The sequence below is a fragment of the Nicotiana tomentosiformis genome, chromosome 7, assembly GCF_000390325.3.
Source record: "Nicotiana tomentosiformis chromosome 7, ASM39032v3, whole genome shotgun sequence".
NCBI lineage: Eukaryota > Viridiplantae > Streptophyta > Magnoliopsida > Solanales > Solanaceae > Nicotiana > Nicotiana tomentosiformis.
The window spans coordinates 5,393,078-5,465,166 of record NC_090818.1 but is presented as its reverse complement, the minus strand read 5'-3'; the positions used below and the strand labels follow the sequence as shown (position 1 = coordinate 5,465,166).

At 39.0% G+C, this 72,089-nt stretch overlaps 1 pseudogene; it reads left to right on the top strand.

The window, feature by feature from the left end:
- Positions 1-30,512: 30,512 nt before the first annotated feature.
- LOC138895093 (zeatin O-glucosyltransferase-like) lies at positions 30,513-59,349 on the top strand (annotated as a pseudogene).
- The last annotated feature ends 12,740 nt before the right edge of the window (positions 59,350-72,089 follow it).

Here is a 72,089-nt window from a genome sequence, read left to right as displayed (position 1 = left end):
GATCATACCACGCTTGGGTAAATAATATCTCAAGGATCCACAATGACCCTTTTTCTATGACACGCAAGAACAACCATCGAATTCGAAACAAATTTCACCATTCTCAACCAACTGAATAAAGCGCCCTTCAGGCATAATTTCTCAAATTATTGATAGTACTACAATCTCCATACTTGGTCTCGATCTCTGATCAATTATGTGACTACATGTCATACTTATAGAATCTTCCCGTGGAATATGCTCTCACGACCTTCCGCACTAGACCACAAATTTGCACATCCATACCACCGGCCATACAAATGCTGAAAAGTGAATCAAGGATCTGCATATCAATACACAAAGCCTCTTACACATGACACCGATCTCAGGTGATGCTGAAGACAATCCGAGCTTGTGACATTCTTGTCAAAACCGAACCGCAACCTCGATCCTCAACTTCCAATTACATACCTCTCACTGCACTTAGCATGCCAATACGCGAGGGTACAAGAATTCCATCATCACTCTTGAACCACTAATAGACCAAACATTTCATCATACAACAACCTTTTGCTTAACTCAATTCAGGAGAACCATTGCAACACGCTACTGAATTCCCATAATTGCAGAAAATAAACTATTCTAGTAGTGGTCTAAACCACCATAACTCTTTTAGTATCCATCTACCCAAGAAGGTCATTTGAATCAACTACCTCCCAAATCAATCAGTTATTGGTGGCTGTCAAGCCTGCACGCATAACCACAAATCACATGCTATAACTTCACACACCGGATGAACCGATCATTGCCATAATCACGCTAATTCAGCCATTACAACCGACCCAACTTCTTTAAATTTACCCTTGACATGCCTTAGAAGTAACGTTAGCTCAATTCACAACATATCGAACTCAATCCGCACTCATCCTGAGTGACCCAAATCACGAGACTATATCATCTCAATACCCATGAATCACCTCATACCTTTCTCTAGCGCACGATAGCCTCTCCGACTGGTATACACATTATGCAAAACCTCCCGCAAATCCTAAGTCATTTCTTTCTTTCCTCCAACACCGCACCGCTTACCCGATAATAACATAGAATACTCCAAGTCCCGTTTGCAATCCACTACAAAACTCGATCCTTAACCATGCCGCGGAATCAAAATCTTCAAGTGTCGGAATTAAATTCTTGAACTCACTGAACCGTTGCTAAGTGTCACCCACTCTGACCTAGTCTCGAATATAACCAAACTCCATTGCCCTGTTAGTACATGAATACCCTCACAAAGAAGCACCCAGCTAGATCACTTTCCTTGTACATAACCTCCACATGAAGCATAAACCCTGAACATGAATCGATTAAACCAATTACATCACACATTCCTCAAATCCCTTGCTCAAATTGCCATTGATGTCTTTTTCCTTAGTTGAAATAACCCACCAATACATCGATAACCAGAAACCTCATAAATAGACAACCATACAATCCAATTGTAGACGGTGTGGCTCTCCCACTTAGCTTGAAGCTACAGTTATATAATTCTGGAACCCACCAAGACTCCTTACCCCCCATAGACACAATCTCGCATAATCGACCCACCAAATTCATCGAAATCCTTATGTTACACATTTCATGAATATTCTGAATCACTAGCCACATTCACATACTTGACCTCTTACTGGATAGTCAGTAAAATTCTTCATAGAAGCTCCATTAACACTATGGAACCGCTAATATGCTCACGGGAGATATCCCACCTGTGGAAATTCTATGCTGACATCCTCCAACAACGCTGTACCGAGTACTATTACCACGAAACCAACAACCTATCCTAAGCCCATGTTTGTTCACCAGCTGTACAAGTCCGTTCACTCCCCGTTGACATCAACTAAAGGTGCAACGATACATCCCAATCCAAAGTCATGTTGAATCCCACTACATATTAAGCAACGCCCTCATGTCACGCCCAATCTTCCTCGATATAGCAGCCAATATTACAACTTAAGTCCGTAGACCTAGTCACTGTCCATCATGAATCCTAATTCACTCCAAACTTTCCTCAAGACTTGTAATTATCCTACCACGTAACCCATATGCTACCTTGCCACTCTCACACTTTGGTCAAACCCTCTCTTTTAAGCAACTACTCGACTTTTGTTTCTCACACTTGGCCTTCTAGAATTTTAACCACCGCAAGACACCTTCCACATGTTCTTCCTCACCCTTCGTTACCCAAATATTGTATCAAATTGAAATCCATCTCTGTGATACCTGAACTAACAAATTTCTACCAGCATTTAATCCTCCTGGAAGATTATCTTCTTTGAGCCGTGAGATTAGAAATACCAATTAAATCCTGAAGTGTTGCACACCGCTATTTCCGACAACTGCTTCCCCGATACCAATTCCTAACACCCCGTCGTGAAGTCAAGTTAAAGAGAACCGTAACACCGGCGAACCTTAACGCATTTAACAAGGCGATGGCACCACATCACAATTGAAAACTCTACCACGCTCGAAAATATCAAACCTCATTACTCCATCAACCCGAAACCTGAACATTTATAGTACGATTACCTTTCCTTTGCAGGGATTAAATGTCGAACCTTTACGTCATGTACTGAGAATAACCTTCTCTCAGGTCGTTCACTGCATCGGTACATAAACGAGCACCCCACCATTTCATCAATTCCGCGAAATAATAACTCATGAACATCGTAGCAACCTGTGCGTGGCCTCAAAACCATCTGAAATATATCTACTGGGATGAAATTACAAAATATCCTTCTGCAATGTGATGATAATAGCCCAATCAATTACGCAGGGTAAAACATCCAGCACCACATCTGTAGTACCATTAAAATTCCTCAATTCTCGATTTATAACAAGCGATTCACGTCGCATAAGATCGAGTAGGAAAGAAACAAAGGCATAAGCCTCAAAGGAATCGAATCGCACGATGAGGAATCAAGAAGGAAAATGCTCCTAACAGCCCTGTAGCCTCTCGAAGATAAGTACAGACGTCTTCGTACCGATCCGCAAGACTCTACTAGACTTGCTCATGACTCGTGAGACCTAAGTGAACCTAGTGCTTTAATACCATGTTGCCACGACCCAAAATCCATTAAGGCTGGGATGGCGCTGGACACCGCTGTCACGCAAGCCAACCATAATCAATTAACTTAATTGCCCATTTTTTTTAGTATTTTTGAAATCAAAATTTCCTCAATTAAATAATAAAGATAGAACTCATAGAGTAAGTGATAAATAATTTAGCAACTAAATTACTAAACAACCCATAATTTCTCCCAAAACCCGGTGTCACAAGTGTATGAGCATTTACTAGGGAGTTAAAATAAAATACAGCATCTGTCCGGAATACAAATTAGACATGAAAAGTAAAATAACTCTGAAGGAGACTCTGTTGGTTGCGGATCGTAATACAGAATGCAGCTTACCTAAGTCCCCATATTTTAATCACACCTCTGCGCCCACAAGGCCACTAAACATATATGTACCTGCACAATAAAATATGCATCAAGTGCAGCATGAGTACGTAAACAACGTGTACCCAGTAAGTATCAAGCCTAATCTTGAGGAGGTAGAGACGAGATGGTCGACTTTGACACTCACTAAGGGTCAATAATAATAATCAATAAAATAATAATAAAAATATTTAATTCAACATGATTCACAGGATTAACGATAATTTTATTTAACCAACACAAATAATCAAATTCCTTCAAATGCAACAATTCCCAATCTATTAATTAAATTCATAAGCTGCAATTAAAATAGCAAAATATCGTGTAATTATTATTATTAGGCACGATTTCTACCGAGGTCGTATGACCCGATCCATAGTGTCGTGTACACTACCGAGGGACGTGCGGCATGATCCATAGATGCATCTATACTGCCGAGGCGTTCAGCCCGCTCCACAAGAAAGGAGGACATTTCCTTATGGACCTCCGGAAATGAGAATAAATTTATGAGGATTAATTCGAGAGGATGAACAATTTATTTTAACAATTAATAATTTAAACAGAAAATTTAGTATATGTGATTTCCATCTTTTACTATCTTTCCCTAACAATTCACAATATATATCAAATAATTTAATTAAGTAAAGAATATAATTTACACACATAATTCATGCTTTGAGTCCTAAACTACCCGGACTTTAGCATAGATAGTAGCTACGTACGGACTCTCGTCACCTCATGCGTACGTAGCCCCCACAATTAGCAACAATTATTATTTTAATCAACTATGGGGTAAATTCCCCCTCACAAGATTAGACAAGAGACTTACCTTGTCTCAAAGCCCACTTCCGATCACGATGTCATGTAAAAACTTCAATTCGATGCTGAAAGATCTAAAACTATCCAAAAGTTATATAAAATAATTAATACATGTTCAATAATTCGAATTTCGGCTATTAAATAAATTACCCTAACCAAAAACGGTAAAAATTCCTAACATTCACCTCGGGCCAGCGTACCCAGATTCCAAAAAATTTTGGGTGAAAACGTTACCCATAATCTCAAGAACTAAATTATAAAATTTCTATCCAATTCCATAACCATTTTCGGGGTTAAAATCCAAAAATACCAATTTCTATGTTTTTCTTCAAAATCCCAAATTTCAGCAACTTTTCATGTCTAAATCCATGTATAAACCTTGTATTTGACTCACAACTAATAGAAATCACTTACCTTATGATTGACGATGGAAATGGTGCTCAAACATCGTCCCCAAAATCGGCTCCCATGAATAAATGAGGTGGAAATGAGTCCAACCCCCGTCTTTAACAGAGCACTACTCAGACCCGTTCTTCTTCGCGTTCGCGACAAATGCCTCGCGTTCGCAACAAATGCCTCGAGTTCGCGAAGGCCAAATGTTCCTACCCCAGCATTTCCCCTTCGCATTTGCGTGACCAGTGTCGCGTTCGTGAAGGCCTATCCATGCAAGGCATCACGTTTGCGTTCAAGCCATCGCGTTCGCGTAGGCCAAATGGCCTTAGGCTCGTCTCCTCCTTTCTTCCACGCATTCGCGATTCACCATACACATTCGCATAGTTTCCTAAGTAAATCCCTCATCATTTGCGAACTACACCTCGTGTTCGTGAAGTCCAAAACCTAGCGGCCTAAAAAATCCTTTTCGCATTCGCGACCCACAGATCGCGTTCGCAAAGCACAAGATAGCAGCCACCATTTTCCTTCTTTACGAACACGTGACTACCTTTGTGTTCGCGAAGAACAAAACCATCACCAGCAAACCAGCAACAGATTTTCATCTAAATGCGATCCGAAACCACCCCGAAACACACCCGAGACCCCCGGGACCTCGTCCATTGAACTCCTAACTCCCACATCCGATACCGAAACCTATCAAATCAAGTTTGATTGACCTCAAATTTTGCACACAAGTCATAATTAACATTACGGACCTACTCCAACTTCTGGAATCGGAATCCGACCCCGATTTCAAATAGTCCACTCCCGGTCAAACTTCTCAAAAATCATCCAAATTCCAACTTTCGCCAATTGATGCCGAAATAACCTACGGATCACAAAATCCACTTCCGGGCACGCTCCCAATACTAGTATCACCATACGGAGCTATTCCCAGACTCGGAATCCCAAACGGATATCGATAACATTGAAATACACCTCAACCCAAATTTATGAAATTCTTTCAAATTGGTAACTTCCATAACAGGTGCCGAAACACTCTCGGGTTATCCAAAATCCGATACGGACATACGCCCAAGTACGAAATCATCATACGAACCTGTTGGAACCTTCAAATCCCGATTTCGAGATCGTTTTCTCAAAAATCCAACCTTAGTCAATTCTTCTAACTTAAAGCTTCTTAAATGAGAATTTTCTTTCCAAATAAATTTTGATCCTCCGAAATTTCAATTCCGACAACGCATACAAGTCGTAATACCTGAAGTGAAACTACTCATGGCCTCTAACTGCTGAACGATGCGCTAGGGATCAAAACGACCAGTCGGGTCGTTACAGTCATGAAAATAATATCAAGTGTATTCGGGCTCCAGGCATTAACATACACGATTTATGTTGAGGTCGTACGGCCCGATCCAGAATAATGTGTACACTATCGAGAGTCGAGCGGCATGAACCATAGATACATCTATTATACTGCCGAGGCGTTCGCCCCCCTCCACAAGAAAAAAAGAATACTCTATGAACATCTGATTTCAAAGTTATCATATGACTAATACACAAGGAAGCACAATTTCTATTAACGGTCAAATAACCCGCTGTAACGACCCGGCTAATCATTTTAAGTATTATAATCTCATTCCCCTATTTACTGCTCAATTTAAGCTTTACAGTTATTTTATCACTTACCGGGTTAGTTAGTTCGGGTCCGAAAGGATTTCAGAGTGAAATGAGGCACTTAGTCTCTTAATTGGAAACTTGAGTTGGAAAGGTAGACTGGATATTGACTTATATGTAAACGACCTAGGAATTTAATTATGATGATTCCAATAGCTCTGTATGGTGATTTTGGACTTAGGAGCGTGTTCGAAAAATTATTTGGAGGTCCGTAGTGGAATTAGGCATGAAATGGCGAAAATTAAATTTTTGGAAAGTTTAACCGGGGGGATGACATTTTGATATTGGGGTCAAAATCCGATTCTAAAAATTTTAATAGGTCCGTTATGTCATTTATGACTTGTGTGCAAAATTTGCGATTAATCGGACTTGATTTGATAGGTTCCGGCGTCGTTTCTGAAACTTGAAATTTTAAAGTTCATTAGGATTGAATTGGGGTATGATTCATGGCTTTAGCGTTGTTTGAGGTGATTTGAGGTTTTGATTAAGTTCGTATGATGTTTTGGGACTTGATGGTATGTTTGGTTGAGGTCCCTGGGGGCTCGGGTGAGTTTCGAGAGGTTAACAGATCATTTTTGGACTTGGCATGTTGGTTGAAAACTGCTGGTGTGTTTTTCTGATTTCCTTCTTCGCGTTCGCGAGTGGGCCATCACGTTCGCGAAGGGGAATTTGAGGCAGGCAAGATTTGCCCTTCGCGTTCACGAAGAAGAGCTCGGTGAAGCATCGCGTTCGCGAAGAGCAATTTTGGGCAGCACATTTTTTGTGCTTCGCGAAAGCGAGGGACCTGTCGTGTTCGCGAAGAAGAGAGGTCTAGACATAAAGTTTAAGTTCTGAAAATGGAGTAACTGTTCTTAACTCAATAGTGGTTAAATTACCCGAATCCATGGTTGTTTTTAACATTTAATGGGTAAATTAAGTTGGAAAATTTAGAAAACCCTCTTGGTTTAAATTGAAGATTTGAGGGTCGAGTTGAGGTCGGATTTTGGTAAAATTGATATGGGTAGACTCGTGGTTGAATGGGCTTTCAGATTTTATAACTTTTGCCGGGTTCCGAGATGTGGGCCCCACGGGCAAATTTTGAGCTAAATTTCAAATTTTGTTGAAACATTAGTATTTTCTTATGGAATTAATTCCAATAAATTTTATTGACTGAATCAAATTATTTGTGGCTAGATTCGAGGCGTTTGGAGGCCAATTCACGAGGAAAAGGCATAGCGGAATAGACAATTACACAGTTTCAGGTAAGCAACAGTTCTAAATTTGGTCTTGATGGTATGAAACCCCGGATTATGTGTTATGTGATTGGTTTTGAGGTGACGCACATGCTAGGTGACGGGCGTGTGGGCATGCACCATAGGAATTGTGACTTGGTCAAATTCCATGGAACTGTGTAGTTGAATTATCTGTTGATATCCGTACATTCTCTATGTGTTAGAGAAAATTGAACTGTGTACCATTATTATTATTGGTACCCACTAGGGTCATTTCTGTGGTTGAATTATATGTTCAAATTGTAATTTCACACTCAGTCATATTTATTCATATCATATCATATCTCAGTCTCTATGTTTATTTATTGATACATCATATCATCATTTTTGAGCCAATTTTCATGATTACTGAGAGCCCAAGAGACTGGAGAGATTTATGACTGTGTGAGGCCGAGGGCCTGGTTGTGAGATACTGATACTATAGCACGTGAGTTGTCTGTGCAGCATGTGAGTTGTCCGTGCAGATCCAGATATTGATACTATAGCACGTGAGTTGTCCGTACAGCACGTGAGTTGTCCGTGCGGATTAATATATTCACATTATAGCACGTGAGTTGTCCGTGAAGCACGTAAGTTGTCCATGAAGATTATAGTGCTTGGGCTGAAGGAGCCCCTCCGGAGTCTGTACATACCCCCAGTGAGCGCAGGTACCTACTGAGTGCGAGTGATGAGTGCTGAGGGAATGAAATGGCTGAGTGACTATGGTCCTGAGAGGATGCATATGATTTCATTATTGTTCCACCTCAGTTGTCATATATCACTGTTTGGAAATTTTTGAGAGAAATTATCTTATGTTTCAGTTGAACTTGACATGAAATTATTGTTTTGGGCTTAAATGTTGAACTTGAAAGCATGCCTACATTATTATGTTGGAAATTACTGTAATTAGACTCAACTATGAAGCTCGTCACTACTTTTAGTTCATATATTTATTATTGTTACTTGCTGAGTTGGTTGTACTCATACTGTACCGAGGTTGCTAGTTTTTTGGAGTTTTATCTACTGGAAATTATCGAGGTAGCTGCTTGGCGTCCGTAGACCTTGACTTTGTTTCCTTTCAGTTTTTGTATTGTTCTATATTTTCAGACAGTGTTTTTAGAAATCAGATATTATTATCATTTAGATGCTCATGTACTCAGTGACACCGAGTTTTGGGAGTGTTTATATTTGTACTTGTGAGATTTCTTCCGTTGAAGTTAAATATTATGTTTTCAAATTTAAAAGTTATGGTATTTTATTGAGATTGTTGGCTTGCCTAGTATTGAGATAGGCGCCATCACGACATGTGAGATTTTGGATCGTGACAAGTTGGTATCAGAGCCTAGGTTACATAGGTCTCACGAGTCATGAGCAGGTTTAGTAGAGTCTTGCGGATCGGTACAGAGACGTCTGTACTTATCTTCGAGAGACTGCCAAACCCTTAGGAAAATTTCACTTTCTTGTATTCTATCGTGCGAAATTGTTGATTTCGAAAAACTAAAAATTCTGTTATTCTATTCTCTTGGAGATGGTGAGAACACGTACTACCGGATCGGACGGTCAGCCACCAGTGCCACCAGTTAGGGCCGTGAAAGGTCGGGGCCATGGTAGAGGCTGGGGCCGAGGTAGAGGTCGAGGTGTCGCTCGTACAACAGTTGGAGCAGCACCTATAGCACCACCAGTTGCTCCAACTCAGGAGCAGATTCCGAATGTAGTTGAGCCGGCGGGACCCGCTCAGGCACCAGTTGTGCCCATTGAGATTCTAGGCCTTCAGGAGACTTTGGCACAAATATTGACAGTTTGCACTAGTCTTGCTCAGGTGATTTCGGCTCAGGCCGCACTGCCACTTCTCAAGCCGGGGGAGGTACTCATACCCATGTTGCCCGTACTCCAGATCAGGTAGTACAGGGACTTCAGATACTGGGGGCACTACCATCCCAGCCAGTTGCAGCAGCTCAGGCCCTGGTAGTCCTTGTTATGGCAGATGATGAGCAGAGAATACTTGAGAGATTTGGGAGGCTTCGACATACATCATTTAGCAGTATTGAATCAGAGTATGCTCAGGGTTTTCTGGATAAGTACCAGCGGATGCTTCGGACAACGGGTATTCTGGAGACCAGTGGGATCTCGTTCACTACTTTTTAGTTTTCTGGGACTGCTTTCAGATGGTGGGAGGCTTATGAGAGGTGCAGGCCGGTCGGTGCAGTGCCACTTACATGGTACGAGTTCTCTATTCTCTTTTTGGAGAGGTTCATGTCGCAGTCTCGTAGGGAGGAGCTACGCAGATAGTTTCAGCAGCTTTAGCAGGATGGCATGACTGTGACCCAGTAGGAGATGAGATTTTCTGAGTTGGCTTGTCATGCAGTTTGGTTGGTTCCCACTGATAGGGAGAGGATTAAGAGGTTCATTGATGGCCTCATGTATCAGCTATGATTGCTTATGAATATAGAGAGGGTATCTGGTGTTATTTTTGACGAGGTGGTTGACATTGCTCGACATATAGAGGTGGTCCGTAGCCAGGAGCATAGTGACAGGGAGGCTAAGAGGCCTCGAGGTTCATGCGGTTTTGGTGCGGTACCTTCTGGGGGATAGTCCTACCACAGCAGGGGTCGCCCATATAGGCCCACTCAGACAACTCGTCCAACTCATCGTGGTGCATCAGCTAGCCACGGTTCTTACAATTCTCACTCAGGCCAGTCTTCATTCAGTGCACTACCAGTGCAGAGCTCTCATTATGCCTCTTCCGCTCAGAATTCTACATGTAATTCCTCAAGTTATCATGAACAGCAGTTCCGTCAAAGGAGGGGTTATTTCGAGTGCGGAGAATTTGGTCATTACAAGAGAGATTGTCCTAGGTTATTGAGTGGGGCTCCACAGCAGAGTTCTCGGCTGGCGGCACCAGCACCAGTAGTTACGCCATCCGCCCAGCTAGCTCGGGGTGGGGCTCAGTCAGCTAGGGGTAGCCCAAGAGGGGGAGACCGATCAGGTGGCGATCAGGCCCATTCTATGCTTTTCCTACCAGGCCATATGTCGTTGCCTCAGATGCAGTGATTACATGTATTGTCTCAGTGTGCCACAGGGAAGCTTCTATATTATATGACCCTGGTTCTACTTATTCGTATGTATCATCGTACTTTACTCATTATCTGGATATGCCACATAAGTCCTTAGTTTCACTTGTTCGTGTATCTATGCTGGTGGGCGATACTATTATTGTTGACCGTGTACATCGGTCATGTTTGGTAACTATTGAGGGACTGGAGACTAAAGTTGATCTCTTATTGCTTAGTATGGTTGATTTCAATGTAATCCTGGGTATGGATTGGTTGTCTCCATGTCATGCTATTCTGGACTATCACGCAAAACTGTGACGTTGGAAATGCCAGGGTTTCCGAGGGTCGAATGGAGAGGTTCTCTAGATTATGTTCCTCGCAGGGTAATTTCTTATTTGAAAGCCCAATGTATGGTTGGGAAGGGGTGTTTGTCATATTTGGCTTTTATGAGAGATATTGATGTAGATACTCCTACTATTGATTCAGTACCGATCATGTAAGACTTTCCGGATGTATTTCCTGCAGACCTACCGGGTATGCCACCCGACAGGGATATTTATATCGGTATTGACTTGGTGCATGGCACTCAACCCATTTCTATTCATCTATATCGTATGACACTAGCTGAGTTAAAAGAACTGAAGGAGCAACTTCAGGAACTTCTTGACAAGGAGTTTATTAGGCCTAGTGTGTTACCTTGGGTGCACCGGATTTGTTTGTGAAAAAGAAAGATGGTACTATGCGAATGTGTATAGAATACAGGCGGTTGAACAAAGTTACAATCAAGAATAATTATCCTTTGCCACGTATTGATGATTTATTTGACCAACTTCAGGGAGTGAGGGTATTCTCCAAAATTGATTTGAGATCGGGATATCACCATTAAAAATTCAGGATTTGGATATTCTAATAACAACATTCAGAACTCGTTATGGTCACTATGAATTTCTTGTGATGTCATTTGGGTTAACCAATGCCCCAGCAACATTTATTCACTTGATGAATAGTGTATTCCAGCCATAGCTTGATCTATTTGTCGTAGTATTTATTGATGATATCCTGGTGTATTCACGTAGCCAGGAGGAGTATGCACAACACTTGGGTATTATACTATAGAGATTAAGAGAGGAGAGGCTTTATGCCAAATTATCTAAGCGTGAGTTCTGGCTAAGTTCGGTGGCATTCTTGGGACATATAGTGTCAAGTGAAGGAATTAAAGTGGATCCGAAGAAAATAGAGGCAGTTCAAAGTTGGCCTAGGCCATCTTCAGCTACTGAGATTCGGAGTTTTCTCTGCTTGGCCGGTTATTATCGTTGCTTTATGGAAGTTTTCTCATCTATTGCATCACCTTTGACTAAATTGACCCAGAAAGGTGCTCCGTTCAGGTGGTCGGATGAGTGTGAAGAGAGCTTTCAGAAGCTCAAGACAACTTTGACTGCATCCCCAGTATTGGTGTTGCCTACAGGTTCAAAGTCTTATACTATGTATTGTGATGCATCGTGTATTGGTCTCGGCACAGTGTTGATGCAAGACGGTAGGGTGATTGCCTATGTGTCCATACATTTAAAGATACATGAGAAGAACTATCCATTCCATGACCTCGAGTTAGCAGATATTGTTCATGCCTTGAAGATTTGGCGGAATTATTTGTACGGTGTCTATTGTGAGGTTTATACTGATCACCAGAGTCTACAACATATGTTCAAATAGAAAGATATTAATTTGCGGCAGCGGAGGTGGTTAGATTTGCTTAAGGATTATGATATCACCATTCTCTATCACCCCAGAAAGGCCAATGTGGTGGCTGATGCCTTGAGTTGTAAGGCAAAGAGTTTGGGTAGCTTAGCATACTTACCGATAACAGAGAGGCCTTTAGCCTTGGATGTTCAGGCCTTGGCTAACCAGTTTTTTAGATTGGATGTTTCAAAGCCGCATCAATTTTTGGCTTGTGTGGTTTCTCAGTATTCTCTCCATGATCGTATCAGAGAATGTCAGTACGATGACCCCATCTGCTTGTCCTTAAGGACATGGTTTAGCACGGTGATGCCAAGGAAGTCACTATTGGAGATGATGGAATATTACGGATGCAGGGCATGCTATGTGTGCATAACATAGATGGGTTGCTGAGTTGATTCTCCAGGAGGCTCATAGTTTGCGGTACTCCATTCATCCAGGTGTCGCGAAAATGTATGAGGATTTGAGGCAACACTATTGGTGGAGGCGAATGAAGAAAGATATAGTTGGATTTGTAGCTCGTTGTTTAAATTATCAACAGGTAAAGTACGAGCATCAGAGACCGGGCAGATTACTTCAGAGACTTGAAATTCCAGAGTGGAAGTGGGAGCGTATTACCATGGACTTCGTAGTTGGGCTCCCATGGACTTTGAAAAATTGATATTGTTTAGGTGATTGTAGATCGGTTGACCAAGTCCGTGCATTTTATTCCAGTTGGTACTAATTATTCTTCGTAGTGGTTGACTGGGATTTATATACGCGAGATTGTTCGCCTACATAGTGTGCCGGTGTCCATCATTTTAGATAGGGATACGCAGTTTACATCATAGTTTTGGAGAGCAGTGCAGCGAGAATTGGGCACACAGTGTTCCATGTATCCATGCTCCAAAAGTATGTCGGGAATCCGTCTCATATTTTGGATTTTAGTACAGTACAGCTGGACGGTAATTTGACTTCTGATGTGGAGCCAGTGGCTATTTTAGACCGCCAGGTTCAAAAACTGAGGTCAAAGAACATAGCATTAGTAAAGGTACAGTGGAGAGGCCAGCCAGTCAGAGAAGCTACTTGGGAGATTGTGCAGGATATGCGGAGCAAATATCCACACCGTTTATTTAAGATGGGGAGAATGTAACGACCCGACCGATCATTTTAAATATTATAACCTCGTTCCCCCATTTACTACTCAAGTTAATCTCTAGTTGTTTTATGACTTACCGGGTTAGTTGGTTCATGTCCGGAAGGATTTCAGAGTGAAATGAGACACTTAGTCTCTTAATTGAAAATTTGAGTTGGAAAAGTTGACCGAATATTGACTTATGTATAAACGACCTCGGAATTTAATTCTGATGATTCCAATAGCTACGTATGGTAATTTTGGACATAGGAGCGTGTCCAGAAAATTATTTGGAGGTCCGTAATGGAATTAGGCTTGAAATGGCAAAAGTTAAATTTTTGGAAAGTTTGACCGAGGGGTTGACTTTTTGATATCGGGGTTGAAATCAGATTCTAAAAATTTTAATAGGTCCGTTATGTCTTTTATGACTTGTTTGCAAAATTTGAGATTAATCGGACTTAATTTGATAGGTTCCGGCGTCGTTTGTGGAAACTTGAAATTTCAAAGTTTATTAGGCTCGAATTGGCGTATGATTCGTGGATTTAGCGTTGTTTGAGGTGATTTGAGGTTTCGACTAAGTTCGTATGATGTTTTGTGACTTGATGGTATGTTTGGTTGAGGTCCCGGGGGGCTCGAGTGTGTTTCGGGAGGTTAACGGATCATTTTTGGACTTGGCATGTTGTTTGAAGACTGCTGGTGTGTTTTTCTGATTTCCTTCTACGCGTTCGCGAGTGGGCCATCGCGTTCGCGAAGGGAAATTTGAGATAAGCAAGATTTTCCCTTCGCGTTCGCGAGGGGGTCTCGCGTTCGAGAAGAAGAGCTCGGTGAAGCATCGCCTTCGCGAGTAGTTTCTCGCGTTCGTGAAGAGCAATGTTGGGCAGCACGATTTTTGTGATTCGTGAACGCGAGGGACTTATCGCGTTCGCGAAGAAGAGAGGTCTTGACAGAAAGTTTAAGTTCTGAAAATGGGGTAAGTGTTCTTCACTCAATATTGGTTAAATTACCCGAATTCATGATTGTTTTTAACATTTAATGGGTGAATTAAGTTGGAAAATTTAGAAAACCCTCTTGGTTTAAATTGAAGATTTGAGGGTCGAGTTGAGGTCGGATTTTGGTAAAATTAGTATGGGTAGACAGATTCGTGGTTGAATGGGCTTTCGGATTGTGTAACTTTTGCCGGGTTCCAAGACGTGGGCCCCACATGCGATATTTGAGCTAAATTTCAGATTTTGTTGGAAAATTAGCATTTTCTTATGGAATTAATTTCAATAAATTTTATTGACTAAATCGAATTATTTGTGGCTAGATTCGAGGCGTTTGGAGGCCAATTCACGAGGCAAAGGCATAGCGGAATAGAGAATTACATGGTTTGAGGTAAGTAACAGTTCTAAATTTGGTCTTGAAGGTATGAAACCCCGGATTATGTGTTATGTGATTGGTTTTGAGGTGACGCACATGCTAGGTGACGGGCGTGTAGGCATGAACCGTAGGAATTGTGACTTGGTCAAATTCCATGGAACTGTGTAGTTGAATTATCTATTGATATCCGTACATTCTCTACGTGTTAGAGAAAATTGAGCTGAGACTCGTATTAAAAATCATGCTTAGACATTTGTTATTATTATTGGTACCCACTGGGGTCATTTCTGTGGTTGAATTATATGTTCAAATTGTAATTTCACACTCAGTCATGTTCATTCATTTCATATCATATCTCAGTCTCTACTGCTATTTATTGATACATCATATCATCATTTTTAGGATAATTTTCATGATTACTGAGAGCCTGAGAGACTGGAGAGATTTATGACTGAGTGAGGTCGAGGACTTGGTTGTAAGATATTGATACTATAGTACGTGAGTTGTCCGTACAACACGTGAGTTGTCCGTGCGAATCTAGATATTAATACTATAGCACGTGAGTTATCCGTGCAGCACATGAGTTGTCCGTGAGCACCTGAGTTGTCCATGCGGATCTAGATATTTCATTATAGCACGTGAGTTATTCGTGCAGCATGTGAGTTGTCCGTGCATACTATAGCGCTTGGGCTGAAGGAGCCCCTCCGGAGTCTGTACATACCCCCAGTGAGCGCAGGTACCTACTGATTACGAGTGATGAGTGCTGAGGGAATGAAATGGCTGAGTGACTGTGGTCCTGAGAGGATGCATATGATTTCATTATTGTAGCACTTCAGCTGTCATATATTACTGTTTGGAAATTTCTGAGAGATATTATCTTATGTTTTGGTTGAACTTGACATGAAATTATTGTTTTGGGCTTAAATGTTGAACTTCAAAGCATGCCTATATTATTATGTTGAAAATTACTGTAATTGGACTCAACTATGAAGCTCGTCACTACTTTTAGTTCATTTATTTATTATTATTACTTGCTTAGTTGGTTGTACTCATATTGTACCATGCACCTCGTGTGCAGATTCAGGTACCTCCGGACACGGCGGTTGCTAGTTTTTTGGAGTTTTATCTATTGGAGATTATCGAGGTAGCTTCTTGGCGTTCGCAGACCTTGACTTAATTTCCTTTCAGTTTTTGTACTGTTCTATATTTTCAGACAGTGTTTTTAGCAGTTAGACATCATTATCATTTGATGCTCATGTACTCGGTGACACCGGCTTTTGTGAGTGTTTATATTTGTACTTATGAGATTTCTTCCGCTGAAATTAAATATTATGTTTTCAAATTTAAAGTTATGGTATTTTATTGAGATTGTCGGCTTGCCTAGTATTGAGATAGGCACCATCATGACAGGTGAGATTTTGGGTCGTGACACCCGCCAAAACTCAAACTAAGTGAAATTCGGCCTTTACGAATCCTTTATCAAGTATTAATATAATTTAGACACTTACATTAACAAGTATAGTGCAAGCAATACAAGTATTTCATGATTTGGATCCTAAAACTACCCAAACTTAAGCATGATTAGTAGCTACGCACGGACTCTCGTCACCTCGTGCGTATGTAGCTCTCACAATTAGAAGCAAATAGTAATTTAAAACATCTATGGGGTAAATTCCTTCTTACAAGGATAGGAAAGAGACTTACCTCGTCTCAAAGCTCACTTCCTGACCCCACGGATTCGCTTTAAAGCCTCAACTTGGTGCCGAACAATCCGAAGCTAGCCAAATGTTATATAAATTAATCAATATATGCTCACAAGTTCATAATTTTGCTATTAGAGTAATTACCCAACCCAAAATGGAAGATTCCTAAAATTCACCCCTAGCCAACGTGCCCGGATTCTGGAATTGTTTGAAGATAAATATTACCCATAGCCTCACAAACTCAAATATATAATTTTTACTTAATTCCATAACACATTTCGTGGTCAAATCTCATTTTTACCAAAACCCTGGGTTTTTCATAAATTATAACAACCTGGCCAGTCGTTTCGAGAGTTATAGCCTCGATCCCCTATTAACTGTTTCTCCCACACCTATTTCTGCTATTGTGACTTGCCGGGAGGGTTCGTTTTGGTTTTGGAGTGTTTTGAGACACTTAGTCCCTAAATGGAAGTTTAAGCATTAGGATTTAGACCGTAGTCGGAACTATATGAAGACGACTCCGAAATGGAGTTTCGTTAGTTCCGTTATCTCCGTTAGGTGATTTTGGACTTAGGGGCATATCTGGATAGTGCTTTGGAGGTTTGTAGCTCATTTAGGCTTGAAATGGCGAAAGTCAAAGTTTTGGAGATTTTGACCGGTAGTGGACTTTTTGTTATTGGGGTCGGATCCCAATTCCGGAAGTTAGAGTAGGTCTGTAGGGTTGAATATGACCTGTATGAAAATTTTGGGGTCAATCGGACATGGTTTGGTTGGTTTCGGTATCGGTTGTCGGAATTGGAAGTTTCAAGTTCTTTAAATTTGAATCGGAGGATAATTCATGAATTTAGCATTGTTTAATGTGGTTTGAGGGCTTGACTATGTTTGTATGGTATTTTAGGATTTATTGGTATGTTTAGTTGAGGTTTCGGGGACCTCGAATGAGTTTCGGGTGCTTAACAGATCAAAAGTTGGGTTTGTGTTGTTTCTGAAGTCTCGGGCATCTGGTGTTTTTGCACCTGCGGTGGGAAGACCGCAGGTATAGGATTGCACATGCGGAGAGTCAAGTGCAGAAGCGGAAAAATGGAGAAGTACCAGGGGTTGCAGGTGTGAGGTGAATTCCGCATCTGCGATGCCCGCAGATGCGATAGAGTGATCGTAGGCGCGGTGAATGACTGCAAAAGCGGACAGTGCTCAGCAGGCGCGCACACGCAGGTGCGGCCCCTTGCCGCAGATGCGGTCCCAGCCCCTTTAGTGATTTTTCGTACCTGCGATGTTATTTCTGCAGGTGCGGTACCGCAAGTGCAGTTGAAGGCCCGCAGAAGCGGGTTTACTAGCAGAAAAAGGACCAAATCGAGGGTTTTATCTCATTTCAATTTTTGGGATGCTGAGAGCTCGAATTAAGGCGAATGTTCGAGGGATTTTCAGAGGAAGCTTGTGTGTAACAATTCTTACCTCCTTTATGGTTATATTCCACTAATCTATGGTTGATTTCATCATCTAATTAAGAAATTTGGTTGAGCAATTTGGGGAAAATAGGTAGAAATTCTTCAACTAGAATTTTGGGTTTTTATTGAGATTTTGACATCGGATTTGGAAAATTTTGGTATGAGTGAACTCGTGAGTGAATGGGTGTTCATATTTTGTGACTTTTACCCGATTCCGAGACGTGGGCCCGGGTAGACTTTTTGGGGCGATTTTCTAATTTTTTTCTTTAGCTTTGATTTGATTAATTAGATTAATTTCTTATAGTTGTATTTATGGTATGTAATTGATTTTGGCTAGATTTGGGCCATTCATAGCCGGATATTTGTGAAAAAGGCATTGTTACCGATTGATTGAGCTTGGTTCGAGGTAAGTGGCTTGCCTAACCTTGTGTGGGGGAAATCCCCTTAGGATTTGGTGTTGTTATGATATGTGAGCGCCGTGTACGCGAGGTGACGAGTGCGTACACGGGTTATTGTGGAAAAACCTGATTTTTACGGAGTATTAGCCTGTTTTTCATCTTATCTGAATATACTAGCGTGTGTAATTATCCTGTTAGCCTAGAATAGCATGTCTACGTGTCCTAATTGCCTATTTAAACTCTTTGCAACATGTTTAGTAAATCCCGCTTCTTTCTTGACTTGTACTTAGTCTAAATTATATGTTTCTTATTGTAACTGTTATACTCATTTGTTTGAGTTGCGTATTTACTTTGGGACTATGGGACGGTATCCCGGGAGATCCCCCCTGCATATTTACTTTTGAGACTACGAGGCGGTTCCTCGGGAGATCTCCCTGCACATTTACTTTTGATACTACGAGGCGGTTCCTTGGGAGTTCTCCCTGCATATTTACTTTTGAGACTACGAGGTGGTACATTGGGAGATCTCCTTGAACTTTTATTTTGGGACTTCGAGACGGTATCTCGGGAGATCCCCTGCTGTTATCCATGTGTTATCCGTTGCTACTTTGCTATGTTCTCCTTGTTTAAATTCCAGTCTCTTATTATATTGTTATACTCTCCTGCTTATTTATTATATACCAGCAGGGTCTTGACCTGACCTCGTCACTATTCGACCGAGGTTAGGCTTGGCACTTACTAGGTACCGCTGTGGTGTACTCACGCCCTATCCTGCACATGTTTTTCGTGTACAGATCCATGTTCCTTTTACCAGCCTCGTCCTTGGTTGCAGTCGCTGCTGTTTTGGAGAACTTCAAGGTATATCTGCCCGCGCCCGCAGATCCTCGGAGTCCCCCTCTATCCCCATATGTTGATTTTTCTCTTATTTCTATAGACATTGATGTATAGAACAGTTAGAACTTCGTAAAAGCTTGTGCGTTACGGTGTTCCGGGTCTTGGGAGTGTCATGTATATTTCGAGAGTTTATTATTATATATATGCTAAGCGGCATCTCAATTACTTAATAAAATATCTGTTACTGTTAGTTGTTAAATTTTTATGTTTTTTATTTCATTTCCGCAAGTGTTAGGCTTACCTAGTCGTAGAGACTAGGTGCCATCACGACGACTCACGGAGGGAGAATTTGGGTCGTGACAAGTTGGTATCAGAGCTCTAGGTTCATAGATTTTGTGATTCACAAGCCGATTTATTAGAGTCTCGTGGATCGGTATGGAGACATCTGTACTTATCTTCGGGAGGTTGTGGAACTGTTAGGAAAAATTATGCTTCTTCGATTCCTTGCCGTGCGAAATTTGTTGGCATCAAAAATTCTAAACTTCTGTAATATATTCTTTCTCACAAATGGTGAGGACCCGTACTGGAGGATCTGATGACCAGGCACCCGCGCCCCCTACTAGAGCCGCTAAAGGCTGTTGCCGGGGTAGAGGACGACCACGCGGTGCAGCCAAAGCACCTGCGCGAGCTGCGACAGAGGAGCCCCCAGCATCTCCAGCTGGAGGGCAGGCACCGGATTCCTATTGCTGCACTAGCCCTCCAGGAGACTCTAGCCCAGTTCATGAACATGTTCAGCACCTTAGCTCAGGCTGGATTGATTCCATTAGCTCCAGCCACATCTCAGGCCGGGGGAGGGGCACAGACTCCCGCAGCCCGTACTCCTGAGCAGAGGGTCCAGGTTGATTAGGCCCCAGAGTTCATTCCTATGTCGCCAGTAGCTCCTGTTCAGCACGAGACTAGGACAACCGCTTTTGAGGTAGAGCAGCTCAGATTTGAGAGGTATTAGAAATACCACCCACCTACCTTCAGCGGATTGAATACAGATGATGCTCAGGGTTTTCTGGAGGAGTGTCATCGTATTCTCCGTATTATGGACGTAGCAGAGACGAGTGGGGTTTCTTTTACCACTTTCTAGCTTAGAGGAGCAACTATCAGTGGTGGCGTGCTTATGAGTTAAGTAGTCCGAATGAGGCAGCTTCACTTACATGGACTCAGTTCTCGGACATGTTTTTGAGAGAGTATGTCCCGCAGAGCCTCAGGGACTCATGGTGCATGGAGTTTGAGCAGCTGTGCCAGGGTGTTATGACTGTGTCAGAGTATGCAGTCCGCTTCAGTGATTTGCTTCGACATGCACCAGCATTGGTTGCCACAGTTCGAGAGAGGGTTCGACAGTTTATTAAGGGACTCCACCCCAGTATCCGGATTAGTATGGCCAGGGAGTTGGAGATGGATATCTGTTATCAGTAGGTTGTGAGTATTGCCAGGCGATTGGAGGGCATACTTGCCCAGGACTGAGAGGAGAGAGAGGCCAAGAGGTCTCGAGAGTCTGGTTCTTATTCTAGAGCGCGTGCCCCAGCATCTCGCCATGGTAGGGGTTATGTGAGTCGCCCCATTCACTCAGCTCTTCCAGCCGCCAGTGGTGTTCCAGCCCCTTCTAGTCCCTAGGAGCCTTATTATGCACCGCTAGTATCTAGTGTGCCTCCTGCTTGGGGTGTTTTTAGTGGCCAGTCCAGCAGACCTGGCCCGAGTAAGTCGCAGGAGCCACGCCCTCCGGGCGGTTGTTTTGAGTATGGCGACACCCTCCATATGGTGAGGGATTTCCCCAGACTTAGGAGGGTTACACCTCCACAGATTTCTCAGTCATCATATGCTCCACCGGGTCCTCAGGCCATGATTCCAGCACCAGCTACCGCCCTACCTGCTCAGCTAGCTAGAGGTGGAGGTCGGGGAAGTCGAGGTCGCCCTAGAAGGGGAGGCCAGGCCAGGTATTATGTTCTTCTGGCTCGTACAGAGGTAGTTGCTTCCGACTCTGTCATTACAAGTATTGTTCTGGTCTGTCATAGAGATGCATCGATATTATTTGAACCAGGCTCTACATATTCATATGTGTCCTCTTATTTTGCCCCATATTTGGGCGTATCTCGGGATTCTTTGAGTTCTTCTATTTATGTGTCTACTCCTATGGGAGATTCTCTTGTGGTGTAATGCGTGTATCGGTCGTGTTTGATTGCTTTTAGTGGTTTTGAGACCAGAGTCAATTTGTTATTGCTCAGTATGGTAGACTTTGATGTTATTTTGGGCATGGGCTGGTTGTCGCCCCATTATGATATTCTTGATTATCACGCTAAGACCGTGATGCTGGCTATGCCAGGTTTACTGCGATTAGAGTGGAGAGGTACCTTAGAGTATACTCCCAGTAGAGTTATTTCATTTCTTAAAGCTCAACGAATGGTTGAAAAGGGGTGTCACGCGTATCTAGCTTATGTGAGAGATGTCAGTATTGATACCCCTACAGTTGAGTCAGTTCTAGTCATACCCCTACGAATGGTTGCCGGGCACTCAGCCCATTTCTATTCCTCCATATTATATGGTTTCTCTTGAATTGAGGGAGTTGAAGGAGCAGTTACATGAGTTGCTTGATAAGGGCTTCATTCGGCCCAGTGTGTCACTTTGGGGTGCTCCTGTCTTGTTTGTGAAGAAAAGGGATGGTTCTATGCGTATGTGTATTGATTATCGCCAGTTGAACAAAGTTACAGTGAAGAACAGGTATCCATTATCTCGTATTGATGACTTATTTGATCAGTTATCGGGTTCCAGGGTGTTCTCCAAGATTGACTTACATTCAGGCTATCATCAGTTAAAGATTCGGGAGCCAGATATCCTGAAGACTGCTTTCAGGACCTGATATGGTCACTATGCGTTTCTTGTTATGTCTTTTGGGCTGACCAATGCCCTAACGACCTTTATGCATTTGATACATAGTGTGTTTCGGCCTTATCTTGACTCCTTCGTCATTGTGTTTATTGACGACATTCTGGTGTACTCTCGGACTCTGGAGGATCAGGAGCAGCACCTAAGGACTGTGCTTCAGACTTTGAGAGAAAAGAAGTTGTATGCCAACTTTCCTAAGTGTGAGTTTTGGCTAGACTCAGTGTCATTCTTGGGCCATGTAGTATCGAGTTATGGGATCAAGGTGGATCTGAAGAAGGTGGAAGCAGTGCAGAGTTGTCCTAGACCGTCATCGGCTATGGAGATCCATAGTTTTCTTGGTTTGGCAGGGTATTACCGTCGCTTTGTAGAGGGATTCTCATCTATTGCAGCCGCCTATGACTAGGCTGACCTAGAAGGGTGCTCCGTTCAGGTGGACAGAGGAGTGTGAGGAGAGCTTTTAGATGCTCAAGACAGCTTTGACTACAGCCCCAGTATTAGTATTACTTATAGGTTCGCGGTCTTACACTGTATATTGTGATGCATCCGGATTGGTCTTGGTGCGGTGTTGATGCAGGGCGGTAGGGTGATTGCCTACGCGTCCAGATAGCTAAAGGTGCATGAGAAGAACTATCATGTCCACAACCTTGAGTTAGCAGCTATTGTTCATGCCCTGAATATTTGGTGGCACTATTTGTACGGTGTTCCTTGTAAGATTTACACCAATCATCGGAGTTTGCAGCATCTGTTCAGGCAAAATGATCTTAACTTGCGTCAGTGGAGGTGGTTGGAGCTACTTAAGGACTATGATATCACTATTTTGTACCACCCGGGGAAGGCCAATGTGGTGGCCGATGCTTTGAGTCGCCGGACAGAGAGTTTGGGGAGTTTAGCATATCTTCCAGCAGCAGAGAGACCCTTAGCATTGGATGTTCAGGCCTTAGCCAGCCAGTTTGTGAGATTGGATATTTTTGAGCTGAGTCGAGTGTTGGCTTGTGTGGTCTCTCAATCCTCTCTTTATGATCGCATCAGGGAGCTTCAGTATGATGACCCCCACCTGCTTTTCCTTAAGGACACGGTTCAACACGGTGATGCTAAGGAGGTCACCATTGGGGATGATGGAGTATTGAGGATGCAGGGCAGGCTGTGTGTGCCTAACGTAGATGGTTTGCATGAGTTGATTCTTCAGGAGGCTCATAGATCACGGTACTCTATTCATCCGGGTACCGTGAAGATGTATCAGGACTTGAGGAAGCATTACTGGTGGAGAAGTATGAAGAAGGACATAGTGGAGTATGTGGCTCGGTGCCTAAATTGCCAGCAGGTGAAGTATGAGCATCAGCGGCCGGGTGGGTTGCTTCAGAAGTTAGAGATTTCGGAGTGGAAATGGTAGTAGATCACTATGGATTTTGTGGTTGGACTTCCACGGACCCAACGTAAGTTTGATGTAGTTTGGGTGATTGTGGATAGGCTGACCAAGTCAGCTCATTTCCTTCCTGTGATGACTACCTATTCTTCCGAGCAGCTGGCTCGAATTTATATCCGCGAGATCGTCAGGCTTCATGGTGTACCGATATCCATCATCTCTGATCGAGGTACGCAATTTACATCACGGTTTTGGAGGGCCGTACAACATGAGTTGGGTATCGAGTGGAGCTGAGCACAACATTTCTACCTCAGACAGACGGGCAGTCCGAGCGCACTATTCAGATATTAGAGGATATGCTTTGTGCATGTGTGATTGAGTTTGGAGGTTCGTGGGATCAGTTCTTGCCACTTGCGGAGTTTGCCTACAACAACAAATATCAGTCGAGCATTCAGATGGCATTGCATGAGGCCTTGTATGGTAGGCGGTGTCAGTCCCCAGTGGATTGGTTCGAGCCGGGTGAGGCTAGGTTATTGGGTACATACTTGGTCCAGGATGCTCTGGAGAAGGTTAAGGTGATTCAGGATCGACTTCGCACATCCCAGTACAGACAGAAGAGTTATGCAAATCGAAAGGTTCGCGATGTTGCATTCATGGTTGGAGAGCGAGTCGTGCTCCGGGTGTCACCCATGAAGGGTGTTATGAGGTTCGGAAAGAAGGGCAATCCGAGCCCAAGGTTTATCGCCCCATTTGAGGTGTTGCGATGTGGTGGGGAGGTTGCCTATGAGCTTGCCTTGCCTCCTATTCTAGCAGGAGTTCATCCAGTATTCCATGTCTCGATACTCCGGAAGTATCACAGTGATCCGTTTCATGTGTTGGATTTTAGCTCAGTCCAGTTGGACAAGGATTTATGTTATGTTGAGGAGCCAGTAGCTATTTTGGACAGGCGGGTTCTAAAGCTGAGGTCAAAGAACATTGCTTTAGTGAAAGTTCAGTGGAGGGGTCAGCCGGTAGAGGAGGCTATTTGGGAGACCGAGCATTATATGCGCAACCGTTATCCTCATCTTTTCACCACTTCAGGTATGTCTCTATACTCGTTCGAGGACGAATGATTGTTTTAAGAGAGGGAGGATGTAACAACTCGGCCGATCATTTTGAGAGTTATATCCCCAATCCCCTGTTTACTGTTTTCCCCGTATCTCTTTCTGCTTATGTGACTTGCCGGGTGGCTTTGGTTGTGTTTTCGGAGTGTTTTGGGACACTTAGTCCCTAAACGGAATCTTAAGTCTTATGATTTTTTACTGTAGTTAAAACTGTGTGAAAACGACTCCGGAATAGAGTTTCGTCAGTTGCGTTAGCTCTGTTAGGTGATTTTGGACTTAGGAGCATGTCCAGACTGTGAATTGGATGTCTGTAGCTAATTTAGGCTTGAATTGGCGAAAGTCAATTTTTTGGAGATTTTGAATGGTAGTGGACATTTTGATATCGGGGTTGGATTCCGATTTCAGAAGTTGGAGTAGTTCCATAAGTCTGAATATGACTCGGACATGGTTTGATAGGTTTCGACATCGATTTTAGAAGTTTGAAGTTTCAAAGTTCATTAAGTTTGAATCGGAGGGTGATTCATATTTTTAGCGTTGTTTGATGTGATTTGAGGGCTCGACTAAGTTCGTATGATATTTTAGGACTTGTTGGTATGTTTGGTTGAGGTCCCGGGGGCCTCGGGTTGATTTCGGGTGGTTAACAGATCATTTGGAAATGTGTTGGATTGGCTGAAGTTGCTGCACCTGGTGTAATCGCACCTGCGCATTTTGGGCCGCAGGTGCGGCACCGCAGAAGTGTCCATCGAGCCGTAGAAGCGATTATGGGCCTGCCCAGCCGGGACTGCAGAAGCAGTTAGATTCTCGCAGAAGCGGACTCACAGGAGCAGTGAAAGGAGCACATAAGAGGGCACGCAAGTGCGGCCACCTCATCGCAGAAGCGGGCCCAGGTCTCTTAAGTCATTTCCGAACCTGCGATGGAATTTCTGCAGGTGCGACTAGAGGTCAGCAGGTGCGAGATCACTGGGCAGAAAAGGGGAAATTTTGAGGGTTTGATCTCATTTACATTTTGGGTCTTTGAGAGCTCGTATTGAGGCGATAATTCAAGAATTTTTCAGAGAGAACTTTGGGGTAATAACTCTTAACTCGTTTATGGTTATATTCCACTAATCTATAGTTGATTTCATCATTTAATTAAGGAATTTTGTTGAGAAATTTGGAGAAAATGGGAGAAGTTCTTCCACTAAGTTTTTGAGTTTTGATTGGGATTTTGATATCGGATTTAGATAGTTTTGGTACGAGTGAACTCGTGAGTGAATGGGTGTTCATATTTTATGACTTTTACCCGTTCTGAGACATGGGCCCGGGTCGACTTTTTTGGGCGATTTTCTAATTTCTTGCTTTAGCTTTGATTTCATTAATTAGATTAGTTTTTTATAGTTAACATTATGGTGTGTAATTAATTTTGGCTAGATTTGGGCCATTCGGAGTCGGATATTCGTGAAAAAGGCATTGTTACCGATTGATTGAGCTTGGTTCGAGATAATTGGCTTGCCTAACCTTGTGTGGGGAAATCCACTTAGGATTTGGTACTGTTGTGAAATATGAGCGCCGTGTACGTGAGGTGACGAGTACGTACATGGGCTATTTGTTGTAAAACTCGAATTATTTTACCGAGTAGCAACCTGTTTTTCCTTTAATTTTAGTTATACCCTTTAAATGAGTATTAGTCTGTTTTCATTTTTAATTGAGTTATTCCAATATGTGTAGTTATCCTGTTGTCTAATATCGGATGTCTACATGCTTTAACTGCTTATTTGAACTCTGTGAAGCATGCCTAGTTGATTTCCTGCTTTTTCTTGTTCTTTATCAGTATAACTGTAGAAATCTTGCTGTTAACTGTTGTATTTATCGGTTTGACTGTGTGTCTACTTTTGAGACTACGAGGCGGTTCCTCGGGAGTTCTCCCTGCACATTTACTTTTGAGACTACGAGGCGGTACCTCGGGAGTTCTCCCTGCATATTTACTTTTGAGACTACGAGGCGGTACCTCGGGAGTTCTTCCTGCATATTTACTTTTGAGACTACGAGGCGGTACCTCGGGAATTCTCCCTGTATATTTACTTTTGAGACTATGAGGCGGTACCTCTGGGGTTCTCCCTGTATATTTATTTTGGGACTACGAGATGATATCTCGGAAGATCCCCTATTGTTTACCCCTGTGTATTGTATTGTTGCCTTGCTGTGTTTCCTTTTGTTAAATTTTAGTCTCTTATTATACTGTATATTCTCCTGCCTTATTTATTATTTACCAGTGGGCCTGACCAGACCTCGTCACTACTCGACCGAGGTTAGGTTTGGCACTTACTGGGTACCATTGTGGTGTACTCATGCTACTCTTATGCACATATTTTCGTGTGTATATCCAGGTTCATCATACCAGCCTCGCTATTAGTTGTGCATTTGCTGCTGTTTCGGAGACTTCAAGGTACATCTGCTCGCGTTCGCAGACCCAGGAGTCCCCCTCTATTTTTCCCTATGTCAAACACTTCTTGTATTCCTTTTATTAGACTCTGGTGCATAGAGTTGCTATTTTCCTTCTGTAGCTTGTGACTTACGATGTTCCGGATTTTGGGAAGACTTTGTATTTATAGAGTATTGGTTATTGTACATGCCGAGCGGCACTAGTCGTAGGGACTAGGTGCCGTCACGACGTTATACAGAGGGAGTTTGGATTGTGACAGTTTTTTACTTTGTGAATGGCACGTTTAATTTAGGGTGGGGTTAATCTACAATGATCAAAAATTTGGGGTGGATCTGGTGTGGAAAACAAAAACACATGGATTTTCTTAATTGGGATAGCCTTACACGTTGGAAGCATATTTTTTACACGCGCTGATATTTTTGTACCAGGTAAGTGAGCAGTATTTAATAGATATATAAGTCAATAAAGTCAGGTAGCCAATAGGTATATGGCCAAATTGAGGTAGCAAATTGAAAGAATGAGCCAAGTTTAGGTGGCCGCCTACGTATTCTGCCATTTTGTTTTACGTTAGTGACCTGTGTTAATTGTAGACTAAAAATTTAACTAAGAAGTCCCCACAGACGGCGCCAAATTGTTTGACCAAAAAATATAGATCTTGGTTCAAATAATTAAATTCATGTAAATAAGGGTTAGTCTTAGTTAACAATAATATCCTCAGATGAGATTTTTAAAGACACAATAAATGTCGAGTGGATTCGGTCGGACAGTGACAATATCATATAATAAATGTACTGGAGATCAGGAGCAATAATTTAACATTCAATAATGATGAACAATAATAAATGACATTTAAGTAAATTGGAGGAATGATTCACCCAATAAAGGATGGAATAAGTGGATCTTCCTCATGACAATGAATAATAGACAAATCCTTGAATATTCAAGTTATCCTCGGATCTGATGAAAAAGTATGGACAAAAATCTCAGTGAAAATGTGATGTTTGTATTTTAGCAAGTGAGAGCCGAATCTTTAAGTCAAAATGTGTTCTTTACAAAATGAATCTCCCCCTCCTATCATTGTCTCTTTTTCCATTTATATGGGACATGTTCCTAAAAAACTCTAATAGTACAAGTGAAGAGAATATCCACTAGAATATTCTCTTTAATATCATATCTTGAAAACTAGTCGTTACAGCTATGTCAACGGTACTCGACCTCGACCCTTGTTGACAGCTAGACTACGGCTCTTGTTGACTATGGCTCTTGTCGACTCTTCGACCACGAATTTTGCTGCTTTTTGGCCATCTCAACAAACAACGACTTGAGAACTCTTCCCTTAGTATTAATTTGACTTAAATATTCTAAACACAGATTTTGACTCAGACAACATTCGCATTAAAATTTGCATATTTGATCCTTTATTGCTATTATTACTATTATTCCCACATAAAAAGAGTCTATTCCATTTCGACGTGCGGATAAAGACTGATGAGTTAGAAATGTCTGTTTTGAAAGACTTTGCGTGTGTGCTTGCTATAGTCAACTTCTAAATGATCCCACAAAAATTACAAAGTATTAAACTCTAACATTACTGTTGCAACATCATTTGCTTTGTTTTAATTGTTGCTCCTTTTATACAAGCAAGCTTTTATCCAATTCTCTTTGAATATTCTGATTTGGATGTTGTGATAGCATTTCATCTACGAAATCACATTGACTTTTTTTGTAATCGTTGCTCTATTAAATACAAGCAAGTTTTTTATTTAATTTTCACTTTACATGCTATGATCTTGATATCAGCTTCCCTGTGCGGCATTGGATGTTCGTGGCTCTACCTTGCCATGACATTTCAAGAAGGCGTCACATGTGGCAGTTCTTAGAAACAACTTAATTGAGTTCTTGGTTCTGCAAATGGGCACTCATCTTTTATTTCGTTGCACTAAAGCCATTAAAATATTTTTTCTAACAAAAAGTTACTCGATTATGTCTAGGTAATACAGAAAGTCATTATACTATTTTTGCAACAAAAAGTCATCGAACTTTGCCTAATATTCACATTTAGTCACTAAACATTTTTTTGTAACCGAAAATTTTTCAACTTTCCTAAATATCATACAAAATGTCTCTTTTGTTTGCTCCTAATGACTTTATGTGACACTAAGGTAAAATCAAATGAGTTTTGTGTTAAGAAAATTAGTTTATTAACTTTTTTGATAATTAAGTAAAGTTGAATGACTTTCTCTTTACAAAAAATAATTTAGTAATTTTAGTTCAATAAAGTAAAAGTTGAATAATAATTTATGAAATTAACACGGTAATTGTCGGATTTGGATGTTGTGATAGCATTTCATCTACGAAATCTCATTGACTTTTTTGTAATCGTTGCTCTATTAAATACAAGCAAGTTTTTATTTAATTTTTACGTTACATGCTATGATCTTGATATCGGCTTTCCCAAAAATCGGTGGTTCTACCTTTCCAGGACATTTCAAGAAGGTGTTGTGGCAATCCTTCGAAACAACTTAATTGAGTTCTTGGTTACTGGTCACTCATCTTTTATTTCATACCACTAAAGTCACTAAAATATTTTTTATAACAAAAACAAAATACTCAACTTTGTCTAGGTAACAAAGAAAGTCATTATACTATTTTTTAACAAAAAGTCATCAAACTTTGCCTAGTATTCACATTTAGTAGTAACGTTTTTGATAATTAAGTAAATTTGAATAACTTTCTCGTTACAAAAAAAATAGTTTAGTAATTTTAGTTTAATAAAATGAAAGCTAAGTGATAACTTATGAAATTAACGCGGTATAGTCGGAACATGAAAGGTTAAATAAACACTAAATAACTTTAGTCGTGCGACTAAAACACGATGTCCTTCGTTGGGACCACGCTTTAATATATCAAGAATGTCCTACGTCTGTATGCTTTCAGTAGGGACTCGTTCAATTTTCATGTGTGTCACGGGCGGAGCTAAACACTAAGGTATGAGTTTGTTGAATCTAGTAACCTGGTTCAAATATTATATATATATTTTTTTTAAAATTATTTAATACGTATAAATTATTAATTTAGATTCAATAACTTAAAATGATCTAAATTTTTGAATTTATAAGTTTTAAATTCTGGCTCATGAATTGTTTGTATTTAGGGTAGCCATCAATTCAGTACAACAAATCGTGTAAAACATGTAATTTATATTATACAGCAAATTATCACACCTACTGCAGTACTAGTGAAGTAATCCCAAACAGATAGCTATGCAACAGGATTTAAAAGTTTTTCATATTGCAAACGTTTCTTTTACATTTACTACCGCAAAAATTGCTCCTTCAAACAACTAAGTTAGGTAGAAGTATTTAATTCATCAAAAAATATCATAGTTTTGAATTTGTAAGATTTGTAACATTTCTTTCTCACTTACTCCCAAATATAGTGCTCCTACATATACCTAGCTCCAGTTTTTGTGTCTCTTCAATGGCTGCAAACTCTAATAATGTAGCTGTGGTTATGGTACCCTTTCCTGAATATGGGCACCAAACTCCATTTCTTCACCTTTCTCGTCTTATCTCTTCCTATGATATTCCGGTCCACTATGTTAGCATTGGTGGACGAAATCAAGAACTCAAACGTCGGTTACAAGGATCAAATCTTGATCAATTCCCTAACATACAATTCCATGACCTTTCAATTCCTTCAACTAAAGCTTTAAAGGAAGCGGAGGAGGAGGAGGAAGAGGAAGAGGAAGAGGAAGAGGAAGACGAAAACTAATGTGTGATTTCAATAACCAATGTCGAGACATACATTTTTCATGTCATCTCTACTTTCACTGTTTGTTCGTTGTTCCAGCAAGTTAGCGGTTCAGCTGAAAACTATGACTTGTTCTTACCTTTGCAATCCCACATTCCGTCCTTCTAAAGTTGTTATCCACCGGAGTTGGTGGAATTCGTAAAGATGTTACAGTATAGGTCAAAATCTGTCCTAAAATATTTAAGACAAGGTAACACTAAAGGAATAGTCTTCTAGCCGTCACTAGTCGAGGTCGACCAGGAAGCAGCGAGATTTGTGACCGAAATGTCAACAAGGGTCGAGGTCGAGCATCGTTGGTAAACCTGTAACGGCTAGTTTTCGAAATAGGATATTGAAGAGAATATTCTAGTGAATATTCTCTGCACTTGTACCATTAACATTATTTAAGAAAATGTCTCATATAAATAAAAAAGAAGACAATGGTGGAAGGCATGTGATATTCAATATTTGACAAGAACCGATTTTTTATTGAAGATTCTCTCTCTTACAAAGACAGAAACATTACCTTTTTATTTAGATTCTTGTTCATATTATTCTACACCCCTTCCATCAGATTCCATCAGATCTGAGAATAATTTGAACATTCTGTCACTCATCATTATCTGGAGAGATAATCAACTATTTCATATTTTATTGGGTGAATCACTTCTTCTATTTACTTAAATGTCATTTATTGTTATTGCTAGTTATTAATACATTATTGCTCGTACTTTTTGGAATAGTTAATTCATAAAGTTGTCAATCTTCTACCCACCAATATTAGTCAGCTTTTCGAAAATAATATCTAAAGATATTATTATTAATTAAGTTTAACCCATTATTATATATATTAACTGCTTAAACGAAAGTTACGCAATTGGACGTTCAAATTTGGAGTAATCTTCAATACCTGTAGAGATATAGAAGGTCCGTATCTAGATGCACTCGCTAAACAAAGCGAGAAGCCATTGTAGAGTCTTGGTCCTTTGATCAATCATTGTTATACTATTAATCATGCATTTAGATATAGTATATTCTAATAATTGTCATGGTTAAAAGTCTAAGTGGGAGATTGTTGGGATACATACTATTAACCATAGATTTTGGTTTGGATATAATATTTATTATGGAACAATTGTTTATTCAATTTTAATAAAGTTTTAAATAGATTATATATTCGTTTGTGTCATTTACTTATATAGTAGATGATTTAGTGTATAGAGTTTAGCTTATTCACGGAAGATTAAATAATCGGTTCTTATAAGTAAAAAGATCATGTTCACAATCTAATGATAGAATTGGACAAACCATCAGGAATGATTGTAGCACAAGAATAAATATAATTTATCTTGATTATGGGAATGGTTTAATTCCGACTTCTTGTGCTAGTACAATTTTTATGTATTGAACGGACCAAGTAGAGATAAGTATTTTATACTGACTTAATAAAATAAACTCTCTAGCCATTAAATGTATTTATACTCTTAATCTTGATTTAATTATTATTAGTTGTGTATATTATTATTGTTTTGATTTATTAAAAGGAGAGATCCTTTCATGGGTCAATATGCCTGGTAAATTGGATAATAATAATGTACATTTGCGAAGTAATAGTTAGTTGATGGAATACATGTATCGGTCTAGAGATTGATGATACACCTTTATGAAAGCTTATAAGTTTTCATGTGTAAATCCTGCAAGTGGATTTTATATCCGTCACATGAAATAAGTTAAGCGAAAGTCTAAAGAAAATAATCACTGAATTAAATTGTCAATAATTTAATTTATTTTATTAGTATCTGAATCTTAACATGGGGAGTTAAATAAGGTTTAATGGAAAAATTTTGAAATTGAACTGAGGAGTGCAGTTAAGAATTTTTAGTGGAATAATTTGTAATTTATTATGGTAGTATTAATTCGGATATTTCGAATTAAGTCTATAATAGGAAGCCTCGTTAATTAAATATTGTATTTCCTGCTGTGCCAGAATAATTAAGAATTAAATGGAATTCTATATCTTGGTGGAAAAGGAAGACCCTACAGGTTTAGGAAAAGGTTTTAAACCCTAAAACTTGTGGCTATAAAAAGGGGTCTTATTTCATAAGGAGGCTATGAGTTTTACTACATGATTTTCTTTGGAGAAATTCGCCCACATGAATTTCGCTAATTCCGGGCATTATTCGGGTCACACAACAGAAGACTGTAGAACTGGAGGGCGGGCTCGTGGACGATTTCGCTCTTACTTGAAAGCTCTTTTTGCGATCACGGTCACACTTCAAGAGATAAGTATCGATTTTATGTTTGATTAAAATCTACGATTATGTGTTGTCTATATTACATACGGCTATTTGTTTCCGTTGTTTATACCTGTTTTCTATCAATTGATATCAGAACTTGCTTGCATCTAAGTAGATAACGTACATAATATGTATGTGTGATTATTTATCTCGGTTTTGAGTTACGTTGAGAATGTACTGGTTTTGCAAATATCAGCTTTTGTGATTTTAAAAGACAGGAACGAAATTGCTGTTTGTTCTCGTTCTCAAAAGTAACGGCGTTTATGTTGGTCTTCAATGTGAATTTTAGTTGCCTCTCCTTTTGTTGATTGAGGAGGAAAAGAATACAGCGTTGCCGCTAGGGTTCTCATCTTAAAAGGAACGTGTCTGTGGCAATTTTGTTTTTCTTTTTCCATGTGGTTAATTAGAAAGAACTAAAGAAAACAAAAGGAGGGTCTCTGGTTGTTGTTTTTGTCGGCGATGGCATGGAAGTGGATTTAATTCACTGTTTTGCTATTTTACAAAGATTACAACAGTGGCAGCTAGATCCTTATTGATAGTAGTGAAATACTTATTATTAAAGGAAAGGTAGAAGGCAGCTGCGGCGTTTTTGTGGTAAGAAAAGATAATATTTTGTCTTCCAAATTAATTGCACATGGACAGGTGGTGGTTTGAACAAGTGGGTTTAATCACTATAATTTGTAAGATGACTGACTTGTTTTGTTTATATTGTTGCTCTATTTTAGGCACACGTGCCTTGTTTGATTGTTTAGCCAAGAATCAATGTTGATTAATGATGAATTATTGTGGCAGTAAAGTCATTATTTGGTTTTGTGGAATTATAGATTGATGGCTAACATGGGCTTTATAAACAAAGAGTCATAAACCAATAATGATGGCGTGCTATTAGTATCTACTGTTCCATCATGAATTAGAACTCTTTAGAGTTTGCAGAATAGTTGTCTGAGTCTTGTGTTATTTCATATTAACACGTATAAATTAAAAAAATTTAATTAATAAATAGTTACCACTAAAGTGATTTATTTATTTTGAATCATTGAAAATTCTCAATATATGTGCGATTATGTCAATGCATGGATAGAGAGTTATGATAAATAAATAGGATCCACTAAAATGGTCTATTTATTTGAATCATTGAATAATTTTAATGTACCATGTGTAAATTGCCCTTGATAAGTATAAGCTAGTGGTTATGGTTTATCTATCCAAAAGAGATTACCTTAATAACATTAAATTAATCATGAGAAGGGATATTGAGGTTTTCACCCAAAAGGAGGAATATTTAATATCTTGGATTCTCATGTGTATAAAACGAGAGGACAATTTGATGTAAGAGGAGATTTTGTGTATCTTATCCAAAGAGAGGACATAATCAATGCCATGTGCTCATTGAATAATTATAAGGATAATAGAAAACATGATCATATTTATTTTAATCCACGAGAATGCCTAAAACGGTTAATCTCTCAATTTGATCATGGATTTGGAGGTCATAAATTTGACGAACTCCAATTGACCTGAAATTGAGTAGATCCATTAAAAACGACCTGGTGAGAAACACTCACTGCTATGCAGTGAATCACGTTGCTTTCTGGTGTTTCGAAATTTTTTTTTGGCGGGGTTTTAAGCAGTTTATTGGATTAAATAAGCTTTAATATGAAAAACTATTCTTTATATGTCGGCCTTATTGTGTTAAATCTAGTACATGATTACACATGTTGATTTAACTTAATGTGATATATGGAAAGAATGTAAATTATATTGGTTGAATCTAAAATTCGCCTAAAAAAACTTATTCGAATTTGGTCTAGTTTTGGTGATCATCACCTCCAATTGACTTGAAATTTGGTGGGTTCATCGGAAACGACCTGATAAGAAATACTCATTGCTATGCAGTGAATTATGTCGTATTTCGGCAATTTAGGGTCATTTAGATATTTTTGGGCAGTTTGCGGGATTAAAATATGATTTAGCTATGAAAAGTCATTCCTTTTATGTCAGTCTTATTTTAATAAATCTGAAACATGATGACACATGTTTATTTTACATGAACTGATATATGCCATGTTTTAAATTCCTAAAAATGCTTAAATTGTAGCTTTTCAAATTTGATTGTTGTTTTGAAGATCATGACTTTTATGATCTCCAATTGACCTGAAATTTGGTAAGTTTATCGAAAACCCCAAGAAATAATACTTGTTGTATGCGGTGAATAACATTGGTTTCGTGTTTCATGACTGTTTAGATGGGTTTTTTGAGCATTTTGTGAATTTTGGAACTTAATCCTTAGAGAAAATTTCGTGGTTGTGGTCAAGTGGTGATGAGAATTAACCCCTATGGTCTCCACTATTTATTTATAGTGAAATAATAAATTTACGCGTCGACTTTAGGTTTTCCTCCACATCGGATGAATTTATTATAAACTCACTAAATATAATTACTAGTAATTGATAACATGTATTGACTCTCCATCTGAGTTTACACGTTGAATCAACTTTGTAATTATAATGCAACCATGATTAAGTGGTGATAGAAATATATTTCTATGGTCTTCCACTATAAATTTCAAGTGAGTGTAAATTTATGCGTCGACTTTAGGCCTTCCTCCATATCGGATAAATTTATCGTAAGCTCACTAGGTAAAATATTAGTTATTGTTATCATGTACTTACTCTCCATCTGAGTATACATGTTGGATCAATGGAACTAGAGATATTAATTATGATGTTCACTTGACTAAAATTAACGGTATACTCTCCATCTGAGTTGGGTCTGTTTTAATTTATTGGAGTGAACAATCTAGCATTACATGTATATGTTGTATGAGTAGTTCTTTTCCCATTGAAATTTGCTATTCAAGGTGCATGAATATATGTGTGTAGTGCGTTTGAAATTTTCATATTAAATGGTTATATACAATTGACTAAAAATAATAGTTTGCTCTCCATCTGAGTTGGTTCTGTTTCTTTTTGGATTGTAAAATTATTGTATCATATTATATACTTGGCATGAATAACTCTTTTCCCGTTGAAATTTGCTATTCGAGATGCATGTATGTATATATATTGAATGCAGTCTGAATTTTACTATTTAGTGTTAATTGACTTATTATGATCTATTTAATATTGTATATCTCAACTCCACAATGATTTCATGTAGTTTGTTGTATGACTAGTAAAAAATTTTCTTTGGTTGTGATAAGACATTAATTTGATGGATGCCATGTATGTACAATTTGCCATAAGGAATTTAATTCCGATTTTTAGGAAAATTTAGTTTATTTTCGAACTCTTGCATTACTGAGCTTGATAAATATTTATCTCTTGTGGTACATGGATGCATGGATTTGTTATTGTTAATGTCTCTCCTGAACTGAATATTAGTCTACCTTATAAGAGAAAATGTTCTTCAAAATTGAGTGAAATTTATCTGTGCACTTGCGTCTTAAGTCATAATTATCTGGATAGGATTTTAGTTGGTCAATGATGAACCTTAAGGTTCATTGAAAGTATAGGCACTACCAACTTATGGACCCTATTTAGAAGAAAATATGATTAAGAGACATTTTTGCTCCAAAGAAAAAAGAGCTGGTGATAAGTTAGAACTAATCTATTTTTGATTGTATTGTCTAATGAACACATAGGCAAGAGGTGATTTTGAGTATTTTTATGATATTCATAAATGATTACTCAGACTATGAATATATTTATTTAATGCACCATAACTCTTAATGCTTTGAATAATTTCAGAATTTTAAAGCTTGATACGGAGAAACACTATGAAAATATATTAAATTATTACGATCTGATCGTAGGTGACTAGCACTTCTCTACAAAGTTCATTAGTTACTTATCAAAATAGAAGATTATATCTCAATTGTCTACACCGGATACTCCATAATAGAGTGGTGTAGTAGAGAGAAGAAATAGGGCTCTTATGGAGATATTTAGATTAATGGTGAATTATTCCGATTTATTTCTTTTTCGTTATGGATATGCCTTAGAAACTGCAATTACATTCTAATTTTAGTTCTTTCTAAGTCAGTATCTTGGACCCCATAGAACTGTGGACTTAACGTAAGTCCGGTATGCGGCAAGTTCGGATATGGAACTATCCAATATATATACTGAAAGGGAAAACAGATAAGATGAAATCAAGGACGAATGTATGCGCGTTTATTGGATATCCAAAGGAACAAAAGGAGGTTTATTTTATTTTCCTAAAGAAATAATTTGTGAATCATCTAAAATTCAGGTGCTCAAGAACATATAACTTTATATGTCGAAATAGACGTTCCATTGCATTTAAGTATTGGGAGAAACGTTAATAGATAAAATTTACTACCTTCAAGTAGTGGGAGTAATGTTGAGCAGAGAACACTACAGGAAAAAGTCATTAATATTTCAATACCGCAAGGTAATGAAGATAATATCAGTAGTACTTCGTCATAGTGGGAGACTAGTAAGGAAAATCATAGTTTGGTATGTACTCTTGGGAGAGTTTCATAACAAAGATCCCTGAAGAGTTTAATACCAAACTAGTTAGTTACGACAAAGCACTACTAGACAAAGATTGCATTGAAAATAACTTGATAAGTTCATTTTAGCAAAAGCTTATTGGTAGAGACTTTTAATAGTCTTGCAAAAGGATAGCTCTGAAAGTTATAGATGCATGGTTATGAGTCTAAGTAGGAGATTGTTAGGGCATAGACTATTAACCATGCATTTATATATAGTATATTCTAATAATTATCATGGTTAAAAGTCTAAGTGGGAGATTATTAAGATATATACTATTAATCATGAATTTTGGTTTGGATATATTATTTATTATGAAACAATTGCTTATTCAATTTTAATAAAGTTTTAAATAGATCACATATTCATTTGTGTTCTTTAATTATATAGTAGATGATTTAGTGTATAGAGTTTAGCTTATACACGAAAGATTAAATCATCGGTTCTTATAAGTATAAAGATCATGTTCACAATCTAATGATAGAATTTGACAAACCATCAAGAATGATTGTATCACAAGATTAAATATAATTTATCTTGATTATGAGAATGGTTTCATTCCGACTTCTTGTGCTAGTACATTTTGTATGTATTGAACAGACTAAATAGAGATAAGTATTTTATACTGACTTAACAAAATAAACTCTCTAGCCATTAAATGTACTTATACTCTTAATCTTGATATAATTATTATTAGTTGTGTATATTATTATTGTTTTGATTTATTAAAAGGCGAGATTCTTTCGTGGGTCAATATTCCTGGTAAATTGGATAATAATAATGTACATTGGCGAAGTAATAGTTAGTTGATGGAATCCATGTCTCGGTCTAGAGATTGATGATACACCTTTATGAAAGCTTATAAGTTTTCATGCGTAAACCCTGCAGGTGAATTTTATATCTGTCACATGAAATAAGTTAAGCGAAAGTCTAAAGGAAATAATTAATGAATTAAATTGTCAGTAATTTAATTTATTTGATTAGTATCTAAATCTTAACATGGGGAGTTAAATAAGGTTTAATGGAAAAATTTCGAAATTGAACTGAGGAGTGCAGTTACGAATTTTTAGTGGAATAATTCGTAATTTATTATGGTAGTATTAATTCGGATATTTCGAATTAAGTCCATAATAGGAAGCCTTGTTAATTAAATACTGCGTTCCCTGCTGTGCCCGAATAATTAAGAATTAAATGGAATTCTATTTCTTGGTGGAAAAGGAAGATCCTACAGGTTTAGAAAAATATTTTAAACCCTAAAACATGTGGCTATATAAAGGGGTCTTATTCCATAAGGAGGCTATGGGTTTTACTACACGGTTTTCCTAGGAGAAATTCGCCCACACGAATTTCGCTAATTTCGGGCATTATTCGGGTCACATAGCAGAAGATTGTGGAACTGGAGGACGGGCTCGTGGACGATTTCACTCTTACTTGAAGGCTCTTTTCGCGATCACGATCACGATTCAAGAGATAAGTATCGATTTTATGTTTGATTAAAATCTACGATTATGTGTTGTCTATATTACATGCAAGTGATCCTGACTATTTGCTTCCGCTGTTTATACCTATTTTCCATCGGTCCATCTACACAACGACGAGTACTCTGCTTCACCTAAAATATTAAGCCACGGATGTATTGAATGGCTTGATAAACAACCCAAGAATTCGGTCATCTATGTTTCATTTGGAACAGCAAGAACCTTCTCGCTTGAACAAATTATTGAGCTTTCCCTTGGTTTAGAGAGGTCAGAACAAAAGTTCATATGGATTCTAAGGGAAGCAGATAAAAAGGGGAACGATTTTACAACAGACGTTCCGAAGATTGAGTTTCCAATAGGGTTTGAAGACGGAGTAGCAGAGAGAGGAATAATAGCAAGAGACTTTGTACCTCAAATGGAAATTCTAGCACACCCTTCTACAGGTGGTTACGTATTCCATTAGGGTTGGAACTCTTTCTTGGAAAGCCTAATAATGGGAGTGACAATGGCAACTTGGCCAATCCATTCCGATAACTCATTCAACGACGTGCTTGTGCTTATAACAAAGGTGTTGAGAGTTGGGCTAGTAGTGAAGGATTGGGAACACAGAGATTGTTGGCCCAAGTAAAGGATAGTTTTGAAGATTGACCAAGGAACTCAGGGATGAACCAGGTCCATCACTGGTAGGCATAGACACGGGCAGATTCAAAGCACGTGATATGAACATGCAAGAGATAAACGAAATCTGACATAATAATAGATATCTCTTGATCGAAAAGATTGCATAATTAATAAGGAGAAGAACTCCTTACTCAACGAGAATATTATCCAAGATAAGGAAGGAGTTAGGAGTTGAGATTAACTAGAACTCTTCCACCAAGGAAGAGTAGCATTAGAACTCTAGTTATTTTCTACTCTACTAACTCTATAAATCGCAGGATGTTCTCATTCTATAGGAGACGCACAAAAGCAGAAGTTAAACGTGAATTGAGAGCAAAATAGCAAGGCATTTTGTAAGCAGTTCGTGTGTGATTCAAGTGTGCGAACCTGAAGCTACATGAACCAGATAGAAGAACCAACTCCAACTGTCTGTCTTTTATTCTAGTTCAATTGTAGTAGGTGTTTTCATATTGTACCTTTCAGCTTTATCTAGAGGCAATTGTAATAGGTACTCAGAGTATTCAAGTTAGAGTTAACTTGAAGTTATCGCAACAGTTAGAGGTTGGTTGCCACAACGGGATTAGAGTTAATCCTAGGTTTACAAAAGTATTTTGTAAATGCAGTTTTTGGCTTAATGATTTAGTGGAGAGTTTGGAAAAATCCTACTGGGAAGTAGGTCATGGTTTTTTCACCTTTTGAGGCAGGTATTTTCCACGTAAAATACTTTTGTTCTTTAATTTCTACATTTATTATTCTACAACAGTAGTATAAGGAACACATAGAAGAACGAGGTCCTTCTATAATTTGTGCACACGAAAAATTAGATACCACACAAACCACCCCCCCCTCTTGTGTAGTATTGAAGTTAAAATATCAATTGGTATCAGAGCAGGTTATCCTTGAAGAGGCTAACACCTTAGGAGAAGATCAAGATGAGTGCACCACCTGAAAACTGGGAAGGGCAATCCACTACTAGGCCACCACTTTTTAATGGCCAGTACTACTCCTGGTGGAAAAACAAGATGAGAGATCACATAATAGGGGAAAACTATGAGCTATGGAATATTGTCACAGATGGTCCATTAGCTACCAAGAAGATAAATGCCGTAGGAGAAGAGGTGCCAAAAACAAGAGCTGACTGCACTGCTGACGACTTGAGGAAATGGGAGAAGAATGCTAAAGCCAAGAAATGGCTTGTTTGTGGACTCGTTCCAGACGAGTACAGTAGAATTCAAAGTTGTACTACTGCTAAGTAAATTTGGGACACTTTGCAAGTGGCTTATGAAGGAATACCTCAGGTGAAGAGGTCCAGAGGAACGTTACTATATTCTCAATATGAGAATTTTATTATGAAGGAAGGGAAAACTATCCAAGAGATGTATACAAGGTTCACCACACTAACAAATGAACTTAAGTCTCTTGGAAGGGTTATTCTTGAAGAAGAAAAGTTGAGAAGATTTTGACAAGGGTTCTGCCAGTCTCATGGGAGAGCAAAATCACTGTTATTCAGGAATCAAAGAACATTGCAACTCTTAGGTTGGATGAGCTAATTGGAAATCTCACTGCTTATGGACTTAGAAGGCAAACCATGAAGATGGATGTACCCAAGAAGGAAAAGAGCCTGGCACTCAGAATCTCTGAAGGTTCTGCTCTAGAAGATGATGAAATGGCTATGATCATGTAACGACCCAGCCGGTCGTTTCGAGAGTTATAGCCCCGGTTTTCCCATTTTTACTTCTTTTTGTGTTATTCAGCTATATTATGTTAAATCGAGTTAGTTGGTTTGGGACTGGAGTGGTTTCAGAGTGAATTGAGACACTTAGTCTCTTAAGTAAAAACTTAAGTTGGAAAAGTCAACCGGATGTTGATCTCTGTGTAAACGATCTCGAATTTGAATTATGATGGTTATGTTAGCTCTGTTAGGTGATTTTAGAGGTCCGTGGTAGAATTAGGCTTGAATTGGCAAAGTTGAAAATTTAGCAATTTCGGTCGGCAGTGGAAAAATTTGATATCGGGGTCGTAATGTAATTCCGGAAGTTGGAGTATATTCGTAGTGTCATTTTTGATGTGTGCAAAATTTGAGGTCATTCGGACGTGGTTTGGTTGGTTTCGACATCGGTTGCCGAATTTGGAAATTTAAAAGTTCTTAGGCTTGAATCCGAGGGTAATTTGATGATTTGATGTTGTTTTGAGTGATTCGAAGGTTCGACTAAGTTGGTATGTTCATATATGACTTGTTGGTAATTATTTTGAAGTCTCGAGGGCCTCGGAGTGATTCCGGGTGGTTAACGGATTTGTCGAAGTTGGAAAAATGCAACTGAAGTTGCTGCTACTGCTATTTTTGCATCAGCGGAAGAAAGAGTCGCAGGTGCGAGGCCACTGGTGCGCGTGGGTAGTTCACAGATGCGGGCAATGCTGGGCTAGGCAGGATGCGCAGGTGCGAGTTGGAGGTCGCATCTGCGAGCCCGCTGGTGCAAAACCTGGGGCGCAGATACGGAAAGGGGGATGCTGGGCAGGCTTCGCAGATGCGGCGCGCCACGCTCAGGTGCGACGAGTTTGACGCAGATGCGGAGACTGGGTGGATAAGTGAGTTTCACGGGTACGTCTCCTTGGACCGCAAGTGCGGTCGCGCGGGTGCGAGTAAATGGCCGCAGGTGCGAGAAGCCTGGGCAAAGGGTACATATTGCACACTTCGCGAACTTTGGTGCATTCTTCACCATTTCTATTCGGTTTTGGAGCTTTTGGGAGAGATTTGAAGAGGGAATCAAGGGGGGTTTCATTGAGGTAAGTACTTGAGCCCTAATACTCATATATATAGTGATTTCCCGTTGTTTAATCATGTAATTAGTGAAAAATGAGGGGTTAGGGCTTGGGTTTTTTGGAGAAGTAATTTAAGGATTTGAAGAACCAAACGATGCCGGATTTTGATAAATTTAGTATGGTTAACCTCGTGAGTGAATGGGATTTCTAGTTTTATAAATTTTGTCGGATTTCGAGACGTGGGCCCGGGGGCCGGGTTAGCCAATTTCGAGTTTTGGTCTAATTTTGTAGCTTTTCTTGTGAAATTTATTCCATTAGCGCGTATTGATGGTAGTGTACTAATTGTGAATAGATTTGGAGCATTTGGAGGCCGAGTCCAGAGGCAAGAGCATTGCGGGGTAGAGATTTGACCGGTTTGAGGATTGTAAAGTTGCATATTTTGTTGAAACTATATGATACTTATATGTTTTAGATAGAGTTTCTGTAAATTGGGCTGAATGCCATGTCTGGGCCTTGTGCTAGTGTTGTTTGGACCCTTAGGGGCCTTTTCTTACTATCCTCTCACTGGTTTAGATTGAAAATCTATACTCAGTCATGTTTATACTTGTTTATCGCATAACTCAGTTTTATGACTCTATTTTGATGCATATAAATATTTTGGGCCGAATGCCCTGTTTTACTGAAATGCTCGAGTGGCTTGAGAGGTTTATGACTGAGTGTGAGGATATTTATGGGATCGGGCTGCACGCCGCAGCATGTTTCATATTTATGGGATCGGGCTGCACGCCGCAGCATGTTTGATATCGGCCGAGGGCCTGAGTGATTTATGCCATGATTTGGCTTAATATAGTGCTTGGGGTAAAAGAGCCCCTCCGGAGTCTGTACACACCCTCAGTGAGCGCAGGTACCTACTGAGTGCGAGTGCCGAGTGCTGAGTGACTGGGAGGCATGAGTGATTGTGAGGTATGTCCGAGTGGCAAAGATTAATTGTGAGGTATGCTCGAGTGGCACGAGTGACTGTGAGGTTTTCTCGAGGGGCTGTATATGAGTGATGCTTTGCTCGAGGGGCTTCTTATGATTTTATCATTTTTTCTCACCTTTGCATTATTCCTCTGTTTGAAAACTGTTGAAAAATATCTTTAAATGATTTTACTGGAACTGGGTTTAAACGAGATATTTTGATTCAAATCCTGATTTTAAAAGCATGTGGTATTATACTGAGATTTTTTGATATGAACGTTATATGCTTTATTGCTCGTCACTACTACTCAGTCTTTATTTATTGTTGTTACTTACTGAGTTGGTATACTCACGTTACTCCCTGCACCTTGTGTGCAAATCCATGTGTAGCTGGACATGATAGAGGTTGTTGATTGTTCTGATTGCAGATTTTTCCCGGGGATAGCAAGGTAGCTACCTGGCGATCGCAGCCCTGCTCTTCTCCCTCTTATCTTCCTTTAGTTGTATTTTGCTATTTTTCAGACTGAGTTAGTCTTGATATTGTTAGACAGATTGTAGTAGATGCTCATGACTAGTGACACCCCGATGTCGGAATTTTCCTTCTGCACTTTTATTTTGATTTGAATTCCTTTACGAAAGTTTTTATGTTAAATAACATTGAAATTTTCTTTGAAATAAAAATATTGGTTGTTTTGGAAATGAGTCGGCTTGCCTAGTTCCACGATAGGCGCCATCACGATAGGGGTTAGTTTGGGTCGTGATAGATTGGTATCAGAGCCTAGGTTACATAGGTCTCACGAGTCATGAGCGGGTTTAGTAGAGTCTAGCGGATCGGTACGGAGACGTATGTACTTATCTTCGAGAGGCTGCAGAACCTTTAGGAAACTCCACATCCTTGAATACTTGTCTTGCGAATCTGTTGATTCTAGTAACTAAACATTTGTTGTTTCATTCTCTCAAAGCTGGTGAGGACTCCATCTACCGGTCAGGAGGGCCAGCCACCAGTACCACTAGCCTGTTCCGCGAGAGGCCGAGGTCGTGGTAGGGGCAGAGGTGCAGCCTGTACAACAGCTGGGGCAGTACCTGCAGATCCACTGGCTATCCCAGATAAGGATCAGGTTCCAGTTGTTGATGCACCAGCTCAGGCACCACCTGTGCCTATTGTGATTCTAGGCCTTCAGGAGGCCCTGGCTCAGATTCTGATAGCGTGTACCGGCCTTGCTCAGGCGGTCTCTATCTCGACGGCCGCAGCCACTTCTCAGGCCAGGGGAGGCACTCAGACTCCCATCGCTCGCACACCCGAGCAGGTTATTCAGGGACTTCAGACATCGTAGGCACCACCAGCCCAGCCGGTTCTTAGGATTATGTGGTTCCTGCTATGCCTAAGGATGATCTGTGTAGGTTAGAGAGGTTTGGGAGACTCCAGCCACCACATTTCAGTGGCGCAGAGAGAGAGGATGCTCAGGACTTTTTGGATAGGTGGTAGAGGATACTCCGTACTGCTGGTATTTTGGAGACTTATGGGGTCTCATTCACTACCTTTCAGTTTTCTGGGGCTGCACTCAGATGGTGGGAGACTTACGAGAGGCGTAGGCCTGTTGGCGCAGCACCCCTTACTTGGTAGCAGTTCTCTGTGGTCTTTTTGGAGAAGTTCGTGCCTCGATCCCACGGAGAGGAGCTGCGCATACAGTTTGAGTAGCTTCGCCAGGGTGATATGTCTGTGACACAATATGAGATGTGGTTCTACGAGTTGGCCCGTCATGCGATCTGGTTGGTTCCCACAGACAGGGAGAGGATCATGAGGTTTATTTATGGTCTCACTTATCAGCTACAGTTGCTCATGACCAGAGAGAGGGTTTTGGGTGCTACTTTTGATGAGGTTGTCGACATTGTTTGGTAGATTGAGATGGTTCGCGTTCAGGAGAGGGTTGAGAGAGAAGCCAAGAGGCCTCATGGCCATGGTGGATTCAGTGGTGCTCTTTTTGGGGTCAGTTCCAGCACGGTAGAGGTCATTATTTCAGACAGGCTCAATCAGCTCGACCATTTCATCGGGGTGCATCATCTGGCCATGGTTCTTACAGTTCTCATCAGGGCCACTCATCACTTAGTGCCTTTCCAGCTCAGAGTTCGCCCCGTGCTCCACCTGTTCGGGGCTCTTCCATGCCAGGTTCTTCTACCAGTCATCCCTATGCTAGGGGTTCCCTTCAGTTTCCGCCACCAGCACTAGAGAGTTGTTTTGAGTATGGGGAGCTTGGTCATATGTGGAGGTATTGTCCTCGTCGTCATAGAGGTCTATCTCAGCAGAGGAGTCAGCCTCCGACTTTAGCACCAGTTACCTCACCACCCGCCCAGTCAGCTCGGGGTGGAGGTCAGTCAGCTAGGGGTTGCCCTAGAGGGGGAGGCAGATCAGGGGGTGGCCAGGCCCGTTTTTATGCCCTCCCTGCCAGACCAGACGCTATTGCTTCAGATTCTGTGATTACAGGTATTGTCTCAGTTTGTCACCGAGATGCCTCAGTATTATTTGACCCTGGTTCCAGGTACTCATATGTTTCTTCGTATTTTGCCCATTTTCTGGATATGCCCCGTGAGTCTTTAGTTTCGTCTGTACACGTATCTACTCTTGTGGGTGATACTATTATTGTGGACCACGTATATCGGTCATGTGTGGTGACTATTAGGGGTCTGGAGACCCAAGTGGACCTTTTGCTGCTCAGTATGGTCGACTTTGATGTGATATTGGGTATGGACTGGTTATCTCCATGTCATGCTTTTCTAGATTGTCACGCTAAGACGGTGATGTTGGCTATGCCGGGAATTTCGAGGGTTGAGTGGAGCGGTTCTGTAGATTATGTACCAAGTAGGGTAATTTCAGATTTGAAGGCTCAGCGCATGGTTGAGAAGGGTTGCCTATCTTATTTGGCTTTTGTGAGGGATGTTAGTGCAGAGACTCCTGTCATTGATTCTATTCCGATGGTACGTGATTTTCCAGATGTGTTTCCTGCAGACCTGTCGGGCATGCCGCCTGACAGGGATATTGACTTTGGTATTGATTTGGTGCCGGGCACTCAGCCCATTTCTATTCCACCGTATCGTATGGCACCGGTGAAGTTGAAGGAATTGAAAGAACAACTTCAGGAACTCCTTGATAAGGGATTTATTCGGCCTAGTGTGTCACCTTAGGGTGCACCGGTTCTATTTGTGAAGAAGAAGGATGGTTCCATGAGAATGTGTATTAATTACAGGCAGTCGAACAAGGTCACACTCAAGAGCAAGTATCATTTGCCTCCTATTGATGATTTATTCGACCAGCTTCAGGGAGCGAGGGTGTTCTCCAAGATTGATTTGAGGTTCGGTTATCACCAGCTGAAGATTCAGGATTCAGATATTCTTAAGACAGCTTTCAGGGCCCGATATGGCCATTATGAGTTCTTGGTGATGTCTTTTGGGCTGACCAATGCCCCAGCAGCGTTCATGCATTTGATGAACAGTGTATTCCAGCCCTATTTAGACTCATTCATCGTTGTATTCATTGATGACATCCCTGTGTACTCTCATAGCTAGGAGGAGCACGCTCAGCATTTGAGGATCGTATTACAAAGATTGAGGGAGGAGAAACTTTGTGCAAAGTTCTCCAAGTATGAGTTTTGGCTCAGTTCAGTAGCATTCTTGGGACACGTGGTGTCCAGTGAGGGTATTCAGGTGGATCCAAAGAAGATAGAGGCGATGCAGAGTTGACCTAGACCGTCCTCAGCCACGGAGATTAGGAGTTTCCTTGGTTTGGCGGGGTATTACTGTTGCTTTGTGGATGGATTTTCATCTATTGCATCTTCCTTGACCAAATTGACCCAAAAGGGGTGCTCCATTCAGGTGGTCGGATGAATGTGGGGTGAGATTTCAGAAGCTCAAGACTGCTTTGACTACAGCACCAGTGTTAGTTCTGCCATCAGCTTCAGGTTCCTACACCGCGTATTATGATTCCTCGAGGATAGGCATTGGTTGTGTTTTGATGCAGGAGGGTAGGGTGATTGCCTAAGCCTCGCGCCAGTTCAAGACCCATGAGAAGAACTATCTTGTCCATGATCTTGAGTTGGAAGCCATTGTTCACGCCTTGAAGATTTGGCACCATTATCTGTATGGGGTTCATTGTGAGATCTATATTAATCACTGGATTCTGCAGTATCTGTTAAAGCAGAAGGATCTTAATTAGCATCAGCCGAGATGGTTGGAGCTTCTTAAGGACTATGATATCACTATTCTGTACCATCCGGGGAAGGCCAATATGGTGGCCGATGCTTTGAGTCACCGGGCAGAGAGTTTGGGGCGTTTAGCATATCTTCCAATAGTAGAGAGACCTTTGGCATTGGATGTTCAGGCCTTAGCGGGCCAGCTTATCAAATTGGATATTTCGGATCCTAGTCGGGTATTGGCTTGTATGGTCTCTAGGTCTTCTCTTTATGACCGTATTAGGGAGCATCAGTATGATGACCCCCACTTGCTCGTTCTTCAGGATATAGTTTGGAGAGGTGATGCTAGGGATGTGACTATTAGTGATGACGGCGTGCTGAGAATGCAGGGCCGGATGTGTGTGCCTAAGGTAGATGGGCTTCGGGAGTTGATTATTGAGGAGGCCCACAACTCACGGTATTCCATCCATCCGGGTGCCGCGAAGATGTACCAGGATTTGAGACAGCACTATTGGTGGAGGCGGATGAAGAAGGATATAGTTGCGTTTGTAGCTCGGTGTCTCAACTGTCAGCAGGTTAAGTATGAGCATTAGAGACCAGGTGGCTTGCTTCAGATATTAGACATTCTGGAGTGGAAGTGGGAGCGGATCACCATGGACTTTGTAGTTGGGCTCCCACGTACCTCGAGGAAGTTCGATGCTATTTAGGTTATTGTGGATCGGCTTACCAAGTCCGCGCACTTCATTCCGGTTTGTACTACTTACTCTTTAGAGCGGTTGGCTGAGATTTACATCCTAGAGATCGTTCGTCTGCATGGTGTCCCAGTTTCTATCATTTCAGATAGGGGTACTCAGTTCACATCGTAGTTTTGGAGGGCCGTGCAGTGAGAGTTGAGTACTTAGGTTGAGTTGAGCACAGCTTTTCACCCTCAGACGGACGGGCAGTCCGAGCGCACTATTCAAATATTAGAGGACATGTTGCGTGCTTGGGTCATTGACTTTGGGGGTTCATGGGACCAGTTTCTGCCACTCGTGGAGTTTGCATATAACAACAGTTATCAGTCGAGTATTCAGATGGCTCTGTACGAGGCTTTATATGAGAGGAGGTGTAGATCTCTGGTTGGATGGTTTGAGCCGGGTGAGGCTAGGCTCTTGGGTACAGGCTTGGTCCGGGATACATTAGATAAGGTGAAATTTATTCAGGAGCGGGTTCGCACGGCACAGTCTAGGCAGAAGAGCTACGCGAATAGGAAGCTCTGTGATGTGTCTTTTATGGTTGGGCAGAAGGTTTTGCTGAAGGTATCACCCATGAAGGGTGTTATGAGGTTTGGGAAGAGGGGCAAGTTGAGCCCCCAGTTCATTGGGCCTTTTGAGGTGTTCCAGAGGATTGGGGAGGTGGCTTATAAGCTTTCCTTGCCACCTAGCTTGTTGAGTGTGCATCCAGTGTTTCATGTATCCATGCTCCAGAAGTATATTGGAGATCCGTGCCATGTTTTAGATTTCAGCACGGTTCAGTTGGAGGGTGATATGACTTATGATGTGGAGCCGGTGGCTATTTTGGATCGGCAGGTTCGAAGGTTAAGGTCAAAGGATATAGCTTCAGTGAAGGTACAATGGAGAGGTCAGCCTGCGTAGGAGGCCACCTAGGAGACTAAGTGGGAGATGCAGAACAGATATCCATGCCTGTTCGAGACTCCATGTATGTTTCTAGACCCGTTCGAGGACGAACGGATGTTTAAGAGGGGGAGGATGTAACGATCCGGCTGGTCGTTTCGAGAGTTAAAGCCCCATTTTTCCCATTTCTACTTCTTGTTGTGTTATTCAGCTATATTATGTTATATCGGGTTAGTTAGTTTGGGACTGGAGTGGTTTCAGAGTGAATTGAGACACTTAGTCTCTTAAGTAGAAACTTAAGTTAGAAAAGTCAACCGAATGTTGACCTATGTGTAAACGATCTCGGATTTGAATTCTGAAGGTTTTGTTAGCTCTGTTAGGTGATTTTGGACTTAGGAGTGCGTCCAGAATGTGATTTGGAGGTCCGTGGTAGAATTAAGCTTAAATTGGCGAAATTGGAAATTTGGCGATTTCGGTCGGGAGTGGAAAATTCGATATCGGGGTCAGAATGGAATTCCGAAAGTTGGTGTAGGTTTGTAGTATCATTTGTGATGTGTGTACAAAATTTGAGGTTATTCGGACGTGGTTTGGTTGGTTTCGGCATCGGTTGCCGAATTTGAAAATTTAGAAGTTCTTAGGCTTGAATCCGAGGGTAATTTGATGATTTGATGTTGTTTTGAGTGATTCGAAGGTTCGACTAAGTTGGTATGTTGATATATGACTTGTTGATATTTTTGGTTGAGGTCCCGAGGGCCTCGCGGTGATTCCGGGTGCTTAACGGATTTGTCGAAGTTGGAAAAATGTAGCTGAAGCTGCAGCTACTGCTATTTTTGCACCTGGGGAAGAAAGAGTCGCAGGTGCAAGGCCACTGGTGCGCATGGGGAGTTCACAGGTACGGGCAATGCTGGGCTAGGCAGGATGCGCAGGTGCGAGTTGGAGGTCGCATCTGCGAGCCCGCAGGTGCGAAACCTGGGGCGCAGATGCAGAAAGGGGGATGCTGGGCAGGCTTCGCAGATGCGGCGCACCAAGGGCAGGTGCACAGGTGCGCAAGCGCAGGTGCACAGGTGCGCAAGCGCTGGTGCGACGAGTTTGCTGCAGATGCGGAGACTGGGTAGATAAGTGAGTTGTGCAGGTGATTTTGAAGGACCAAACGATGTCTGGTTTTGATGAATTTGGTAAGGTTAGACTCGTGAGTGAATGGGCTTTCTAGTTTTGTAAATTTTGTCGATTTTCGAGATGTGGGCCCGGGGGCCGAGTTTGAGCCAATTTCGGGTTTTGGTCTAATTTTGTAGCATTCCTTATGGAATTCATTCCATTAGCGCGTATTGATGGTATTGTACTGATTGTGAATAGATTCCGAGCATTTGGAGGCCGAGTCCATAGGCAAGAGCATTTGAGGTAAGTAACGATTGTAAATCTAGTCTTGAGGGTACGAAACCCCGGATTTTGTATCATTCTACTATTTTTAGTGACACACATGCTAGGTGATGGGCGTGTGGGCGTGCACTGTTGGGGATTTGTGACTTGGTCCGTCACGTAGCAACTGTAAAGTTGCATATTTTGTTGAAACTATATGATACTTATAAGTTTTAGAAAGAGTTTCTGTAAATTGGGCTGAATGCCATGTTTGGGCCTTGTGCTAGTGCTATTCGGACCCTTAGGGACCTTTTCTTACTATCCTCTCACTATTTTTGTTTGAAAATCTATACTCAGTCATGTTTATACTTGTTTATCACATAACTCAGTTTTATGACTCTATTTTGATGCATATAAATGTTTTGGGCTGAATGCCCTGTTTTACTAAAATGCCCAAGTGGCTTGAGAGGTTTATGACTAAGTGTGAGGATATTTATGGGATCGGGTTGCACGCCGCAGCATGTTTCATATTTATGGGATCGGGCCACATGCCGCAGCATGTTTGATATCGGCCGAGGGCCTGAGTGATGTATGCCATGATTTGGCTTGATATAGTGCTTGGGGTGAAGGAGCCCCTCCGGAATCTGTACACACCCCCAGTGAGCGCAGGTACCTACTGAGTGCGAGTGCTGAGTGACTGGGAGGCATGAGTGATTGTGAGGTATGTCCGGGTGGCAAAGATTAATTGTAAGGTATGCCTGAGTGGCACGAGTGACTGTGAGGTTTGCCCGAGGGGCTGTATATGAGTGATGCTTTACCCAAGAGCTTGTTTATGATTTCATCATTTTTGCTCACCTTTTCTTTATTCCTTTGTTTGAAAACTGTTGAAAAATATCTTTAAATGATTTTACTGGAACTAGGTTTAAACGAGATGTTTTGATTCAAATCCTGATTTTAAAAGCATGTGGTATTTTACTGAGATTTCTTGATATGAATGTTATATGCTTTATTGCTCGTCACTACTGCTCAGTCTTTATTTATTGTTCTTACTTACTGTGTTGGCGTACTCGCGTTACTCACTGCACCTTATGTGCAGATCCAGGTATAGCTGGACACGGTAGCGGTTGTTGATTGTTCTGATTGTAAATTTTTCTCGGGGATAGCAAGGTAGCTGTCTGGCGATCACAGCCCTACTCTTCTCCCTCTTATCTTTCTTTAGCTATTTTCCAGACTGAGTTAGTCTTGATATTGTTAGACAGATTGTAGTAGATTCTCATGACTAGTGACACCCCGATGTCGGGCTTTTCCTTCCATACTTTTATTTTGATTTGAACTCATTTACGAAGGTTTTTATGTTAAATAACATTGAAATTTTCTTTGAAATAAAAATATCGGTTGTTTTGGAAATGAGTCGGCTTGCCTAGTTCCACGATAGGCGCCATCACGACAGGGGTTAGTTTGGGTCGTGACAGATCACAAAGGACTTCAAGAAGTACCTAATGAGAGGAATGGGTTCTTCAAGAAGTAGAGGCTACAACAAACCAAGGGTTCCTGAAAAATAGATCAATGAGGGCTGCTACAAGTGTGGGAAGACTGATCACCACATCAAAAACTGCCCTCAATGGGAAATTGAATGGAAGAAGGAAAGATCTGAACGAAGGAATAGGAAGAAGGAACAGGTTCATCCCAAGAAGAACAAAGGATCAACAAAGGCTATAGTTGCTGCTTGGGGAGAAATTTCAGATGAGGAATCATATGATGAAGATGGAGATGAACAAGCACTTATGGCAATTGGAAAATCATATGGGGAATCTCATAAGGAATTTGAGGTAAGTATAATTCATCTCAAAGACAAGATTAAGTTTTTGTCTAAAGAAAAACTCTCTTAATTATTGCTAGATTTCATTGATGAATCTGAGGTAATAAATAAAGAAAAAGAACAGTTGTCTAAAGATTGTGTGATTTTAAAAGCAAAGTGTAAGAACATGGAACTCATAGTTAGTGAGACTGTGAGTGAAAACACTGCTCTGAATAACCAAGTTCATACATTTGAAGCAAATGTTCTTGAGTTAAAACCTGATAATCTAAAACTAAAACTAGGAATCAGTAAGAAGACAGTTGATTACACACAACTCACTTTAGAAGAAAATGTAGGCAAACTGAAAGATGAGTTGTATAGGAAGGATGAGCAGGTAAGAGTGCTAAATGAGTATCTAGGCAAGGTCAAGCATGAACTAGACAGAACTAGTAAATGGAACAGGTCCTCCGATGCTTTGTCATGGCTACAGGAACATCACAGTAGCAATAGAAGAGGACTTGGCTTTGGGAATCAGCTACCTAAGTGGGATCCTAAAAGCAAGTACCTCACTCTTCCTGAGAACAAGATTTGTACTCACTGCGGTAAGACTGGTCACTATAAAAGTGAATATAACGCAAAAGAAAGGGCCAGTCAAAAGAACAATAATTTTGTTCAAGGAAAGAATTGGTTACCAAGTTGGGCTAAAAAGAATTTAATTCATCCTTTTGCTTATAGAAAGGGACCCAAACTAGTTTGGGTTCCTAAGACTAACCCCTGATTTCCTTTTGTAGGTTCAAGTGAAGGGGAGCAACCAAATATAGTACATGGACAGTGGCTGCTCAAAGCATATGACATGAAACAAAGACCAGTTCCTTTCACTTGAGGACCTCAAAGGAGGAAATGTCTCATTTAGAAATGGAAAAAAAGGTGAAATCATTGGGGTTGGTAAGGTAGGTAAGGATGACTCTCATTCCATTGAGAATGTTTACTTTATAGACGACTTGAAGTATAGCCTAATCAGTGTATCACAATTGTGTGATAGAGATAACTTGGTAGCATTCACCTCTACTAAATATTTTGTGATAAATCTTATCACTGACAAGATTATTTTTCAGAGTAAAAGAGTGAATAATATATATATATATATATATATATATATATATATATATATATATATATATATATAAGATCTATCCACATTCTCAGAGAATGAACTAACTTGCTTAAGTGTGCTGGATAGTGATCCCCTTATTTGGCATAAGAGGCTTGGACATGCAAGTCTAAGTCAACTCAAAAAATTAGTCTCCAAGGAGTTGGTGATAGGACTGCCTAATATTAAGTTCAAGGAAGACAAAGTTTGTGAGGCTTGTGCAAGGGGGAAGCAGGTAAGATCCTCTTTTAAATGCAAGAAAGTGGTAAGTACCACCAGAACGATGGAACTGGTTCATATGGATCTCTATGGCCCAATGAGAACATTAAGTAGAGGTGGTAAGATATATGTGATGGTGCTTGTTGATGATTATTCTAGGTTTACCTGGACATTGTTTTTAACATCTAAAGATGAAGCATTTGACATGTTCACTTCCTTTGTTAGAAAAACTCAGAAACTATTAGGAAATCAACTTGCATCAATTAGGTCTGATCATGGTACTGAATTTGAAAATGCTAAATTTGCTGAATTTTATGATGTGCATGGCATAGATCATAATTTTTCTGCCCCTAGAACTCCACAACAAAATGGAGTAGTTGAAAGAAAGAATAGGACTCTTGAATATATCGCTAGGACTATGCTTCTTTCCAGTAAGTTGCCACATAGCTTCTGGGCAGAAGCTGTAAATATTGCATGCTATATCATAAATAGGTGCATGAAAAGACCTCTAGTAGAGAAGACTCCCTATGAGTTACTTAAAGGGATAAAACCAAACATATCCCATCTTAGGGCATTTGGATGCAAGTGCTTTGTGCACAACAATGGTAAGGACTCCCAAGGTAAGTTTGATCCCAGAAGTGATGAGGGAGTATTCTTGGGATATTCTTCACATAGTAAAGCTTATAAAGTTTATAACAAAAGAACTATGTGTATTGAAGAAAGTGTACATGTGGTTTATGATGAAACTAAGATTCTTTCTGAGAGACAGGAACAGGATGATGAAGTAATAGGGCTGGTTAAACACTTAAATGAAACCACAGCCCAGACTGAAGCATCTCTGGAGGAAGGAATAGGTGATGGACCAGGTTCATCTACCCCCGGCAACATGACATGGGGAATAGAACAAAACAATTCTCAAACTTCAGTGGAACCTGTACATGAACCTGTTCCACAATAACAAAGCATTGAAAGAACATCAAGGGGAAACCAGTTGGTTGTGAAACCTTACAAGTATAAAAGTTCTCATCCCATTGAGAACATAATTACTGATCCAACCTCTGGAATCAAAACTAGATCTTCATTAAAGAATCTTTGTGCTTTTGATGCTTTCTTATCTCTTATTGAACCTAAAAATGTTGCTGAGGCTTTGCAGGATGGAGACTGGGTAAATGCAATGCAAGATGAACTCAACCAATTTGAAAGGAGTCAAGTTTGGCATCTGGTGCCAAGACCCTTGGACAGATCAGTAATTGGCACAAAATGGGTCTTCAGAAATAAACTTGATGAAGATGGAACCGTTACAAGGAACAAGGAAAGATTGGTGGTTCAAGGATACATCCAAGAGGAGGGCATAGACTATGATGAAACCTTTGCTCCAGTTGCAAGGTTGGAAGCAATAAGACTTCTCATAGCCTTTTCTGCTTATATGGAATTCACCCTCCACCAGATGGATGTCAAGAGTGCCTTCCTCAATGGCTATCTAAAGGAAGAAGTGTTTGTCAAGCAACCTCCAGGGTTTGAAAGCAAGGAGAGTCCTGATCATGTGTACAAACTTGACAAAGCACTGTATGGGCTCAAGCAGGCGCCAAGAGCATAGTATGAAAGATTATCAAAGTTTTTGCTTGAGCATGACTACAAGAGAGGTAAAATTGAAAATATTTTATTCTTGAAAGAAAAAGGTAAAGATCTCTTGGTAGTTCAGATATATGTTGATGATATGATATTTGGAGCAACTACTGATAAGTTAAGTAAAGATTTTGCTAAACTAATGGGGAGTGAATTTGAAATGAGTATGATGGGTGAGCTTAATTTCTTTTTAGGCTTACAAATTAAACAAAATTCAAATAGAACTATGATCCATCAGCAGAAGTATGTAAAAGAGTTGCTTAGAAGATTTAAAATGGAAGATTCCAAAGTAATTGACACTCATATTGCAATAGCTACAAAGTTGGATATGGATGAACCTGGTTCATCTGTCGATCAAAAGTTGTGTAGGGGAATGATCGGCTCATTGTTGTATCTCACTGCTAGTAGACCTGATATTATTTTCAGTGTAGACCTTTGTGCAAGATTTCAAGCAAATCCGAAAGAGTCTCACTTGACTGCTGTCAAAAGAATTTTGAGATATCTAAAAAGCACCAATAATCTTTGTCTTTAGTATCCAAAAGGTAGTAATTTCAATCTTGTGGGATATGCTGATGTTGATTATGTAGGTTTTCTTGTGGATAGAAAGAGCACCTCAGGTATGGCACACTTTATTGGCTCATGTCTTGTGTCTTGGGCCACCAAAAAGCAAAATCCAGTGGCCTTATCTACTGCTAAAGCTGAGTATGTTGTTGCTGCTTCATGTTGTGCTCAATTGTTGTGGATGAAAAATCAATTAAAGGACTTTGGAATTGATGTTGGTTGTATTTCTATTTTTTGTGATAACACTAGTGCTATTAGTATGACTAAGAACCCAGTTCACCACAAGAGAACTAAGCATATAGATGTTAGGCATCACTTTTTGAGGGAAAACTATGAAAAGGGGTTGATCACTGTGAAATTTTGTGCTATTGACAAGTAAATAGCTGACATCTTCACAAAAGTCCTAAGTAGAGATCACTTTGAAAGGAACAGGTTAGAATTAGGGATGATTAAGATCACCTAAAAGGACCAGTTCAGAGTACACAACGAAAAAAAAATTAAAACAAAATTTGGTTAGAAAATCTGAAAATTGTGTACATAATTAGATTAATTTTTGCTCAGTCTCATACTTTCAATAGTATACTCTGGTGCCATGTGTTAAAATGACTCATTAATCTCTAATGATATTTTCTCTATTTTGGCAAATTTAGACTTACACAAGAGTATTCTCAGTGAAGAACCTGGTTCATCAAGATAACACGGTATGTTTTCTACATTCTGCATAATTTAAAATAATAATATTTGGATCATGAGCAGAGTCCTACTTAATTCCAAACTCCTTTTGGAATTATCCGTTACAAGTGAATCAGTTCTGTTCAAAAGAGTCCCAACCGAATTGAAGTACCTAGATTCTAGGGATACACTCCAAAGTCTTTTCAAAACTGAAATTCAGTTTGATTAGACTTCCACACCAACTATCATCCCTTCCACCACCCCGACCTCTAAGAAAAGAGTAACGATGCTTGCTCGAAAGGTTGTTGCAGGGAGAGAACAAATTTGGAGAATAGGTTTGTACTAGTAGGGTCTAAAGCAGGTGTTGAAACTACAGAGTCTGGAGGAATTGGTGATAAAAATAAAAAAGAAAAAGAAAAAGAGAGCAAGGGTGTTCGAAGTGCTGTGAGGGGAAAGGGTAAAAGAGTGGTTGATTCTTCACCCACTCCTGTGAGTTTAATCAAAGATACAGGTGCAATGGTTATTTGGGGAGAAAAATCTGCTGGAGTAGAGGAAAGTGTAAAGAAAACAGGGGGAAGTGGGTTTGGCGAAGCCGCTGAAGGGCTGGTTCAACTTGGAAAAAATATAGATGAACTTGTTTCATCTGAACAGGAAACTCTCGCAGACCTACTGAAGAGAGTGACTGAAAGTTATAATCCAAAGAAAAAAGGGAGGTTGGTACAAACAAGGATCATTTTGGGGCAAATACTCTGCCTGCTTGTGACTATGAAGTCCATGTCACTCCTAAAGAATCTGGTTCATCTAAGAAGGTACCAGTGAATAGCAAAGTGCGAGCCTTAGTGCAAGAAAGTGGGGCTAAGGATGCTGAGATTGAGAGGCTAAAGAAAATATTGGCTGAGGTGGAGATTGAGAGAGATGCTCTCAGAACTGAGCTGGCAAGAGAAAATGAGAAGAATGATGGCATTCTTCAGGATATGCTGAAACTCCTCCAAGAAAAAAACCAAGCACTTAGTTCTTCCAAACCTTAAACTCCTAGCCCAACCTTTCAGTGACCCAGTTTGGGATGTTTTGTTTGCTCATGTTTTCAGTATTTTTATTTCTTTTTATGCTTTATGGAAGAATCGTATCAATCATCAATGAAATTCACTGTTTTTGTTCTAACTGTTTGTTTATATTTCTTTGATGGTTAAAATTCTTAGCTTGATCTATGATGATTAATTCATGATTGCATTTGAAGTAGCCTAGTGGCCATGAGTAAGTTTTAAAATCTGGTTATCTCACATTTTTAGGCAACTTTTCGATGATGCCAAAAGGGGAAAAAAAGGTTGTGCTTTACCCTTTGAACAGTGATGTTTATAACCTAATGAACCTGGTCCTTGATGATAAGTGATAAGAAGGAAAAATATTTCTAACATTGTGTTGATGTTGAGCTAAGTTAAAACAGGGCCTAAGCTTATGGAAGCACAGAGTTTGTCATCATCAAAAAGGGGGAATTTGTTGGCCCAACCAAGTAAAGGATAGTTTTGAAGATTGACAAAGGAACTCAGGGATGAACCAGGTCCATCAAGGTCCATCACTGGTAGGCATAGACACAGGCAGATTCAAAGCACGTGAGATGCAAGTGCAGGAGATAAACGAAATCTGGCATAATAATAGATATCTCCTAATCGAAAAGATTGCATAATTAATAAGGAGAAGGACTCCTTACTCAACGAGAACATTATCCAAGATAAGGAAAGAGTTAGGAGTTGAGATTAACTAGAACTCTTCCACCAAGGAAGAGTAGCATTAGAACTCTAGTTATTTTCTACTCTACTAACTCTATAAATCGCAGGATATTCTCATTCTAAAGGAGACGCACAAAAAGCAGAAGTTAAACGTGAATTGAGAGCAAAATAGCAAGGCATTTTGCAAGCAGCTCGTGTGTGATTCAAGTGTGCGAACCTGAAGCTACATGAACCAGATAGAAGAACCAACTCCAAGTGTCTGTCTTTTTGTAGATCAATTGTAGTAGGTGTTTACATATTGTACCTTTCAGCTTTATCTAGAGGCAATTGTAATAGGTACTCAGAGTATTCAAGCTAGAGTTAACTTGAAGTTGTCGCAACAGTTAGAGGTTGGTTGCCACAACGGGATTAGAGTTAATCCTAGGTTTACAAAAGTATTTTGTAAATGCAGTTTTTGGCTCAGTGATTTAGTGGAGAGTTTAGAAAAATCCTACTGGGAAGTAGGTCATGGTTTTTTCACCTTTTGAGTAAGGTATTTTCCACGTAAAATACTTGTGTTCTTTAATTTCTGCATTTATTATTCCGCAACAGTAGAATAAGGAACACATAGAAGAACCAGGTTCTTATATAATCTGTGCATGCGAAAAATTGGACACCACACAAATCACCCCTCTTGTGTGGTATTAAAGTTAAAACATCAGAGATGAATTGGTGAAAGCAAATACAATTGTAAAAGGAGTGAGAACTTTAATGACTTCCATTGAAGGAGAAGAGATGAGGCAGAGAGCGATAGAGTTGAGCCAAGCTATCAAGATGTAGCGATAGAGTTGAGCCAAGCTATCAAGATGTCTGTGAAAGATGGTGGCGCCACTAAGAAGCAAACTGAGTCTTTCATTGCTCACATCACCAGATAATTAACTGGTCATTTTTTAAAGATGATGCTGAAAAATCTCTTTTGTTGAATTATCTTGAATAAGTAACGTTAAAATGTATGATTTCAAAGTTGAATAACTTATAAGCTCGCACGTGTCAATCCTCTTGTTTTGTCCAATATAATGGTGTATTTATCGGAACCTAATTACTTCAAAGATGAAAACTATTTGTTATTCCCGCCAATATTGTTGTATTTGTAAATAATAATTCTGTAAAATATAAGTTAACGTTATGAAACAATAATAAATTCGAGCCCACTGAATTCACAGTGTTTCCTTAAGGAATTTAATCCCCTCCTAGTACCCAAGGTAATAGATTATTTCCTCCCAGGATAGAACGAATAACACACTGGTGTAGCAGTACTTCAAACCCCAGTGTTTCAGCGAACACAAAGTTCGGTAGCAAATCACACTTACAGTTGCTTTGTTTGAAGTTAAAAACAATGCAGAACGAAGGAGTATAAACTCAGAAAATCGTATGGAAATACTGAGAGGAAGCAGTGCAATGTATAGCCAAATATGTTGAGCGATTTTCAGTTTGTTTCTTGTGCGTTGTGTATTGAGTGTCTTTCTTCAACATCTGCTGCATATATATAGCAGCAAAAATGTTGAAGAAGACCAAACGTCCACCCTCCATTGTGGAGCAAGCATTAGCTTGTTTGTGGAGCAAGCACTTCATGTGAAGCCGAAGCCGAAGCCGAGCGACGACGACGACGGCGCGAGGCTTGCTTTCTTCTTAACTCTTTAAGAGTTACAAGAAGAGCAATTATATATATACCCACCAAAAATGTCTTCCTCTTCCAATATGGGACAATGTCTCATTGTCAAGAGGGGGAAACTTAAAATTTTACTCAAAATTTCATTTTCCCTCCATTTCCCATTCACCCTCATTTTAAGAATATTTCATCTTAAAAACAAAACCTCTAACACTATTCTCTTTTATCCTATTAATAGGTGCAAAAGTTTATGTATTTCTAATTTTTTTATTTTTTTTTGGTTAATTTTGCCATATGGTGGCAGTGCCCTCCCCATCAAAACAAATGAAGATCAACATGAAAGGGCTGGCTTTACTGGCGCTCCCTTTTCAATATGCAGAGTAGCGACATCCACTCTGCATCAAAAATAAAGACCGCTTCCTTTATATTCATTTTAATGTGCATATATATGAAGACTGATAGCAACAAATCTCTCACTCCTCCATGCAATGGTGTACGCAGTCAACTTCTCCACATTCCCAAATATTCCAAATTATTCAGCTATAATATTAATTAATGTGACTGTATTTTATTTTTCAAAGCAACTTACTTAAGGTCATTCTTTAAGGCATTTGTTGGAAGTTGAAGGTTAAATAAAACATTAAACAGATTCAATCTAAGTAGTCAATGCAAACTCGTTAATGACTAGCTACAATCCAAAACATACGTGGGGTACATATGTTTTTCCACTAGTGTGAAATAATAATAATAATAATAATATACTCTCTTTTTCTGGTTCAACCGATATTTATATTAATATTAATATACATTCTTGAATAAGCAAATATGTTTGTGGCATGGACCATTCAGATTATATTAAATCAATACATCTGTCTTTATTTTCAGACTATATTAAATTCAATCGAAAATACAGTACTAAAATTAACTTCATCTACCTACCTAGACTGCTCTCTCCTTCATTTAACTGATTTTGTCCTCTTATAGCTAGCACTTCCAAGCCATCAACTGTACTACGTACAAACCACGTACTCCTCATGCAAGAATGTAGTCGTCCTCCACTTATCCAAAGGATTCAGCTCTAACATTTATTATGTGACAATTTACTAGACTAATTCATTTATTTCAGGCAGTTCTTGGAATATGAAGTTTAAATGAACAATACATAAATTCAATCTGAGGACTCACTGTAAATCTCATTAAATGGCTATAGCTACAGATGCAATCTGCATGTATATTTTATTTTTTAAAAGAAAAAAAAGAAAAAGATTCCACATGACATTGAAGGTTGTATTAAGGGTCTGTTTGGCCACAATTGTTTTTTATTTTTTTCGGAGAATTTTTACTTTTTTCGGAATCAGTGTTTGGCCAAAAAAGAAATATCAAATTTCACTTGAAGTTGAATTTAAAAAAATTTCAAAAATTTGAAAAACTCCAAAAAACTATTTTTTTTAATTTTTACTTCAAATCACTCACAAAAATTCAAAAATAGCTCCAAATTGTGTTCATGTCCAAATATCATTTTCACTCTCTCCGGAATTTCACAATTCTTATGTCCAAAAGCTCACTTAATTTGACCCTCGTTTCGATATGGTGATTCATTTTAAATTAATGGAGTCTTATAATAAAACATACTGCCAAACAATTAATGCTTCACAGATAATAACAGGTTATGCAAGCAAGTGGCAACAATAATATAGCCCATATATAATCTCACTAGTTGCATATATACCCGTTACCTCATATATCCTTATTCATTGTATATATGATACCCCATACCCTCATAGATGGACCATTCAGATTATATTAAATCAACATCATCTACAATCAATACATCTGTCTTTATTTTCAGACTATATTAAATTCAATCGAAAATACAATACTAAAATTAACTTCATCTACCTACCTAGACTGCCCTCTCCTTCATTTAATTGATTTTGTCCTCTTATAGCTAGCACTTCCATGCAACACGTACTCCTTCCTGCAAGAGCATAATGGTCGTCAACTTCTCCACGTACTATCTCAAATAATCCAAAGGATTCAGCTCTAACATTTATGTGACATACAGTTTACTAGAGTAATTCATTATTACAGGCATTTCTTGGAAGTTGAACAATACATATATTCAATCTGAGTACTCACTGTAAATCTCATTAATGGCTATAGCTACAGATGCAATGTCATGTGCATGTATATTTTATTTTTTAAAAGAAAAAAAATAAAAAGATTCCACATGATATTGAAAGTTGTATTATGAGTCTGTTTGGCCAAAATTGTTTTTTATTTATTTTTTCGGAGAATTTTTACTTTTTTCGGAATCAGTATTTGGCCATAAAAATATCAAATTTCACTTGAAATTGAATTTCGAAATTTTTCAAAAATTTGAAAAACTCCAAAACACTGGGTTTTTTTTAAATTTTCACTTCAAATCACTCACAAAAATTCAAAAACAATTTCAAATTGTGTTCATGTCCAAACATAACTCTAATTTTCAAATATTTATATCAAAACAAATGAAGATCAATATAAAAAGGATGGCTCTACTGTCACTCCCTTTTCAATCTAAGTAGCAATATCTAGGGGTGTTCGTCGGTCGATACAGTACGGTATTTAGATATTTCGATTCGGTATTTTCGGTATTCGATTTCTTAAAATGCAATACCTAATTAAATTCGGTATGGTTCGGGTTTTCTCCTTTCGGTTTCGGTTTATTCGGTTTGGTGCTTCGGTTTATTCGGTTTGAATACTCACTTGTGCATAGAGTTCATAGATTGTAATATTCTAAATTAAAGTACTCAAAAGTACAAAACTAAAAATATTTGTTGACAAAAGTTTTGTCCAAAACTAGCAAATATCAACCGAGAAAAAGAAAACTTTACATAAAAGAATAAATTTGATCATTAGAAATATCACGTTACTTGTTTAGAGTTAATTGATGAACTTAGAGAATAACGGAAAGTAAAATTTTAGTCATTTATATTTATGTTATAATTAATAATATGTGTATTGTGTAATATAATATATATTTCGATACGGTATCGATATTGCGGTATTTTATTTTAAAATACCAAATATCATACCTAATACCAATATTTTTTAAAACTAAAACCAAATACAATACCAAATACTAAAATAATAAATACCAAATATTAAATTTTTTTATTTCGATACGACAATACTGATATTTACCAAAATATGCATTAACCCTAGCGACATCCGCTCTGTATCAAAAATAAAGACTGCTTCCTTTATATCCATTTTAATGTGGATATATATGAAGACTGATAGCAACAAATCTCTCACTCCTCCATGCAATGGTGTACGCAGTCAACTTCTCCACATTCCCAAATATTCCAAATGATTCAGCTATAATATTAATTAATGTGACTGTATTTTATTTTTCAAAGGAACTTAAGGTCATTCTTTAAGGCATTTGTTGGAAGTTGAAGGTTAAATAAAACATTAAATAGATTCAATCTAAGTAGTCAATGCAACCTCGTTAATGACTAGCTACAATCCAAAACATACGTGGGGTACAACACTAGTGTGAAATAATATTAATATACATTCTTGAGAAAGCTAATGCTATAATTGTTAGCACTAGATTTAGTGATAGTATACACACGCATATAGAAGAGAGAGCTTTAATGAACTATTGTTCGCTGTATCACAACAAAATAAAATTATTATTCTTGTTATAAGAAAAATTAAAGTATGGTGGATGTCTACTCTTCTTTCATAATTTTCTCAAAAATTTAATGACATATTCAATGACATATTTCTATGCTTAATGACATATTTTTCTTCACTTTTCATGCCTATATAAAGGTCTTGTAATAGATAGGAAGATACACACAATTGAAGAAGAAAATCTTTTCCTTCTCTTTATCTCCATTTCTTGTTCATGTTTTACTAAATTACTTTTATTTCATAACAACATGTCTTGTTCATGTTTTACTAAGTTGCTTTCATTTTATAACACGTTATCAGCACGAATTGCTCATTCCATGATCTTCTACGTCAAGACTATGTAAATTATAAGCAGACAATGAGATCAAGTACAATGAAAAATGTCTTGGATGATAATACAAAGATAAGTTTTACATCCATCTAAACACATTCATACTTTCATATCTTTGCATTAACTTTATGTGCAGTGTTTAGTAAAAATATTTTTTTTAATTGTATCCAGTGAAATAAAGAACTGGAAAGGTATGTCTTTATTTGCTACATCTCTTATAGGACAAAGATAATATTCCAACGTATATATATGTTCTGACCTTTTACATACTATGATAGATAATTATTAAGATAATTTAGTAATAATATTTTTACCATAACATGATGTATTTTATTGAAAGCAAAATTGACATATATCCTAACTAGCATTTTTGTTGCAGAGGAACTGTTTCAAGATTAAAATAGTTATATATGTTTTCTTGAAAGTTAATTTACTTATGCCTATAATTATGAAGTAATGATATTTTAAAGGCTCGAGTGCGAATCTTAGTAAATTTTGGCCTATTATGCCAAAGATTGAGGGTAAGACAATGGGTTCAAGTCCCAACGCACTATGTTGATGAAAAGATATTGGATTCAAGTTCCAACGCATTATGGCATAGCATGCATTTATATGGGTAAGGCATTGGGTTTGAGTCCTAATGCACCATATTGATAATAATAATAACTAAAGAAAAAATAATGTAATTTTCATGAAAAAGCATGAAGCTTGTCTCACTTGATTTGCTCCATTCTTGAAGTGAATGTGATAGCAGTGCATGATAAGTCTAAATAAAGACAAGTGGTTGACCAATGAATGTGGGCATGCGAAAGGCCAAAATAATAATAGTTATTACTATGGTAATTATAAAAAGGGAGAAATTATTTGAAGAGAATGTGACTTGTGATAAACATTGAGATTACATACTCATTCCTGAAAGTGAATGTGAAAATATATATATGATAAAGATTATGCATAATAATGTACTTGTGCATAGTTGGATAAATACTACAACTCGCCTCTAAGGGAGGTTTGAGACAAAGAAAGATAATGAATATTATTGTGTAGTTACATGAATATATCATTGGTCGAATACATATGATACGCCAAAAATATTTTGTCATGCCTTATGAAAGTTATTAAAAGCAAAATTAAAGCAAGAAATTATTTTGCTTGTGATGATTTTGAACATGACAATTATTATGATATGATTCTCTTTGCGAAAGAGACATTCATTATATGGATGGTGTGACAAAAGATCTTATAGTACAAAAGCAGTTAAGAACTCTGAAAGAACTAATTTGTTACTACCCGGATGAATGAAATTATTCATGACATTAATATTGTAGTAAATCTCAAAAGAAATATTTTGATTTACAAATATATTAGCCAAAGTGGTTGGCATATTGAGACTATAAATGAAAAGAAGATTGAATATCTTTATATTACTATAATCATACCGGGTAAATATGAAAGGTTACCTGACTTTTCTTCTATTTGTACTACACAAGTATAAGCATGATGATGCAATCACAAGCCACAAGTAAACTAAAGGTTTACTGAAATAAATATTAGTTGGCATGACCGGTTGACCATCTTGGTTCAATTATGATGCGAAAAAATTAATTGAGAATTATATTGGTATATATTGAAGAAATATAAGATTCTTCAAGAATTCTCTTGTGCTGCTTATTCTCATGATATACCAATTAAGGTTGGGATTGAATCCCTTGATTTCTGGAACGAATAAAAGGTGATAAATATATGGGTACAGTCACCTTCCATGTGGACCGTTTACTATTATATGATTTTAATAGATTCATCTATTCTTTGCTCACATGTGTATTTGCTATCAATTTGTAGTTTGGCTTTTGCAAGATTGATTGCTCAAATTATTAGAGCACAGTTCCAAAATATAAATTATGATTATTTATCTTGATAATACTGGTTTAAATCCAAGTTGGTTTAGCAGAAATTGTATGCCTCAAATTATAGCTAAACCATTAGTTATGAGAACAAATTTTCCAAAATAAAATTTGGTATGTGATGTATTATTTAATATACAACAGCACTTGTACGCATCTAGCCAAATTAAGATAAGTTCTCCCTATCACAATCGGTTCAGGGTCAGGAACCAAATAATTTCCATCTAAAAATATGAATGTGCTATATGATTTAATTGTTTCACCACAATATACAAAGATGGATCTCCAAATAAGGCTAGGAATATGTGTCGGTGATCCCAACAATAGGGGGAGAAAATGGGCAGCTGAAAAAGTAATGCATGTAATGAATTATTATGAGTACATCTAGATCCTCGTATGAGAAAATGTGAACTTGAAGTTCAAGGGATAATTCATTTGCAAAATATTGCCAGACGTATTTGCTGACCCAAAGTTAAATATCATATTCAACTGCTAATGCTCCAAATAAAATAAAGTTCATAATGAATAGAGTCTATGGCATGCATGAAGCATAATAGACTAATCAGTTCCAAAGATAAAACTCCTTTAAAAAGGAGAGGAGCAAATGTTCAAGATGGTCATAATAAGGAGGCAAGTGCTCTAGAAGAGCACCACGACATAACACTTCATAAGACCTCATGGGAAAGGCTCAGGTACCTGAAAATAATAAGATAAAGAGATCTCAATAAGTTATGTCTTTATTGGGTAATAGTAGAACCGATATAAAATGATTGTCGACGATATTGTTAATTTAATGTAGCGCTCAATATTATTAATATTGACGAGGATCTTGAGCTCAAATCTATCATGAAATTTGGACAGATAAATGATTGGCCAAATAAAAAATACGCAATGAAAATTGATTTTACCTGAAAAATATGAAGTTGGACGGATAGTCCCAACACCTGAAAGTATAAAGCCAGTGGAGGTATAAATACGTTCTTGTGCGGAAAAAAAAAGGCAAGTCGATAAACATAAAGACGACTTGTGTCACAAGAAAATTTGTAAATATTCTGGCATTGATTATATAGAGACATGTTCTCCTGTGGTGGATGTCGCCATTTCAGGTTTTAATCTGGCAATACAAGAAAAACGTGATATGCGTATAATGGAAATCATTGAAGGATTTAAATTGTTCTGAAGCATATTAAGGTTTCCAAGAAATTTATTAAATAAAACTTCAAAAATCCTTATACGGATTAAAACAATCAAGGCGCATGTGGTATAGTCGCCTGAGTGAGTACCTGTTGAAAGAAGGGTACAAGAAGGATTCAATTTGTCCTTGTATATTTATAAAAAAGATAAGGATCTAAATTTGTTATAATCACCGTGTATGTTGATGATTTAAATATCATTGGAACTCCTAGGGAGCTTCCTAAAGCAGTAGACTATTTAAAGAAAAAATTTGAAATGAAAGATCTTGGAAAGACAGAATTTTATCTTTGTCTACAAATTGAGTATATGAAAGATGGAGTTTTTGTCCATCAATCAGCATACACTAAAATAATTTTAAAGTAATTATATATAGATAAAACACATCCATTCCGACCTCATAAAAATAATGAAGAGCTTATTGGTCCCGAAGTACCATATCTTAGTGCAATTGGTGCACTAATATATCTTTCTAACATTACAAGGTCTGACATAACTTTTTCAGTTAATGTCTTAACAAGATATAGCTTTGCTCCTACAAGGAGATATTGGAATGGAATCAAACACATATTGCGATATGTAAAAGGGACTACCGATATGAGATTATTTTATGGCAATGATTGTAGTCCCGATCTTATTGGTTATGCCGATACTAGGTATTTATATGACCCACACAAGGCTCGATCTCAAACAGGCTATGTGTTTATATATGGAGGCATTGCCATATCTTGGCGATCGACTAAGCAATCAATCGTGGCTACTTCATCTAATCATGCTGAGATAATTGCTATTCATGAAGCAAGTCGAGAATGTGTATGGTTGAGGTCTATAATACACCTTATTCGAGACAAATATGGTTTGAAGTGTGACAAACTACCTACAATTTTGTATGAAGACAATGCAACATGCATAGCCCAATTGAAGGGAGGATTTATAAAGGGGATAGGACAAAGCAAATTTCACCAAAGTTATTTTTCACACATGATCTTCAAAAGAATGGTGATATCAATGTGCAACAGATCCGTTCAAGTGATAATATGGCTAATCTGTTCACCAAATCTCTACCGACGCCAACCTTCAAGAAACTAGTGTACAAGATTGGGATGCGAAGACTCAAGGATGTGAATTGATGCTCTCATCAGGGGGAGTTAATAGGCGTTGTACTCTTTTTTCCTTACAAGGTTTTGTCCCACTGGATTTTCCTTGCAAGGTTTTTAACGAGGCAACCAAAAGGCGGATTTCTAAACATATGTACTCTTTTTCCTTCGCTCAGATTTTTTTTCCCATAGGGTTTTTTCCTAATAAGATTTTAACGAGGCACATTATCTATGGATATCCAAGGGGAAGTGTTATAAGAAAAATTAAATTATGGTGGATGTCTACTCTTTCTCCATGATCTTTTCAAATGCTTAATGACATATTCAATGACATATTTCTATGCTTAATGACATATTCAATGATATATTTCTATGCTTAATGATATATTCAATGACATATTTTTCTTCACTTTTCATGCCTATATAAAGGTCTTGTAATAGATAGGAAGATACACACAATTGAAGAAGAAAATCTCTTCCTTCTCTCTATCTCCATTTCTTGTTCATGTTTTACTAAATTGCTTTTATTTCATAACAACATGTCTTGTTCATGTGTTACTAAATTGCTTTCATTTTATAACAATTCTCACTATAGAACAATTTTTATATTATTACTATTCACTAGAAGATAATTCTTTTATAATTTAGCTATGAACCAAACAATCCCTAATTGAATAAATGATATCGTAATTAGTGGCTTTCTGATACTTCACATAATCAATACTCCATCCGTCTAAAATTATCTATCGTGTTTGTATGTTATACCCTTAAGAAAATTATAATTAAGAGGTATTTTTGATTATTTTATCCTTATTTATGTCTTATTGGTATTTGAACAATCATAATATTAACCCATAATTGAGGTATTTGTAATTTTCAAGAACAATTACTATTGAGGGTAAAATAGGAAAAAATAATTAGATTTGTCTTGAACTTTTAAAATGACAAATAATTTGAGATAATTATTTTTAAAAACTAATGACAGATAATTTGATACGGAGGGAGTACTATATGTTTGTGGCATGGACCATTCAGATTATATTAAATCAGCATCATCAATACATCTGTCTTGATTTTCAGACTATATTAAATTCAATCGAAAATACAGTACTAAAATTAACTTCATCTACCTACCTAGACTGCCCTCTCCTTCATTTAATTTATTTTGTCCTCTTATAGCTAGCACTTCCATGCAACACGTACTCCTTCCTGCAAGAGCATAATGGTCGTCAACTTCTCCACGTACTATCTCAAATAATCCAAAGGATTCAGCTCTAACATTTATGTGACATACAGTTTACTAGACTAATTCATTATTACAGGCATTTCTTGGAAGTTGAACAATACAGATATTTAATCTGAGTACTAACTGTAAATCTCATTAATGGCTATAGCTACAGATGCAATGTCATGACGTTGAATTTCAACCCTCGTTTGGAAATGGTGATTCATTTTTAAATAAATGGAGTCTTATTTTTGTATCGGTCAAAATCTGCCCTAGAATATTTAGGGTAAGATAGCACTAAGGAGTGGGTCAGTCGAGGTCAACCAGGAAGCAGCGAGGTTGTAACAACCCGACTTGTTGTTTTAAGAATTTATCCCCCGGTCAGTAACTTAAGATCTCGAGTAGTTTCGTAATATGTATTATAACTCGCGGGTGTGGTCGAGTTTGATTTTCGGAACATTCGGGATTAAATTGAAAGAATAATTCTTATTTTTGAACCTTAAATGAAAAGAGTTGACCTGTAACGACCCGACCGGTCGTTTTGAGCATTTGCACTTCGCTCGGTAGTTTACGGACGTGAGTAGCTCCGTATGATGTATTATGACTTATGTGAACCGTCGGTTTTGGTTTTAGGGTTATTCGGAATTAATTTGAAAGAATGATTCTCAAGTAGAAGTTTTAAATTTGAAAGGTTTGACCAAGTTTGACTTTTTAGTATTTGACCTCAGATTGAATTTCTGATGGTTCTGTTAGCTCCGTTGGGTGATTTTGGACATAGGAGCACGTCCGGATCGTAGTTTGGAGGTTTGTAGTAGAATTTGCAAAGTTTGATCGGTAGTGGACCTTTTGATATCGGGGTCGGATTCCGATTCCGGAAGTGGGAGCAGGTCAGTAATGTCAAATGTGACTTGTGTGCAAAATTTGAAGTCAATCGGACGTGATTTGATAGGTTTCGGTATCAGTTGTGGAAGTTGAAGTTTCAAGTTCAATGATTTTGAATTGAGGTGTGATTCGTCGTTTCGATGTTGTTATGTGTGTTTTCAAGCCTCGAGTAGGTCCGTACTATGTTATAGGATTTGTTGGTATGTTCGGAGGTGGTCCCGAGGGGCTCTGGAATGTTTCGGATTGATTTTGGGCTATTTTTCCTTTATTTGTGCAATGTTGTGTTGTGCTGGTTTTAGTATGACCGCACCTGCAGCTGGTTTGCGCAGGTGCGATGGTCGTAGAAGCGAGAAGAGGAGTCGCAAAAGCGAGAAGAGGCTGGGTGAGGAAGACCGCATAAGGGGATTTTTGTAGTGCACCTACGTGCGCGCAGATGCAAGATTTGGATCGCAGGTGCGTAAGGCTTCGCAGAAGCAGGATTTGACATCCGCAGGTGCGGGGATTTCTGGGGAAGGCTATTTTCGCAGAAGCGAAGTGCTTAACGCAAATGCGCTGGTTGCAGACGCGACTATTTGTCCGCAAATGTGGAAAGTGCTGGGTAGAAGTTATAAAAATCGAGGGTTTTGTTCTTTCTTCGTATTTTGAGATGTGGGACTCGGATTAAGGCGATATTGGAAGCAAATTTCATCACAAGGATTGGGGTAAGTGTTCTCTACTCAGCTTTGATTATATTTCATGAATCTATCTTCATTTTTGGCAATTGGTTGAGGAATATTTAAAGAGAAATTGGGGGTTTTCGTCTAAAGTTTCATGATATGAAATTTTGAGTTTTGAACACCAATTTGGAGTCGGATTTGAGTGAAACTAATATGGTTGGACTCGTAATTGAATGGGTTGTTAGATTTTATAAATTTTGTCAGGTTCCGAGGTGCGGGCCTGGGGTGGGCATTTGGCCGGTTTTGGGCTTTTGATTCAAGAATTGATCTTTTACGATCGGAATTGGTTCCTTTAGCATTGTTTGATGTATTTGAATTGTTGTTGGTCAGTTTCGAGCCATTCGGAGGTCGAAACGCACGGGGTGGCATCTTCGGAGTATCGTTTGGATTGCTCGGCATTGATATTGTCTTGTTCGAGGTAAGTAACTCTTTTAATCTTAGTGCTGAGGGTATGAAACTCCGAACTACGTATTATGTGATTTGTGTTGAGATAACGCACATACTAGGTGACGGACGTGTGGGCGTGTACCCTATGAATTGAGACTCTATTGTTCCCATGGCACTGTATAGTGGTCCTACTTGTTGATATCTGTGTTTCCACCATGTGATAAAGTAGTTAAGCTGTCAATCATGCTAAGTATCATGTTTAGGTTTCTTGCTGTCATCTCACTGATTTCATTGATATATTGTACTCAGTCATATTCATGCATTCATATCATATCTCATTCTCAGTTGTTGTTTATTGATACATCATATCATTATTGTCGGGCTAGTTTCATGGCATTGTGAGCCCGTGAGTGAGACTAGAGAGATTGATGACTGAGTGAGGCCGAGGGCCTGAGTGAAAGTGACATTTTGGGATCGGGTTGCACGTTGCAGCATATGATATTGATTATATTTTATATGGATCGGGTTGCACGCCACAACAATATGGATCGGATTACACGCCGCAACAAAATGGATCGGGTTGCAC